Source organism: Xenopus tropicalis, chromosome 1 (assembly GCF_000004195.4).
Source record: "Xenopus tropicalis strain Nigerian chromosome 1, UCB_Xtro_10.0, whole genome shotgun sequence".
In the NCBI taxonomy this organism is placed as follows: domain Eukaryota; kingdom Metazoa; phylum Chordata; class Amphibia; order Anura; family Pipidae; genus Xenopus; species Xenopus tropicalis.
The window spans coordinates 83,622,546-83,694,634 of NC_030677.2; the positions used below are offsets into that span (position 1 = coordinate 83,622,546).

At 38.4% G+C, this 72,089-nt stretch overlaps 2 protein-coding genes across 2 annotated transcripts; one reads left to right on the forward strand and one right to left on the reverse strand.

The window, feature by feature from the left end:
* Window positions 1-7,159: 7,159 nt before the first annotated feature.
* Window positions 7,160-35,394, forward strand: prag1 (PEAK1 related, kinase-activating pseudokinase 1). Its single transcript, XM_002936454.5, has 6 exons — window positions 7,160-7,399; window positions 14,811-15,197; window positions 17,813-19,434; window positions 25,935-26,101; window positions 30,094-30,830; window positions 33,180-35,394. The coding sequence occupies exons 2-6, from the start codon at window positions 14,865-14,867 to the stop codon at window positions 34,203-34,205; spliced, it is 3,885 nt and encodes a 1,294-aa protein (XP_002936500.1). The 5' UTR covers window positions 7,160-7,399; window positions 14,811-14,864; the 3' UTR covers window positions 34,206-35,394.
* A 17,125-nt stretch (window positions 35,395-52,519) lies between these two features.
* On the reverse strand, window positions 52,520-58,054 carry mboat4 (membrane bound O-acyltransferase domain containing 4). The gene is made up of 3 exons (XM_002936459.4): window positions 57,929-58,054; window positions 55,729-55,953; window positions 52,520-54,670 (listed from the first exon to the last, which is right to left on the reverse strand). Exons 1-3 carry the CDS (start codon window positions 58,042-58,044, stop codon window positions 53,722-53,724), a joined length of 1,290 nt encoding a protein of 429 aa, XP_002936505.2. The 5' UTR covers window positions 58,045-58,054; the 3' UTR covers window positions 52,520-53,721.
* Window positions 58,055-72,089: the final 14,035 nt, after the last annotated feature.

The window sequence follows — 72,089 nt, forward strand, 5'->3', positions numbered from 1 at the left end:
TTGCCCAACACTTTTATTGATGAAATTTCTAATACAATAATAATACTTATTGCTGCTTCTGCACCAGACTGCTGGGCTTTTTCTAAGACTAATGTCCCATGGAGCAACTTAGTCACCCGCAATAAATCTTTGCTACCGTGACTAATCGCTCCAAAATGCCTTTCCATCGGTAATCGTAGGTTGACATTAGCCTGAATACATGTGAGAGGGATATTCTTCATTAAACAAGGACACAGGAAAATGGGCGAAAGTTAGAGTTCACCATTTGATAAATACATCTAAAAGTTCCATAGAAACAGAGAGCAGTGGGATTTTACTTAATTTTGCCCTAAGTAAATGGACTTTTATTGGTGCTGTACAAACTTTTAAACTGCTTAAATTGGGTCATTATCAGAGATGCTATGTGTATTGTACTACATTTATATGACCTTGAACAATAATGCAACGGAAAATGAGCAAAAGAAGAGGAAGGGTGAGTAAATATCCTAACGCAACAATCATTCCGAGAAGTGCTGATAGCATTTCCAGAAATTTTCAGATGAAATAATTAGAGTACAGCTCAATAAGGGCTCTGTTTTCTCTCAAGGCAACTTCCGCCGCCATGTATGCGATACCACTGGCGATTTACATTTTCGCCGGTGGGATGGCATTTCGGGGAGATTAGTCGAATGCATAAGTACTCACTTCCCCCATCCTTAGGAATGTGTGATCTGAGCTTCCAACGGCTATAACTGCAGCAGGAAGCTACCGAGACCAAGCTAAAATGTCAGCTGCTATGAGAGGGAGCTTCTATGGCTCTTTAGTCGAGTATAGTAAAGCTTTCTGCTGAATAAATATAGAATTCTAGGTGGCACTAATGTGGTGAATCTAATGGCAGTAAAATGCCAAAATGACTTTCCTTCTCCTTTAAACAAATCTGTTAATCACATAGTCTTTCCTATTTTTCTCTTCAGGTTTTGGAGCTTTTTAGTACAGATGTGCAATGCAGTTGAAAGCACAAACAATGTTTAGCTCTACCTAATTTGGCAACCAATGTACAGGAGAAATTAGGCTGATCTGATTCTTTAGCCCTGAGCCAATGATCAGCTCATAATGCAGTCCAAAGCAGGCGGACTACATAAACGGGCCGATAATCGGCCAGATATCTGGCAGGCAGGCCCTAATGGTAGTCCTATACATGGTCAATAAACCGATGACTTGAGGTGCTGAATCTGGTTCTTTGTAACTCTTTATAGAAATGTATCACCTTCATTAGATTGATGTACATCTTATTAATGTAGATGCATTTACTAAGATTTCATCAGGGAAAATGATTTGTAACCCCATTTACTGTTCTAAAACGTTTGAAACCTAATATTGCTTATTGTTTTATTTGTTATGAGCCCTAGGGAGAGCAATCGATTGTACAATGTTATATTTGTTGGGTTAATGGAGCATGTGTCCATCTGTAGTAATTTCAGTCTAATAAACTGATTCAGTGATCTGGAATGCTGAACTGCCAGTCAGCATAATTGGATAGTTTGCAAAAACCTGATACAGCACACTATCAAGCTATTTATATCCCAATTATTAAAATATTAAAAATTATGCAACAATTATTTGTTATATGGATGACAAATAAAATATTTATTAAATATCTGCTAACCTTTGGGTGATTTTTAATTACAGCTATGACAGCTTTTATTTAAAGGAGAACAAAACCCTAAAAAAGAATATGGTTAGAAATGCCATATTTAATATACTGAAATTGGTGCACCAGTTTAAAGTTTTGGTATCTCTATAGTAGTAATTATCCAGGCCTTCAAAGTTGTTACATGGTGTCACCATACTGAATTCTGTTGAAAATGTCTGCGACACTCACATGCTCAGTGTGCTCTGGGCAGCTGTTAAAAAGCTAAGCTTAGGGGTCGTTTCAAAATATCAAGCAGAAAATGAGGTTTGTCTGTCATACAAACTGATGAAACAGGGCTGATTATTACTTTGTGATGCTAAACATTATTACTTTGTGATGCTAACTGCACTGGTTTCTGAGCTGCCATGTAGTAATTATCGGTATTATTTACTAATCAGCCTTATATTGTGACATTTATATTTTATATATACAGTAAATTATGAGTCTGTCCCTAGGCTCAGGTAACTGACAGCAGCACAGAACATGTGCTATGAATCAGCAGTAAAGAAGATGGAGAGCTACTGGAGAAACTTTGGAGGCACAGAAGGGCAGTGGTTGCCCAGAGCACAGAAGGGCAGTGGTTGCCTTGGGCTGGTACAGAACCCCAAAACATAATGTACAGAATTTCTGCCGTACTTCTTTAATTACTGCTTTAGTTCTCCTGTAAGAAAATGTGTAATGAAAAGAAGAAAAATCTATGGACCAACATTAGATCTATGGCTTCCAACCAAAACTACCAAAAACAACCTCTACTATGTCACTGTAATGGCAAAAAACCTGTGCAACAATAATAAAGGGATTAAAGACCTTTAGTCCCTTATTATTACATGCTACCCTCAGGTTTGCACACTTATTTAACTAATTAGATATCTCCCTTATACAGGATGGACGTGCCTGCAGGCTTATTGAACTAATTCATTATTTCCCTTATACAGGATGAATGCACCTGCAGACTAAAAAAGTGTATAATTGGCTTTTACTCAGGAGGCTCTGTTAATACAGTTATTATATTACCCCTTATTGAGTATACTAAATGTTAACACCTTCCATGATTTAATAAACACACGTCAAATCAATTCCAAATACATAATTGCTGGATTGGAGATGTCTCAGATTAAAGGAAAACAATACCTCCCATAATAAATACTTAACTGACAGATAGTTTATATCATATTAAGTGGCCTATTAAAGAATCTTACCAAACTGGAATGTATACATCAGTAAATATTGCCCTTTTACATCTTTTACCTGGAGCCACCATTTTGTGATCTGTGAATATATGCAGCGCATATGCCATCCCACCAGTGATTTACATTCAAGCTGGTGGGATGGCATATCGGGGAGATTAGTTGCCTGCAACAAGGGAGATTTGTCACGGGCGACTAATCTTCCCGTCTACCACGGCCCTTAGTAGCAGCTACTTGCCAAATACTCTGTCAAAGACAATACTGAGAATTGCCTCTGCTAAAACGCACACAGAGACATTTATCAGTAAATAATCAGCATTGTCTATTTTAGTAGCCATGACAAGTAGCTGCAACTAGTAGCTCTGTGTGTCTTCACCCAAATGTGTAGTGCTGGCTCCTTCTGAGGGCTCTGGTACACGGGGAGATTAGTCGCCCGCGGCAAAACTCCCTGCTCGCGGGCGACTAATCTCCCCGAGTTGCCTTCCCTCTGCCATCCCACCGGCGAACATGTAAGTCGCCGGCGGGATGGCAGACGCGGCGGGGCGATTTCGGGAAATCGCCGAAAAAGCCTCGCGAGTCTTTTTCGGCGATTTGCGCGAAATCGCGCCGCCGCGTCTGCCATCCCGCCGGCGACTTACATGTTCGCCGGTGGGATGGCAGAGGGAAGGCAACTCGGGGAGATTAGTCGCCCGCGAGCAGGGAGTTTTGCCGCGGGCGACTAATCTCCCCGTGTATCAGAGCCCTGAAAGATCAGAATCAGGCACAATGCACTGAGATAGCTGCCTACACACCAATATTACAACTAAAAAAAAATATTTGTTGGTTTAAGAACAACATTTTTAATGGTAGAGTGAATATGTAGCCGATACCCGCCAAAAAATGCGAGACTTTACATCTTTGGCAGATATCGGCTGCATGTGCCTGCACCCAAGCGTATTTCATTCATTCGGGTGCAAGCTTGCTGAAAATATATGCCATAAGCTTAGGGGCCGATTCGAATCCCGAATGGGAAAAATTCGGATTGGATACGATAATTTCTTAGGATTGCAAATTTCACAAATATGCTTACGAAAAAATCGTATTAGTCAAGATAATATTGTATTGCGATCCGAAAGTCACTAAATTTTCGTACCGAACGATCGTAAAATGCAAGAAAACCTTTCCGACTTTGATCCTTCTGTGCATGATTTTGGAAGCCTCCCATAGGATAATTTCTTAAGATTGCAAATTTCACAAATATGCTAACGAAAAAATCATATTAGTCAAGATAATATTGTATTGGCGATCCGAAAGTCACGAAATTTTCGTACCGAACGATCGTAAAATGCAAGAAAACCTTTCTGACTTTGATCCTTCTGTGCATGATTTTGGAAGCCTCCCATAGGAATCAATGGCACTCTGCAGCTCCAACCTTGCCCAAGGAAAGTCACGATAACAAAGCTTGAATGAATCCGAAACTTTCGTACTCGTTGCAACAATACGATTTTGTCGCGTAATTTTTAACACAAGTACGAAAAGTTGCAGAAAATAATGAAAAAATCGGCAAAAATACGCAAGGTACGAAAAAGTCGCGTAAAATACAAGCGCTCGGAGCATTCGTGGATTGATAAATCTACGACCTAGTGTGGCATTAGCCCTACTTGCATGATCACTTTTGCCAGCTAAGAGTGAAAATCAAACCAATATTATTTAATCACAGGTTACTTTATCTTGCCACTTCACCTTCACTTATTTAACATTAGTATTAACAGAATTATTTGCATTACATTTCAGGGTGTTTTTTTTCTCAATTATATTGCATTTAGACCAATAATATTAAGGTATCCAATCTTAAACTATAATCCCTATAACTCCCAATCCTTGGACTTCCCTAAAGGAAGTACCAGGCAGTGGCATTATCATGATTTCAGTTGGACATAATAATCTTTGGAAAGTTCACTCCAAAAACAACACTGTCTTTACGGCTGATTTCCAGAAATAACATACAATTACTTCTGTAAGAATCACCGCTTCTAAGTAAGGTCTGATTCCACGAATGACATGTCCTGTGTGTCAGTCCATCTACGGAATGGATGCTGTTTGATTAGCACTGAATAGAATTCAGATGGTGTGAGTCACGCCTTTAAAGAGTGACAGCTATAAAGTTTTGTTTTCTTCCAAGAAAATGTATTGAGTGTGATGGGAAGCATTGACACATACTCATACTTTATAAATCAACCCTGCAATCAGGATTTTTTTGTATAACATAATTCAAGGAAAACCAAAATTATTTTAGTAGAAAAAGTGTTTCTATTATGAACATTTGTATTGTTCCACTGAATTTCAGTTGTATGCTTCTTTGCATCTGTACCCTGTAAAACAAATGCTGTCTTCCATTTCCATGTCTTAGTGATACAGGTCAGAGCATTGTATACAGTGAGTTGCAAAGAAAAAAAAACACAGTCTCTTTGCTGATAAATTGTATTTAACAATGTTGACTATTCATAGTGTGTAAGTAAGTGAGCAACAGTATATTGCAAGAGTAAATAAAGGAAAAGAAATAGTAAGACAAATAGAGAAACAGGCAGTAGGATTCTGGATCAAACCCCAGCAAAGAACCCCAAGATAATAAATTGACTAAAAAGACTGGGGAACAAATATTTTTTATCTTTAGTTTCCATAACCATAAGTTATCTATATTCCCCACCATTTATAACCATTGTTATAAATAGAAGAATTGCGTAACAATGGTCTCAATCACTTCTCTCCATGGTAAGTGAAGGTGTCATCTTTCCCACCTCAATCCACCTCAAACCCTACAAGCTCCATTTGTGTAAAACAAGAACTAACTGCTATGCATGCTTTTATTATTACAGTCTCCACTGTAATCAATTTCTGATACTGTCAATGTAAATAACGCAAATGACATGTAACTGTTTATCTGGAAAATACAGAAAGTGCATATCTTATTGAAATATCTTGAACAGTTGCCCACTTTTGCATGCTGAAGTGGATACTGTACTTTAGGAAAAGGGTTTTTTTGCCAGCATCACTCTTTAGGTATACATTACCTAAATGTGTTATGGAACGACTTGCTGAACTGTCCTAGTAAATTATTTTCCAGTTTAGTAGAAATATATAATGAGCTTGACATACCTGCAGACTTTCCAAATGAGATCATCGAGATCAGAAAGGTGTGCATTATTCACATATGGGTTGGGTTAGCATAAGAGTGCCACAGGATTAGCAAGTTATGCTTTACAGTCAATAATTCCATACAGTAGAGTGGGTCAACAAGCTAAGGTTTTATTAATGGCCCTTGGCACTGTACTGAAGTTCCTCATAGAGAAGCACAAAGTGATACAAATCTAGTGTTTTAACTGTGTATTTATGCAATTTAATAAAGTCTATAATTAATAATATCGTAAATGGCCCAGGCACCTGTGCTGTATTATTAAGAATTGTCGTATTCACCAATATCTGGAAAACGTTGTATCTGCACCATTGTGTCACAAAATAATAGAGCTCCAGATATGGAGAATAGGTCCTAAGTATACATAAGCCCATACCCCCCACAGACCAACTAAATAGTGATATATGGCATTTTACAGCAGCCCCTCTAGCAATCTTTAGATTGCCAGTTTAGGGTTGCAGATTTGATATCATAAGATTGTTTGCCATAAATCAACAGGCCTTGACTGGCAATCTGTGAATTCTGGCAAATGCCATACATGGCCACTATTTATTGGACCCATGCTGTTCCTGTGTACCTGAAATGCCTGGGCTGTTTGAACCCCAGTCCATACCTGCTGTTCACTTTTACATTTACAGGGAATGTCAGTTTGGATCATGCAGCATGAGACAAATCTAATGGGAATGTGCGCAAAATTCTCAAGAGTCCGAGAATGGCTTCAACATAATAAACGTTACACCATTGGCATTTGTCCGCACTACTGCCGATTACTTTTGATACCGATATTTAGCTGGCCAGAACAAAGGGCTTTTTAAATACTCAGCCCAAAAGTAACTTTGCAATACGCGTCCTCCATACTCACGCCATATTAAATCTATTCAGCCTTATTAAAGTAAGACTGCAGACACGGCGCGCTACTAAAGAATAATTTGCTTAGGACACCAGAAATGGTCGTCATTATTTTCTGATTTAAACCAGGGTAACGCTGGAAGAACATAAACGGTTAACAGAATCTGAGACGCAGTTGTAACTTTTTTAATGGAGCGACTGATTGTGCAGGACGTTCCATAGGCGGGAACGCACACCAGCACAGCTCTTATCTATTTGGCTAGAGAAAGCGACTGCCCCGCCCCCTCCGCGGTTCCACCTAGACCCCACCCCCCAGTTCCACCTCTGCCCCTGGCGACTCTCTCCCTATGTCAGAGCTCATTCTCCCACTCTAGCTGCTGTTTTCATGCTGGGCTGGGAGTGTATATCCCGGGAAGTGTGTATTGCACTGTCTGCTCTATTCCGAGTTTAACGCGGTCTTTGGATTACAGCAAGTGGATCTGAAGTAAAGGCAGTGTGAGCCCATCTGTAGAGCATCAGGTAACATGACTTTATTGGCTGACCGATACCAGGCACAGAGATACAGTGAACAGAGTAGCCTGTGTATGTACGTTGAACTTTTGTTTTCCGGTAATAACTCGAATTCTATAGGAACTTGTCCAGGCAAAATCTTATATTCACTTTACCCTAACGTTTGGCAGGAACCCAGCCCCTTGCCCCAGGCTGCTGAATCCTGAGTGAGGGAAGGGTAATGTTCCAGAGTTTGTTGGGATTAGTGCTACGTGCCAGGGTGGCAGGAGGTGGGCTGTTTAAGACCTACATTTTGTGTTTATGAAGTTTGCACAGTAAGTTCCTTTTTTTAATGTTTCATTGTCAGATCTTATCAAGATAAAACAGTGTCTTTAGTGGGAAGTTCCAATCTGCAACGGTCTGTCTTTATTGAACTTACTTTGTGACCCCATGTGGATTTGCAGTGCATTGCAGCAGGTCCCATATCAGGATGTTTCTGTGTGGGACTTGCCTGGACCATGATACTGTATGAGGTCCCTAAATGTCTGTATAGTGCTTGGATTTTGATACTGTATGGCAGGAGTCCCCAACCTTACTTACTCGTGAGACACAGTCAAATGTAAAAAAACTTTGAGGGCAACACAAGCATCTTAAAAGTTCATGGAGGTGCCAAATAAGGGCTTAGATTGGCTATTAGGTAGCCTCTATGCATACTATCAGCTTACAGGAGGCTTTATTTGGTAGTAAATCTTGTTTTTATTCAACCAAAACTTGCCCCCAAGTCAGGAATTCAAAAATAATAACCTGGTTTGGGGGCACTGAGAGCAACATCCAAGGGGTTGGTGAGCAACATGTCGCCCCAAAGCCACTGGTTGGGGATCACTGCTGTATGGGGGTTCTAAACTCTCCCTTCAGGGATGTTTCTGAATTGGTCTTGCCTAGACATTGATACTGCATGGCATCCCTAAACTACTTACAGATATTTTTGTATGTCGCTTACCTGGTCTCTGATATTGCATGGGATTCCTAAAATCCACCTTCAGGAATGTTCCTGTGTAAGACTTGCCTGGACCTTGATACTGAATGGGATCCCTAAACTTTAAGTAGGGTTGCCACCTTTTCTGGGAAAAAAATTGCCAGCCTTTCTTTATTTTTAAATTTATTTCCTTTTGATAACATTGGCATCCAGTATCATTTTTACCTGCTGTCACTGTCTCTGCAAGGGGTTAGAGAAACTTGGCCTTTGGAGAGACGTAAAAAAATTTAAAAAAAAGTTGTGGAGTAGGGAGACAGATGCTCCCCTGAAATAGAAAGATGCTAGAAGTTGTAGTATAACGAAAACTTTCGTTTAGGCATCCTTGGCTGTGGTTTGTAAATGTAACCCTGGTGTTTTGTGTGAAAAATGTAAAGGTGGGCATACAACCTACAATTACGATCTTTCCCACGACCATTGGTTGTAGGAAAGATTATTCATCCACTCTACTAACGTTAAGAGCTGAATCATCAGACAAAGGAATTCTTGACTCCATCTGACGATTCAGAATTAACGTTATGATGTTTGGGCACATCCAAAGGCACCCGATCATTATTTTCAGTCCAGCCCCGTTGACAAGACAACCAATATCCAAGGCTTTTACTGATATCGGTCACCACCATGCACACACCAATTATCACAAAAGTTTGTTTCGTACGATAATATCGGTGCGTGTATGGTCACCTTTACACACTGTTTCACAGAGTGCTTAAACTGACTAATCAGTTGTTCTGTGTGAACACAAGACTTTTCAAACACCAGTTGGTGAGATAAGGAATCCACTGGCCAGACGGTCTGAGTTTAAGGTTGAATAAATTAAAACTGTGCAGTACTTTGTACCTTCCAATAACACTGCACTTTGTCCTATGCTCTTTGCAAAACTGAGTCACTGGAAGCGTAGATTTGTGCAGTTTATTGCAATACAATCCATCCCATACCTAAATCCTATTTATCCTGTTTTGAAATTTCACATATCCTATAACATTTAAGAGTTGATACAAATAACATGTAAAACTAACTATAGTTTAACAGTTAAAAATAAGTCATTAATATTAGATGCAAAGGTCAACATCACTGTATACCCTTCTTCTATCATTAAACAATTATATAAATCACAACTGTTTCATCAAGTGGTTTAATAATTAACTGTACATTTCTTACAATTCTTATTTAACATTCTTCAATAGAATGTTTTGTTTTTCAGTTGAGAAACTTCCAAAGTAGCTGTTTTGGATCAGCTGGTGATAAGGCATTCCAGTGGCCATTGCACTGGGAGCAACCCCCCCCCCCCCATACTTTAAAAAACAAAGACAGAAGTTGAGTCCTGTAATGAAAGGAATGTGAGCAGCATTGAATGGGGATAGAACTGCAGGAATGTTCTATGTTGTCAGTATCTGAATCCTTAGTTAAAAAAAAAAAATGTCTGCTATGAGTACAGAGTTACTCATCCACCAAAATGTTATTTCTCTAAAAAATCTCTTCATGTGTAAACTAAGAAGGCGAACTGACACCAAGTCATGTAGTGACATAATTCTAACAGTTATGTTTTGTGTGTTTCTTATGGATTTATAATTGGAAAATATTTCATACATAAATTGTTATTGCTTTAAAATACAGAAAACACTGTAACAACCTGCTAAACACATTCTTATAAGTAATTACTTTTTGGGTTTTTTTCAGTTTCATCAGTAGTGTCTGTTGTGTTGTATGACTTTTTGTATGTATTGTGTATTGTAAGAAATCCAATAACAACATTCTTACTTTAAAATATAAAGCAATAGGTCACTAGACTTGTGTCATTATACAGTCATTGAAACTCCTTGATGGCTTCATAAATATCCATTTATATTACAATGGGTGGTCCATATAAACAGAAAGAATGCAAGTTTGCTCCTGATTCATCCAAGCTTTGTTCTGTTAAATGGCCCAGAATCCTATTTTGTAGATTGGTGGTGCTGGTAGATAAAGTGGATTCTTAAGGTGGCCACACACGGGGCGATCTGACGATGTTTCGTGCGACCTTCTGCCGATTCAGCCCTGACGGCAGATTTTGGTCAGGCGCCTTCTATGGCGCCCGATCAAAATTTTCTAACCTGGCCGATCGACCTGGCGAGTCGACTGATTTCAGCAGCTTCCTGCGATATCAGTCGACTCGCCGACATGCCATACATGCACCGAATATCGTACGAAACGAGGTTATATTATCGGTGCGTGTATGGCCAGCTTTAGGCAGATAAGGGAAGGAAATTCAGTTGCAGCAACCTACCTTTCTTTCTGTTTACTTCCAGGAAAGTTCTAAATGTTTCATTAGTAATAATTGTAGGCCAGACTGTACAGGAAATGTGTAAATCAAGCTATAACTTTACAAACTCTGGCTGAACCCTTAATGTGGCCATACATGTGTAGATTTTTAAAAGATCTTTTCATTATTGTACAACTAAGCTTATATTGAAACGATCATTTAAAAGCACGATTTGTACATCAATGAAAATGACTATTTCAAGCGATATTGTCTAGTTCAGGGGGCTCAAACTCAATTTACCTGGGGGCCGCAGGAGGCAAAGTCAGGATGAGGCTGGGCCGCATAAAGGATTTCACAAAAAATTGGCTTTCAAGGGATAATGCAAGGCACGGCGGGCGGGAGCTGCTGATTGCGAAAAAGACGTTATGCCGTCATAACAGTTATTATGGGAAGACGTTCTGCTAAGGAGCTAATTGTGCACACAGAACGTCTTCCCATAATAACTGTTATGATGGCATAACGTCATTTCCGCAATCAGTAGCTCCCGCCCGCCGTGCCTTGCATTATGCCTTGAATCGCAATCAAAATCGCGATCCATTCATTGCTTTTGAGAAGGCGTTGGTGCGGGCCACAAAATACTGTACCGAGGGCCGCAAATGGCCCGCGGGCCGCGAGTTTGAGACCCCTGGTCTAGTTGAAGCTAGGAAAACTGTAGGTAGCTGCCTGCTTGGCCCTGCAAACAATGGATACATTTCATTGTTAATGGCTACAATTTTCAAACTTCTTCTCTTCCCTGTCAACATGCAAGTGTCAGAAGTCACCAGCAAGGGTTGTCTCTTTATCACTTTTAAACCAAACACCCATAAAGTGCACATGCTATATAGCAGAATGGGAGTCACTTTAGACACATGGCTGTTTATAGACAGCTTAAGTCTGAGACGCAAGTATTTTAAAGGTGTTTTCTTTAAGGGATTAGGTGGCAACTCTAAGTTTGGCACACTCCACAAATACACTTTGTAGACAGATATTCTAGGCTTTACATTACTAGACTTCATATTATACCAGCTGTCTTTGGACAAATGCTTTCGTGAAAGCAGGTAGTTTCTGTCAGATATATGTTATTGCTCTGCAGACAGCCGGAGCCCAGTGGTCTAACAGCAGCTATTAAAGGCAGTCGGCTCTCAGCAATACCTTTTACAGCAAGCTATTCAGAGAAACAATAAGTATATTGCTTGACAGCACATTTTTGGTGAAATGGGATAGTACGGACCCACATTGTGCTGTGGGAAAGTTTCAGGGTGTGAAGCATTCCTGCTGCTGATAAGATAATCTTTGCCTCATATTTGGTACTGAACAGAAGGCTTTTCATTTTACCTGTTTTAACCTGTAGAGTGCCAGAGGGGTAGAGGACTTACTGTTACATTTTCCCTTCTACTCCGACACCAAGGCCATCCTGGAGCCTAATTTATGTATGCTTGGGCTGCCCAGTCTGTGGCTCATCAGATATTGTTGAGTCACATCTCTGGCACCAACAAACTTTTGTGAAACAATTGAAGAGCTTCTTTGCCATATACCTCATAACTCATGATGAGCAAATTTCCATGTTTTCCTCTTTTTTTTTTTTTTTTTTTTCTTATTATAAAAAAGAGTTGCATATGTTGGTCATTAGGAATAAATGGGTATAACCGCAAACAACTTTTTATTTAGTTACGTTTTAACTGTAAGTAATCTAGAGCCCTATTCGCTGATTGTAATACAAAGCCAACTTTCATGTAAAGCCAGTATTGAAGCCGGCAGAGAGAAGTGATAGAAGTGCTGGTATGGTAGGAGTTCAGCAATTTTCAGTCAAACTGAAAATGATTTATTGCTAATTAATGGTTTTATGATAACATGGCTGTACCATTCTAAACAGTTTATTAGAACTCAAAAATGGCCTACACGTCACATAAGTAACAGTGGTGTAATTCTCTCAACGCATGCAGATAACGCAGGCCGAGAATCAGAACCTATGCCTGCGTTTTCCACAGTGTGTTTGCGTGTATATACATTTATAAATATAAATGTATAAATGTGATGAGACTACTTTCCAGTTGATTGCAGACTGGTCAATCTGTTTGACAGTAGATAAGTAACCTATTGTATTATTAATTTCATAAATATTTACCTAATATCTCCTTTAAGCATTTTAGAATATTGGGCACATTTTAATATCGGTAGTGGCAAGAATTATTTTTTTATTGTGTTTTTTAAACTTGTTTTTCATCGTGTGTTTTAAACTTGGCCATAAGCAGTTGATTTAGATGTTCTACTTTTGACACGTGATTGTGGGGGATTGTGCAGCTGTGGAAATAAAAAGCACACTTTTGATATGGTAAATGTTCAAGGTGTTTGTTCTAATTGCCATTATGCTGAGAAAGGAAATGTACCATTTGGGAGAAAGGCTATAAATGCAGTGCAGGAAAACATACATTTTCACTGGAATTGAGTCTCTTAACTACAGAGAAGAGATTACAGAAAAAAGTATACATTTCAAGTTATTTCCAGATTAATTAGTACGTGTTTCTATGGGTGTACAGTGTTGGAGGCACAGTGTAGCTTATGAGGTATATCACCTCATCTCTAATGGCCACAGAGTTGTCGTATTTCTTGGAAAATGCCTACATATCATGGCTTTCCATTCTCCTTCAAGTGTCCAGTTCCAGCAAGCAGAAATTGAACCTGAATGATTCCTACAATTACATAATGTGACCAGCATTGTTGTGAATAAAAACAAGTAGCAATACATTAGCATAGAAAAAGACAACAGTTTTCATAACAAAGAGGGGTAACAACTCAAGTGATTTACAGTTCTGATAGAAGTGTCAGATTCTGACTAAAGTTGGCCATACACAGCCAGACCCACTTGTTTAGTGAAATTGCCAAATGATCAGATTGGGCCCGATTTGGCCACCCACTTGCTTGGGCTGCTCTGATTGTTGGCTCTAGGGCAAATGGATTATACATCGGGGCCTATGCATATATGTCAGGAGAGCACCACATCAACATTTCAATGCAATCCTTGTCTGACTGGATTTTCAAAACTGCCCGGTAGATATCTGGCCAATATTCAGTCTGTTGGGGCAGAATTCAATAGGAGTTGCCAGTGGAAAGCCCTTCGCATTGATTTGTTTCCCAAATTTTTAAACCTGCATTTTATCAATATTTGATGAAAGATCACTAGATGTACAATCTTTTTGGTGCGCACTAAACTTACAATAATTTGATGGGTTTTTTGGATTGCACTGCAATTGGTCGTTAAAGGGGTAGTTCACCTTAAAATGAACTTATATGATGTAGGCATTGCTATTCTGAGACAATTTGCAATTGGTTTTCATTTTTTATTTTTTTCAGTTATTTAGCTTTTTGTTTATCAGCTCTCTAATTGGGAACTTCAGAAGCTATCTGGTTGCTAGGGTCTTGTTTACCTTAGCAACCAGGCAGCAGTGTGAATAAAAGACTGAAATATGAATAGAAACGGAACTAAATAAAAAGATAAGGAATAAATGTAACAATAAAAATAAGATTGTAGCCTTAAAGAGCAAAGGTTTTTTGGCTGCAGGGGTCAGTGAATGCTGGAAAGATGTAGACAACAAAGGCAAATAATTCAGTAGCTATAAAAAATAAATAATCAACACCAGTAGCAGAGAAAAATCGCTACATGTATGGCCATCAACAAGAAATGTATTAGGTGATAAGTAAATCAGTGGTATGCTTCTTAATGTGTTGACCAACCTGGTCTGAGACAACATACTAGCTGAACTGCTTTGGGCCCACTCTATGATGAAAATCCTATGTTGCGTAGATAATCTTTGCAAAGACAGACACAAAGCAGTCTGTCAGGTTTGGTAATTTATACTTACACCTATCTATTCATATTTATTTCTAGGAAGAGACCATTGTTTATACCTGAGTATTTTAAAATACATTTACTGTGTGAATTTCAACTGAAACTCATAGAAGGTCCAGGATGTGTATTCTTACCAATAGCAGTTTTTAGGGCAAGTTCACACACCTAATTTTCAACTCAACTGAATCTAATAATAGGCATTCCTCCTTAAGCATTGTTTAATGTTTTTGTGTATTGGCATGTTACTGGTAACTGGATTCTTCTTCTCTTTTTTTCCTAGGGCAATTCTGCACGTAGTAGTGCAAAAAATGAGAGCGCATTCTCTCGGCCTAGAATGCACACAGCCATCACATTAAACAGCCAGGGTGTGAAAATGTCTGTGTGCAGCGAATTTGTGGAACACATTTGGAAACCTGGATCCTGCAAGAACTGCTTTCACCCACGAAGTGACCACAGACAGTTACAACCACTCTCTGATGGGAAAAACGGAAACCTACCAGCATTGCATAGCCTTAATGGGATTAAACTTAAACCTGACATCAGTCAGGATGAAGATACTGTAATAGCGTCTTTGTATACCAAACCCACGATTGCTGTGAAACCAACCATGCTTACCTCAGATAATGAGATGTGGACAGAGATTAACAGCACCGAGACCCTAACTCAGGTAAAGTTATGGCCTGGTTTGTTGTAGAATGCTATCCACTAGGAATTCATTATGTTACTATACCTCATCTTGAACATAGCTTAATAACAGAAACCTTGGGTCATTACCATACATAGTGTTTTGACCACCATGTTTTCTTTTTTCTATCACGATGGGCCATTAAAGTTGCCTTAAAGGAGAAGGAAAGTGTAAGTGACTTGGTGCGCCATCTTAATCTAAGGCACCCCTAAGTTATTGTAATATTTATCTGAAACCCCAGGCTAGTGCTTCCGTTAGCAGAAAACTTCACTGACCTGGGGTTGTTCTGTGCGAGCACCATGGAGCAATCCTTCTCCTGCTACTTCTTTCTTTGCATTTGTGCGCATGCGCAGTAGATTGAAAAGGCGAACTTTAACAAAAAAGCCATCTTTTTCACTCTACTGCACTGGCCCTGGGGGGGTAGAAGAAAGAAGAAGCAAAAGAAGAGGATCAGTCTGTGGTGCTTGCTGAGAAGAACCCTGGGCCTGTGAAGTTTTTTGCTAATAGGAAGCACCAGACTGGGGTAACAGGTAAGTAATTTACACGTTCCTTCTCCTTTATTACAGTGAATTAATTGTGAAAAAGCTAACACAGTAATTCTTGCTTATATATGAACATGTTCTGGTTAGAGTAGGCCCTAATGGTGGGGGGAATGTAAAACTAGAGTAAGAAAGATCAATAGAGCAAAACTTGTTTCATTATAAATTGATGGATTCTGGGACTTTAAGTTCCTCTGCTATCCATTTTGGGTGGAGCACTGATTCTTTTGAAAGCAGAGAGACTCCAAGTCTCAGAATCCATTATTTCACGATGGAACAAGGTGAGGGAAGACTTACATAACAACTGTTAGCCTAAGGGAAGCGGGTTAGTGTTCCCTGTGAACAGAGGCAGACTACCAAGATTTCCTTTTCAATCTGTGGAAAAAAATGTTTCTGTTTTTGCACCTTTTCTTCAAAAGCACAACTAGATGATATATATAATATATCCCTTTAAACTGTTGCTTGTGGTTATTGTTTATTCTGAAGTTTGGGAACAATGCACAATTTTTTGCCTTAATAATGCCAAATACAATCTGTGGAATTATTGATCCTTTAAAAAACATTCTTTTTAGCACTGTTCTTTGGCAACATTTTGGAAACAGTTTGTCTCCCAGTGCTGATATAAGAAATTGCAAGCATTTGCAATACTGTGCTCTTCAAGGGTAATGTTACTGTTACCTGCAAGTATATTTTTACAATTGGGACTGCACTGATTTGCCATTAAATGACAAAATGGAAGTTGTCTTTTTTTCCTTTAGGCTGTAAAAGGGATGTTGAGTAAAGGTCAGATGTGGAACTAAATCCTGTTTTCTACAATCATTTGCTCAAAGGCAAGCTGAAATGGAAAAGTAAACTGAAACAACAATTAAAATTTTCTTTCCTCTTGCAACACAATAATTGCTTGAAAAAAGAAAACATAAGGAACAGTTAAAGCCCAGATGGATTTTACTTAATAGCAGAGATTAACCTCCGTTCTGTCTTGATACCTGATAACTCAACTTACTTTCATTTATTCCTCATCCCTTTGCTAGAGGCTCGTGATTGTGCAGGAGGGGAACTCACGTTGAAAGTGACATTCTGTACATATCCACTTGGTAAATTGATTATTGCAGGGAGGGCAAATAAAAGGAAGGACTATGCTTTATGCTGCCTGCAGTGTAGTGGTGGCTAATGGAATATGAACCGTCTTGACCAACACTATTCATAGACATAATATGGTCATGGCCAAAATATCCTGGGGCCAAACAATCAAATTATATTGGCGGCAATGGGGCAGTCGGTTCGGGGACCGCATCAACGAGTCGATGCGGTCCCCGATCCGACTGAATTTTCTAACCTGGCCGATCGATATCTGGCCAATTTTAGGCCAGATATTGGTCGGGCAGGCCCCTCTTTTCTGCCTCTACACGGGCCGATAAGCTGCCGAATCAGTCCAAGGGACCGATATCGGCAGCTACTATCGGGGACCTTCTCTTGGTATAATCAGATATCATAATAAAAATGCAATAAAATATAGCTGTGATAAAATATGTATCTAAATGATCAAAGGTACAAGCAGGCAGAACACTTTTAGGTGCACACAAACTTACATTAGACACAAAAAAAAAAAGCCCATGTTAGGACCCTAAAGTATAAATTCTCATTCCTCTTTGCATTCTGTCTATGTGCATTAATTAGCAGAACTAAGGAATTTACTATTATTACCCACACATGTACTGATCCAGCTGTGGAGTGTGCTATCATTATAAAGATTTCATAATCATTATCAAACAGCAATTTTGATTTACTTAAATATAGAGATTGTGTTGTAATTTTTATTTCCTAAATGCCTAACTATACATTTTGCTTTGGATACAGCAAATGAAAGCATTTTTCATGCTTGTTCTGACAAGCATTGCATAGTTTTTAAGTTGCTTAGATATGTTTTGAATTCTTGAACTGCTTGTAAAGGAAGTTTTTTTTTATACAATGAGGTACAGTATTTTAAAATCAATATTTTATCTATGAGAGTTAGTGTTTCCATTAATTACATATATATATTTGATCTTACTGCTACAGGTTAGTTGGAAGATGTCTCAGACAAGCAATTCTCTTCTGAAATCTGGGGATATTTCTAAGTCAATCCTTGATAATTTCAACAAGCCCTTCAATCAGAAGTTCAGCGCTTTCAATGACAATACTCCCAGCTATGTTTTTAATGGACTAAAGAGCCCTGACAGAAAGATGGGGATAAATGCTGTGAATAACCTAACCTATGTGAGCCACTTTAGTGGTCAGTCTGATAAAGCAACCTTTATTAAGGAGAAATTGCCCATTACCTTTGAACAAACTACTAATGGAAACCTAGTTAATGGAGACATAAAGAAATTAAGCTGCATTCAGGAAGAATCTACGTTACTTTCTTTAAAAAGCAGTAGTGGTTGCTCCTCTGGAACTCTATCCTCTACAGACAGGAACACTCCACCTGGAACTTTACTTACAAGAGGCACTTCAGTACCTCAGGGAACCGGTAAATCTGGAATGGGACTGTGTAATTTGGATAACCCAACACCTATAAAGCCTGCTAGAAAATTTCAAGATAAAAACTGCTTAAAAAGCTTAGAGCTGGGATCTAGTAAGAACCTGAATTGCAGCAGTCCTAAAGTTACACTTCATTCTGAGTCAGATGCCCTGACAAACAATTTGTCATATACCTTTACAAAGGACAACCCTCTTGGATCACCTCCATACAAAGATTCCCAGATTTCTGAGTTTCACTTATCTAAGGATTGCAGGAAGAATCTAGTAAAACACTCCCAGCGGCTCACACACCCAGAGGAACATCTACAGTTCCAAGCTGAGGGAACTAACAGAGAGCCCATTTATGCAGAGAGCACAAAAAGGAAAGGAGTTTTAGGTAGGTTGGAGATCAAGCCACAATCTCAAAGGAATTCAGAAAAAAATGTTATACATCAAGACAGTCCTGTTGGTGAAGAGAAGCAAGAGATTACTACAACACAAGTTGCTGCCAAAATTACAGTGATGGCAGCTCATACAGAAGAAGATAATAGAACAATATTTTTGAGCAGTCCAGATTCAGCAGTGGGGGTTCAGTGGACATGTAGTAGTCCATTATCCTCTTCAGAAAATGCAAATATGTCACCATTTGTCTGGGGAGAGAGAATCCAAGGAAGGCAAGAAATAAAAGCTGTTGAGGTAAATAAAAGGTATCTTGGTCCTTTATCTCCTAAAAGCCAAGGAAATAGCATTACTGCTGTGTCCTCCATGCTCGTAAAACCAGAGGAGTGCGCTAGTTTGAAACTCTCATCACCAACCCACACTGCTGGAATTTTACATTTGTCTTCTCAAAAAAAGGAATCACTTGAGGTAAATGACAGGTGTCTGCAATCTACAGAGCGAAGGCACAGGTACTATCAGGCACAATGGAGCAGGCAGTGTAAAATTGATGAGGAAGAGGAGGAGGAAGTGTCAGTCTCCCAACCTTCAAGGATAAATGTGGTCAGCAATGGACAACTAACAAAGTCAAGTTTTAATTATGAGGAAAAATCCAGTGTGGAAGAGCAAAGAATAAGGAAAGGAATGAGTAAATCTGCTTCTTGTCCTGTAGAACTGTCTAAAGCAAACCATGAACAAGATGATGCCAGTCAGCCCCCCCCTCCTCCACCTAAGAAACAGACACGGTATGTATGAGATTATTTTTCATTTAAGTAGCGTTTTTTTCTGCTATTTAGGAAAGATCGCTTGTCCACTCCACTAATAGAGATATGCAGGTAGAAACAATAGAATTCTACTTCTATCTGACGATTCAGCATTAACATACAGCTGATGTTCAGGCTCCTTTGGGCTAACAATGATGGTAACTGGATAATGTTTTAAAGGAATACTGTCATGGGAACACATGTTTTTTTCTCATAACTTATCAGTTAATAGAGCTTCTCTAGCAGAATCCTGCATTGAAATCTGTTTTTCAAAAATGCAAACAGATTTTTTTTTATATTGAATTTTAAAATTTCACATGGGGCTAGTTATATTCTTCATTTCTCAGGATGTCACAGCAAAGAGACCTGTGCTCTGGCAAACTTCAGTCACACTTTACCAATATAACAACACATTTGTTGGTTCAAGAATGACATTTTAAATGGCAAAGTGAATTATTTGCTATGTAAACAGTAATTTAGAATGAAAAAGTACACCTCTTTAACAAATAAACTGTCTGAAAGTGATTAGAACCAAAAGCAGGAAACTTTTTTTCTTAGTTAGATCCCCAAAATTTACTGCTAGTTGATCCACAAGATGTGACTCCCACAAGCAGATGACAAGAGACAGAATAGGCAGACTAATAATATGAAGGCAAGCTGATTTCTTTTGATAGGTCTATCTATAATAGTATAGTATATACTAATATAGTGTTTTTTTCACACAGTAAGTAGTGGTTTTCACTCAGTACTATACAGTCACTGTGCTAGTGATCTGTCGATAGGCGCAGTTTTGTTTGGCCAGATAGATGACACAGAATTTGCCTTTCATCACTAAATTTACATTGTATTTGTAGGATGTTGGGTATTAATTGTAGTACTGTAGATCAGCTGTAGTAGATCCCTTATCCAGAAACCTATCATCCATAAAAGCTCCAAATTATGTCTGTTATAAACACTTGATCCTAACTAAAGGTCCCCATACACGGGCCGATTCTAGCTGCCAATAACTGTTCCTTAGACCGATTTGGCAGCTAATCGGTCCGTGTATGGGCACTACCGACGGGCCTTCCCGACCGATATCGTGCCTGAAATAGGGTAGATATCGATCAGGCAGGTTAAAAAATCTAGTCGGATCGGAGACTGCATCGGCTCATTGATGCAGTCCCCGGACCGACTTTGCCTATACCCGTCGTTATAATTTGATCGTTTTGGCCCCAATATAGCCCACCCGTAGGTTGGGGATATCGGGAGAAGATCCGCTCGCTTGGCGACATCACCAAGAGAGCGGATCTGGAGGTGTATGGGCTGCATAAATCCATATTTGTGGTGAAACAATCCTATTTGGTTTATTTAATATTTAAGTGATTTTAGTAGACTTAAGGTATGGAGATCCAGATTATGGAAAGATCCCATATCCGGTAAAACCTAGGCCCCAAGAATTCTGGATAATAGTTGCTCTATACCTGTAATTAATACACAATATAACATACTCAGCATCCAGCAGGGCAATATAATGGCTTTATATTGCACTCAGAATATGCATTAAGTAAATTATAGTACTGCCATATAACATGCTACTACACATTAGTTTTAATAACATTATTATTATTTGCTAATTGTTATTTACCAATTTATCTTATGTGGTTCCCATTCTCAAAAATCAGTGCTTGTTATTACAGGATTTTTTTTACAGGGTAGTATTTAGATGCAGAATCACATATCCAAAATAATGACAGGGCCTCGGACGGTAGACAGCGCACTTTAACAAACAATTTACATGTCTTTGATTTATAAAATCACATAATTTTGATTTACTGTACATAACATGGTTGGAACCCTATATTGTTAAAAAATAAAAATTATAAAAAAAAGAATCACATATCCACCAAAAACTGACTTCCATGTTACTTTTCACCAAACCATTTTCTCTGCTATCTCAGTAATGCTAAGTGATATGCAAAGGTCATTTCACTTTAATGGTCTGTGACTCTTCCCTGATAGCATTTATCATCACCCTTTCCTGTAAAATTTTCACAGCATTCCTTGCAGACACTCAGGGCTGGCAATTCAAGTTGTTCACCATTGACAAGTGTGTGACTTGATGGGCCCTGTCACTGACCTGTGTCATAAGATGAATGGGATAATTGACTCTTAACACACAAAAGGTTGTCTGTTACTAGATTAGGGCAAAGCAGAGGGAATCCGAGGAAAATCAGTTTTATTACCAGCAATTCAATTTGTATGGAATACCCCATAGGTTAAAGCTCACCTACTGGATAATAGCCAGGGCAGTTGCTGGTTGTTGTGTTGTTATACAGTCGGTTATATCTATTCCACAGTTTTTACAGTATATTTTAGTTCATATTGATGGTATATATTTCCTTATGATAGTAACACAATGTTAATCTTGACAGTCTTTTCAGGGAAATCTTTTGGAATCAGCATGCTATGAAATCAGAGGCAGCTGATTTCCATTAAAGATTGGTGCAAGTGTTCTCTTTTGATATTTACACCAATGCTAACTTCTGCTTTAAGGTGGCTTTAAGTTATATTTTAGTAGGAATGCTTCTCTGCAGTGAGCTTTTTTCCTCTTGTTTCTGGCCCTTCAAGAAGTGTGATATTTTCCCAGCACCATGACCAAATGATTGTCAAATACTTGACTTGTTTCTGGTGTAGATTTTAGACTTTTTTTGTATGAGCATTGACCTCAAAGCCTTAAATGGTATTTCAAGAATGCCTTATGTTCTTCAATCTAGCTGCTTTTGTGGATTCTCCCTTAGAGTCTTTGGCACCTATTCCCTCAGCCTTCATGAACAAATCCTAGGAAAGGGTCTATCCACATTTCATTCTATAGCTGCATTTCTTACTGCAGTAGCACAATTTCAGGGAGATTAGCCGCCCGCAGTAGCGAAGATTTAGAGCCCTGTGCCACTGCTTTTTAAATGTCTATAATATCTATTCAGCAGTGAATCTCACATAGTATCATCTAGGCCAAAAAGCCTGGCTACACATTAATGAATAGATGAGAAAAGAGCACTCGTACAAACACATCTCTGTGCTAGCTAGTTCACCTGCAATTTTGTGCATTCCACAGCAGAAAATGTAAATATTGCGAGAGGCAGAGAGAGGTTAATGATTGTTAATGTTCCAAGAAGAACAAACGCACACCACTACAATGTCTTCTTTCAGAAACTGTCTTGATAATTATGCCAGCACTTGGTTGCTTTTCCACATATTTTTGTAGAGATTTTAGCTTTTATCTTTCTTGTTTTGTGCCTGTTCCAAGTCTAATCACCCAGAAATATGTGCATGGTTAGCCAAGCAGAGCTTTGGTTTAGTGAATGACTTTCTTAAAGGGTTTGCTCTGTCTTTTTTCTTTGTCTGTTTCTCACCACACTTTCTGTGTTCATGTTCTTGAAAAATATAATTTCCTGGTGCTAATTAAGGATAAGCGCCGGTGTGGCCCACTTCAATGTGAAACTGCTGTGTGCCCTCACATTAACTAAAAAAATATCCTGCCTTTCCCGCTATAATTTCTTTACATCAGCCAATGGGCTGGATGTGGCCCTTCAAAGGATTTTTATGGCCCCCAGTCTACCCAAAGGCTTCATAGACTTCACTGTATGACACCATCATTTTAATTTAATCCAGCCCTTGAACATGCTATTTGAGAAGTAATCAGGTCATTATATTGTATGTACTAAGTTGGAAGCACTTATCATTTTCAATGTAAAGAATGGGTTAGCACCTATCCCCTACGTGCTCTAAACCCCAATAGAGAGTCTAAAGGCTTGTGTAAAGAGGTCTTCAAAGAGTATGACAATACTGGGCAGAAGGTTACAAATCTACCGATATGTACCCACATACTTTGATGGTGATGATCCATAATTAGTGACTGTCACATAGAATTCCATGCAAAAGTAAATTCCTGATTTGAGGTATGTTTAGCACAATCCCTATTCATTAAACTCCTGGTGATCAAGGGGGCATATTGCCCCTTTAAAAGGACAGTATACCCCCATCTTTTAGACATTAGCTTATTCATTTGAGCTTAAAGGAATACTGTCATGGAAAAATGTTTTTTTCAAAACACATCAGTTAGAATCCCGTATTGAAATTTCTGTTTTAAAATTTCAAACATATTTTTTTTTTTAGATTTACCTTTAAAATTTCACATGGGGCTAGCCATATTCTTAATTTCCCAGGGTGCCACAGCCATGTGAGGTAGATCAGAATAGCACCCAATATTGAAAAAAAAGTCTGGCTTGGTTCATTTGAATGGGAGCAGATCTAATGTGTAGCACTGGCTTCTCAGGCACAATGCACTGAGATGGCTGCCTACACACCAATATTTCTGCTAATAAAAATACATTTGTTGTTTAAAGAACATTTGCTAAGTAAACAGTGTAATTTAGAAGTACACCATAAAAATCATGGTAGAATCCCTTAAAGCAGAAAATTTGCATATAAAATATCTAAACGGCAGAAAGATAATACATTTTTTTTACTTGATTCGCAGATTGAAGAAAACCATGATAATCTGAGAAAGTATTTTCACAACATCTCTTAAGTTAACTAAGGTGTAATGCAACCCCTCCCTAACTTTGTTTCTTTGTGAAGTCAGCAGGTAATGCGCAGATGCTCTGTATACAAAGGGACTCAAGTCCCAGAATCCATAACTGCACAGGGGTTGCATTAACATTGTATGCTTAAGGGCTGGGGGACTTATGCCTGCAGAGACAAACAATCATGGTTATTATTAATGCATATTTAAAAAAAGGTACAATGCTGTACAATAAATAGGTGCATACACTGAACATACAGATTTACATACAAAGCAACCAATAACGTATACAAGAAGATTAATGAGATTGCAATCTTGTCCGTCAAAACATCTTAAGGGAAAAAACAATAACAACGGTAAAATTCAAGTACAGGTATCGGATCCCTTATCCGGAAACCCGTTATCCAGAAAGCTCCGAATTACGGAAAGCCCGTCTCCCATAGACTCCATTTTAATCAAATAATTCAGAATTTTAAAACTGATTTCCTTTTTCTCTGTAATAATAAAACAGTACCTTGTAATTGATCCCAACTAAGATATAATCAATCCTTATTGGATGCAAAACACCCTATTGGGTTTACTTAATGTTTTATTGATTTTTTAGCAGACTTAAGGTATGGAGATCCAAATTACGGAAAGACCCCTTATCCGGAATACCCTTGGTCCCGAGCATTCTGGATAATGGGTCCTATACCTGTATAGTGTAAATAGTTATTAAATACTAATGTATGTGAATGCGAACATATGTAAATATAAAATATTCTTCCCTAAGACTACTCGTTTTAAGTACCTTGGGAGGTACGTTATTGGTCTGAAATGTCATCCATCCAACTCCTATGAACTCACATTGAGCATCAGCAGACTAATTTCACTGTATCCCCATCTGGGTTATTTTTTTAGGTATTAGAAAACTGCCTTGCCTTGCAAAAAGAAAACTGATGGGAATGCATCTATCTAGAACTGCAACTCTTTATTTCCTGTTCTTGCCTCTTGTGTGGGAGGGATTTCAATGAAATGTGTCAGACAGTTAAATGTTAATAGAAAATAGTAGAAAGCTTGCTTGCCTTTTTAGTATGGTAATGTTTGAACAATGTGTTTCTCTTGGGAGTATCCTTTTGTTACTTGTCAAGAATGAACCTTCCACTGCATGTTTTTTGTTTTTTACATTTCATTGCTATTCAGTTTAGTGTCCCTTTAAAGCAACAAATCTGATGTGTAATTTCTCCTGTTTGCCAAGAAGGATATTGTAACTACTTGGAAGTCTAATGATGAGAGCTTGGGTGTGGGAGTTTTCATGCCTCAGCAAAATGGAAAACTGTACACATTTTATAGGAACGCTGAGTAAAACCGGTTTCTCTACATCCTGATTCAACCGTTACAGGTTAGGAAACAGGAAGCCCTTGGTTGCCCATCCTGCTTGACAGAGGGATGTGTGTCATATCCAGAGGATGAAATTAGTGTTATAAGACTTTACCGATAACAACTGAGCATCCTTCACACTAAAAAATCAGCCAGGAGCTTCCTATTGCATCCTGTATAATACTTTCCCACCCCGCTTATAAAATAGAAAAATACAAATGCCCAAGTATTCAGAAGGCACTGTAACTATAGTAAATAATCTTAATAATGTGAGGGCCGCAAAATCTGCAGCTCCTACCTTGTTTCCAGATTTTTCCTGTAGAATAGTACTGTTAACCCCTTTTAGTAAGATCTGTTGTAACATTAAGGTTGGTTGTTATTTACATATGGTCCTTTATAAAGTATTTTCTGCTCCCAGCCATAGTTATAGTAATTTTTGTCCCCGTTGCTTTTCAAAGATTTGCTTGGAGATCATGCAAAAATACTTCAACATAAAGGTTTATCTTGATTTAAAAGACATTTTGTATCAACTGCTAACAATTTTTTTCTCTTTTTAAAGGCATCCTCAACAGATGAAGAAGAGTAGCACTGAACTGGAAGTGGCAAGCCTTGGCTCAGTGGAGAGTCTGGGAGAGTCATTTAAGGCCACAAATGTTTCAAATGTGAACGTCAGTTTCAGCACTGGCTCCGTAGACAGCCTTGATTCCAGGACATGCAGCGAAGAAGGTAATTTATCTTCTACACAGGCAAAGAACAAACAGTCTGCCTTACATTTTTTAGTCATTTGGATATAGATTGCATTAATGTGCAATAAGTGAATGTAGACATGTAGAACAGCTTTTGCCAGAGGGTCTTAAACCCTGTTCTAGGTGAGCAGGCTGGAGACATATATTATTAAAGGACATGTAAACCCCACACACAAAAATGTAATTAGCGAACAGCCTCACTGGCTGCCACACTGGTTGTCCAGAGGTTAATAGTAAGGCTGAAACATCCCCTAAATCACTTAGATTTCCTTCTCCTCCTGTAACCCACTTGCCCCCCTCGGGAATTTGCTTTAATTCCTGGCTTGCCAGACATGCTCAGTTGTTCTAAACTCAGATTGCTAAACACACCCTCCAGTCTAGCAGCCAGTAAAGAGATGGCATTGCTGGTTCCAAAAGAAACTCGGCTCTAGCTGTCTGCTTCAATTTTTTCCTCCTGAACTCATCTTTACCATTACAGTGCTCAAGCAAAGCAGAACTTTTATCAGAGACAGTTCTGCCTGTGTGAGCCTGTATTCTTGATGAAATGTATTCTGAATAAGAGTCTGTGTGTGTATGCTGTTTGCAGATTTAAATGTATCTGATTATGTATCAGAGGAAAAATGGCCACAGAGTGAAAGCTGCTATTTGCTTTAGGAAAATGTGATGGTGCCGGCATCACAAATATATATATATATATATATATATATATATATATATATATATATATATATATATATATGCAGTACAAATAATATCATTTGGGTGGGGGAGTCGTGCTCAACTGATATACATTGTAGGCAAATGTAGGCTTTACATGTCCTTTAAGCAGGTCAAAAAATATTTTCTCTTTTCAAGAATCCTCCCTCTAATTATCAGGGAGCACTTTGTGCCCTTGTCTTAGGGTGGCCATACACGCACCAATATTATCATTCAAAACAATGTTATATGATACTTGGTGCATGTATGGCACAGGCCTTGAATATCGGTCATTTTGTTGATTGAAGGAATCTGAGCAAAGGCAAACGTTTAGCACTGAATCATCAGGCAGGGGTAGAATTCTGTTGTCTCTACCTGGACATCTCCCAATACAGCTCTGAGCATTAGTGGAGGGTAAGGACAATCCAATGGTCGCAGGAAAGATCATAATTGTAATGCGTATGGCCACCATTAATGGCTTTTATTTGGGCTGGACAGACAGTGAGGGCCGTGACAATAATACCATCTGTTATAGTGTATAACACAGTATATCCTGTACCATGCTATAGTTTTTGGGTCACTTATCGCCCAACAGCTAGGTCAGGTGTTGCAAAAACTGGGTTCCATGTGCTTTATACAGATTTCTTTTTTCAAATTAGAGCAGATGGTATTTTACTATACTTTTCCTGTAAGTATTTTGTGTTCTTGAAGAAGATCATGGGAAATGAACTTTGGAAAAAAGTATTGCAGCATCTGCCCTCTGTACTGACTGTGTGCTTAATATAGGTTTTCAGATCATTATTCAACACATTGCCACTCCTAGTCTCTATCTGCTCTCTTTAAAAGAGAAAGGGAACCTTGGAATGCATTATACATACACTCCCTACCTGAGCAACGCAAACAAATGATAACAGCAGTGTTGGCACATGCCTTTCCAGCCTGCTTGCTGTTACGCACAAATAAGGTTTACAGACACCATTTTATTACAGTGTAAAGTATATAAGCACAATGTAATTATGTGGGCTATCAGATCTAGCAAGCAGATTTGTTTCCAACTGTTCTTGTATATAAGGATTTACAAAAACTTTGTACAGTGGTAGCATGGTTCCGTCAGGGCAGCTGTCTTGGTCCTGGAAAATCTGCAAAGGTAATAAAAAAAAAAAAAAAAAAGAAACGTACAAAAAACTTTGGTGGTTATACACTCGTTTATAATAGTTTTTGTGGGGATTTTGTTAAGATAGGGGGGGAGATAGGGAGCTTCTTGATGGTGTTAGGAAATCATGTAATAGTTGAGAAACTAATACTATATATGATGTGTTTTAAAGAACCTTATTCAGGTTACTGAGGCATAAATGTATGGAAAAGACAATTATCATAGTTGGTTATTGCCTAAGAAAAACTTGCTTGTGTGTAAACCACACTGGGAAAAGAACTTTAATTATGGCTGCATGAGTTAAGGGGGCCCACTACAGTCACAGTTTCTTTACTTTGCGCCTTATGAGAGTCATCCATAGGCAATTTTTTTTTTTTTTTTTTTTTTACTTTTGGCCTCCCTCATACTACAACATTGTTAATTTGGGTTGAGAAAAGACCACAGTCTGTCAAGTACAACCCATGTTGTAGTTGTACAAAGAGATACTAGCACTAGCACAGGATTTAAAATGCAAAATTCCAAATGTTTATTGGTATTTCAGTCACTCTATGTGGACCTTTATCAAGATAACCATCACATGCTAGAGCCCCAACATAAATACCCCAGTGTTAACAGCAAGTTTTGGCCGCTAAAAAACCCATCATGACATCATCATACCAAAAATTATGTAAAAGTATCAAATAATTAAACACTAAATTCATCACATATTCCACATAACATGTATAATGTGAAAAACAATATCAAGTGCATGTTAAAAGCAGTACCATCCTAGCATTGTGCAGAATAATTCTGTGGCAGGGTAGGGCAAACCAAGTAACTTACTAAAGAGGGGTATATACTGAACTGAAGAAGAGCACTTCCATGTAAAGGCAAGGACAGCTGGTCTAGATCCACTAAGTTGCACCCAGGGTTACCATGGAAACTTGCATACTATATGCAGGTTTTATAAAGAAGGCGGAGCTCTACAGAACAATTGTCATGAATACAGAGGGAGGCTCATTAAAGGTCAAAATACAAGCATGCATGTAGGTTTCTGTTACAACTTGTAAAATGTACATATTAACACTAAGTCTAAACTAGTATTTATGCCATGAAGTGCCAACATGTCTCTTTGCAGTGTGTGCACGTAAATTAATTTAAATGGATTGTTTGATACCTGCTATGCGCTTGATTTCTTTGACATAGCTGGTTGTTCACATGGTGCTATTTACATTGTCACAGACTATTCTTTTAGCAACTCTTCCCTTTCTGCCACACCTTATAAGTGTGCAGGTAGCTGGAACATTTGATGGTGCTGTAAACTACATGACAGCTTTATGATTTTGTACTTGAAACATATTTACTATCGGTTATTTTCCCATGTCATCAAGGTCTTTGTGCTGGGTGGTAGCAATTCAGATCTCTGCTATTTTGGCAACTGTTGGCTTCAGTGCGCAGCAAGCAATTTTACTCTATTCAATCACTGCTTATGGTGATGTGGAGTCAGGTATATGTTTGCCACCCCAAAGAAAAAAGCCATAGAGAAGAACCAAAGGGCGACAGTGCAACAGTGATCACTTTCTTGAAGCATCCTGTGCTTATTTGATGCTTTGGTTACTCAGGGAAAATACTTTCTGTTGTGTATTGCTGACAAATACTATTCAAAGAAACACTTGTTACCTAGTTTGCTTTTTACTGGAGGTATGCTGCTGCTCCAGCTGAAGTTTGGCATTTGCCCTTTATCTTGCTACGAGTGTCATCTTGAGGGTCTCTTTTGACAGAAAGCTAGTTGGTGAATGTTAAGGAGAATGGAATGAGATAAGGAAGTAAGAGGTGCGGCGATTGTCCATAAGGGCGAAGACACACGGGACGATTAGTCACTGCAACTCTTAATTAATCCAGTCGCGCCAACATTTTCATTGCGCGGATTAGTCACCACAACTTTTTAAACACACAGGGCGATTAGTCGCTGCAACTGTCTTCACCCTAATAAGCAGGTCAAATAATATCTATGCATTCAACCAGCAGACTCATAGGTCAGATACCATAAATGCCGTCAAGTGTATTTTAAAGCTGTATACTATAATTGTATCGCAAATGTGTTAACAGTTAATTATTCTTTTATTTTTATTTTTTGTATACAGGTCACTCTTATGAAGCAGTGAATTCACCTTCTGTTTCTCCTGGAGGTGAAAAGAAACATTTCACTAAGATCTTATCTCTGGATTCTGGGCAAGATTCTCAACATGGAGCCATTCAACCACCTCCTTTGCCTATGAAAAAATCAATGAATAGAGCATCTTCAGTACCAGACAATTCCGCTTTGGGAAGGACAAATGTTTCAAGAACTTTATTGAACTTAAACAACCAACGATACAATCTTAGCCAATCAGAAAACAATGTATGTGGAGAGATAGCAACACAATCCAGTTTACTTTTAAGTCCTGGAGAAAAACATGTAATGTTTTCCTCCTCTGAATCCCTAGAGAAGTGTTGCAGAGGTAGCGGGCACAGAAATGAAGTAAGAAGCAGGAACTCAGTTCAGGGGAAAGGTCCCCATGCTTTTTCTTCCTCTCAGTTGAGTGTTTCTAGTCATAGTACCTCAGGATCCAGCCTTCAGCTCCACCACCTGCTGAGCAACATTGATAGCAAAGAAGGAATGTATGGCAAACTTAGCGGACTTTATGCTCAGTCCATGCGCCGCTTAGTGAACAAATGTGAAAACCATTTTATGAGGGGACAAAAACAAGAACACCACTTCAATGAAAACAATTGGTCACTCTTTAAGTTAACAAGTAACAAGCCATGCTGTATTGCTGGGGATGCCATTTACTATTGTGTCACATGCTCAAGAGATCCAAATAACAGCTATTCTGTAAAGGTAAGACCAATGTTTTAATTCACTACAGCTAAACTTATTCTCTGTATATACTTATCTAGAATTATTTGACAATTTGCCTTTGCATCGAAAATCTGCCTAATAAGCATCCAAATACCCAATGCACTTGCTATATGAATATTTGCTTCCACTATGTTGTGTTAAATAGCAGAATGATGGGAAGAACAGTAAGGCTAATATAGGGGTTTTCTCCACAGGCATATATCAGAGGGGAAAAACCTATACACCACCAGCCTAAGAGCTTTCTGTCAGGATATGTTCTAAACAAACCCTCTGAGAAATGCCACTTTACTGGAATAGAACAGCACCTAAATGCCATGCTAGATAATAGACTATGAGAGTTGTGTCCTTCCTATATACAGTATATATAATATATATACTTTGTAGTAGTTTTTCCTTTAGCTAAGGGATTTATTGACATAGGGTAAATCAATTTACTAGCCAGTCACTGTGAAATTGTAACAGATAAATGCATTATGTGCTCAGCAAGCTTTTTGCAGGACTTAACAAACAGAGCATTTGTTGGTCTGGGCCTTGTCTGTTTGATCTGTCATGCAAAGAGATAACTGTTTATTTACATGAGTAAGCACACATTAGTTACTAGTTGTCATGTTTAGCTCAAAAGGTGGCTGCATTCCACTGCCAAATTTGATTGAGTATTTAAAGAGTTTAACCAACTGCTAATTTCTGATTAGCTTCTAGTAAACTGCAAAACCATGTCGCAAACTTTAGTCGCATGATCTACTAAATTTATTTTTCTGCTTATATAGTTGTCTATTTTCACTTCTGTAATGCTAATTGTATACACAGCGTTGTACAGAAATTGGAACAATCTGTATATATACAGTTTAGATAATTACTGGCTACTGCAGGGATCCCCAACCTTTTTTACCTGTGAGCTTCATTCAAATGTAAAAAGAGTTGGGGAGCAAGACAAGCATAAAACATGTTCCTAGGGGTGCCAAATAAAGACTGTTACTGGCTTTTTGGTAGCCCCTATATGGACAGGAAGCCTACAGGATGTTCTGTTTGTCAGTACATCTGGTTTTTATGTAACTAAAACTTGCCTCCAAGCCAAGAATTCAAAAATAAGCACCCATTTTTAGGCCATTGTGAGCAACATTCAAGGGGCTGGAGCAACATGAGCCACTGGTTGGGGACTACTAGGCTACCTACTTGTTATTGGCATCTATACATCTGTACATCTGTACATCTGTACTGCTTGAATCTGCATACCCCAAGAGAAGCACCATTGATGCCGGACCACCAAAGTGCTGGTTTGATTAAGGTAGATACTTCTGTCAAGACAAGCAATAGAGCATTATGCTTTAAAACAAGCTAACTTCTGTCAGAGGCTTCAGCATTTTAATAAGTTGTCATAAGTGATATGATGATTTGCTGAACTATTATGTAGAGGCAAACAATGGGGTGCTAATGTCCCATAGGCACATTTGTTTGCTATTTGTAAAACTCTTGGCTTGCAGGTCTGGAGAAGATGATTTGCATTTAAATGGCAATGTTTTAAGTCTATCCTAAATATCTGTATGTTAAAATATGCTATTTTTTATGATTGCATTTTTAAATCATAGTTACAGACCTTAAGAAGTAGAATTTGTTTGGTCCTAAAAGTGTTAAATATTCCTCTTGAACACCAAACATTCATGGATGTTAACCTAATCATATTGAGAAAGAAAAGCACAAGTGGATAGGATAATAATATGTTGATTCAGCAAGGTCACTCCTCCATTATATTACTAAAATCAATTTTGCCTAAATGCCAATAGTGTCACCTGTGATAAACACATCATGTCAGCAGGCTGTGACCTTCACTGGCACCTTACATCATTAAAGCTACTCTTCCAGAAATCTTGATGCTTTTTACCTAATCTATATTAGCTGACCTAGTACAAAATTCTGACTTGCACATGCAGTGTACGTTGCTGTCTATTACTACACATAATCTACCATAACTGCACTATTTTCCGTTCTTTCAATATTAATCCATTTTTTTTTTGTTATATTTGGGTTTAATTTTATCATTGGATTTCATATATATGTGTATGCTTTTAAATATTCAATAGTTTTTTTTCTTGATATGCCTGTTATAAGCATTTGTTTAAAAAATACTCTGCCACAGCCAAAAGTACTATTAAAGTGTTTGTCAAGTAAACGGTTATCAAATCTGTTGTGGCTTTTGCTCTGAGTCCCAATATTTTTTCTGTTGTTCTGTAAAACAGTATAACTTTAACTAAAGAAAGCAATACTGCAGATAAAATATCTCAAACTACACAGCACGATAATCAGTTAATTTGTGCCTGTTTCTATTTGCAGATGTGCAAGGCAGAGGATACAAAATCTCAATCAAACCTGTCACTCCCAGTCCATTTTAATATACAGCAAGACTGTGGAAATTTTGTGGCTACTGTTCCATCAAGTATGTTACATCCACCCAACATACCCAAGGGTCCTTCTTCTAATGAGAGTTCACAGACTGTGGGCCCAGCTAGTGAGCAGGAGTGTGTGGTGGTGATCACTAGAGAGGTGCCCTATCTCACTGCTGCAGAGTTTGTAGAGGAGTCTGGGTCTACCCACCAACTGCAGCCTGAGGTTTATGAGCGCCAGGTTTGTCTTCTCTTACTCCAGCTCTGTAATGGTTTGGAGCATCTAAAGGAACATGGCATTATCCATAGAGATCTGTGCTTGGAAAATCTCTTGCTTGTCCATTGGCAGAATTCTCCGGAAAAGATCAAAGATGTAAAATATGTTCCTAGGCTCATTGTTAGTAATTTCTCCAAAGCCAAACAAAGATCTGGGTGTGAGGAGTCAAAGCCAAGGAGAGATAAAACTAGGCTGGCACCCGAAATTATGGCAGCTTCCCAATATAAAAAATTTGATGAGTTTCAAACAGGAATCCTTATTTATGAACTACTCCATCAACCCAATCCATTTGAGGTCCGCGCAAGCCTTCATGAACATGATTACAGCCAGAAAGATTTGCCATCACTTCCAGCTTTGTCTGTTTATTCTCGTGGGCTTCAGCACCTTGCCCACTTGCTGCTCGAGGCTGACCCAATTAAACGTATCCGTATTTCTGAAGCTAAGCGAGTGCTTCAATGTCTCTTATGGGGCCCAAGAAAAGACTTGACTGATCAACCCTTCAGCCATGAGGAAGCTTTCCACTGTGCTCTTCAGAACTGGATTGACATGAAACGTGCCCTTCTGATGATGAAGTTCGCTGAGCAGGCACTTGAGCCCCAGCAAAATATTTCACTGGAGGACTGGCTCTGTTGCCAGTACTTAGCATCAGCAGATCCATGTTATCTGTATAAAACACTTAAACTCATTAAGTTAATTTAACTTGATTAAGTTATTTGTCTCCTCAAGTGCCAACATTTAAATATACACCTGGGGAGCCAACTGATGTGCCCTTTGGCCACCCTGGGTTACTCAAACAATTCTTTTCAGGATACTGGCATTATCTTTGATGGATCGCAGGAGAATATTAACGCACAAATCTCCTTTACTTTGCATAACTATTGTTTGTTCTTTAGATAAACATTAACACTTCTTGGTTGCTCAAGGATTCTTAATTTATCCCTATTGTTCTGAAAATAAATCTAGTTGTCAAATAGGGTCACTGCAACTTTTAGTGTTCAGAGCTGCTCCAGTATAAATTAAATGACATGTACGTCTTATAAACCTGTTGGCAGGCTTTTCTTGTAACTCCTCATACTGGTTTGAAAAGAGAGTAATATTTTAAAAATATGTTGAGATGTTGAAAGTTTTGTCACTATTAACAGAAATTGTTTTCTAGTGCATTTACTAGACAACAGCACTGTTATTTTCAGTCACCCAACTGTATGTTACAGGAGCTGCATTTTCTTTGCTTTCAGAAAATACAGGAGCTGGTGGCTGTAGTTTTTATCCTCATTAAGACTAACGGTTAAGTTAGTGGAGGTATTCATTTCAATACACAGGGTATGTGTAGTAGTAAAGTAGTTTTGTGTTCAGCAACATTGAGAGTTACAAAATGCCCCCCTCCCCCACTAGCTTTATAAACACACACAAAATATAAATATACATTTTCATAACCATGAGAGTTACCTACACAGCTTGATTATTAGATTCAACTGTCTTAAGCTTTAAATCAGTAAAGTTGCCATTAAACTGTAGCTTATGTACATCCTCCCAGCATCCGATATGTTTTCAGAGAGCGCTGGGAGTTGTAGTTAGACAGCAGCTGGAGAGCCACTGATTTTTAGATCCGTAGTATAAAAAAATGTGTAAATATATTTTTGTACATTGTAGATGTGTATATGCTTGTATATATCAAATTGTCATATTGCGTTCTGTCTAAGGGCCTTAAACACATTGCAGAGCAATGATATATATTGGTCACTTGGGCAATTAAGGTTTAAAATGTTTACAAAACAATTTCAAATGTAAGTACTTAACATGATATACAAGAAAGTTAGGAAACTACTCCTTTGTCTTTTTTGTACTTCTGTATACTGAACTTTGTTAAAATAAAATTAATAAATGTTAATTACCTGTCTTTACCTTTTTTATGATATGAATTACACGTGTGTACTACATATTATATTGCTGTAAGTAACTGAATCAAGGGGCTGTGGTGTGAAAAAGATGCATGCAATTGCTGTTTTATCTCTGTTGTGCCTTGTACTTGAGCTGAACTAGATGGTAGAATTTTAATGGGGTTTTCATGAGTTATGGAAAGCTGCATCATCTAGAACAGGAGTCCCCAAACTTTATAACTCATGAGCAACAATTTAATATAAAAAGGTCGGGGAGCAATACAAGCATGAAAACAATTCCTGGGGGTGACTAAAAAAAGTCTGTAATTGGTTATTTTGTAGCCCCTATGTGGACTTTATGCTTCCAAGTTATAAATTCAAAAATGAAGACCTGCTTTGAGGCCACTGGGAGCAACATCAAAGGGGGTGGTGAGCAACATGTTGCTGACAAGCCACTGGTTGGGGATCACTGATCTAGAACTTTGGTTCTGTCAGTGACTGTCAGTTGCCTCTGCTTGCACCAATGACCTGCCAATACATATTAAATTCCAATGCTCATCATTACCACAAATGTTTGGGTGTAGATTTTAGTATTCACATTACCCACAGGTTAAATTGTTACTGCTAGATAGATTGATATTATAAGATAGATAGATAGATTATATGTATACAGTGATTGAATTGCAAAGGCTGGTGCACTCAAAGGCAAATATATGCCCAGGCATACAATGTATGTACGACTTGCATTTATAGTTATATCAAAAGTTATGACTGTACATATATGCATCAACATTGGAGCAAAGGGTCAGCGAAAAGAGAGGTTCTATATGTATGTCTTGAGAAAGTTCCTTTAGTGGGACTGAAACATTCATGTCAATAAAATATGAGGATTTTTAAAGTCAGCTTGGCGTTCCAGGACCTGTATAAAAGCCCTTAGCTTTTGACCTTGTACCTTAATTAGGTCATGATGCAATCCTCCATGTTTTTTGCACTTTGTGCCCTGCTACAGAGAAGTTAAGAGTAGAATGCTTCCACAAGTCCAAACTGAATGAGAAATAAAGGGGTTTCTGCACTTGTGGCAGGGGCTGTTGTAAATTACCTCTACTGTTAACATGAGTGCTTCCATTTTGAAGTCATAATGCAATCGGCAAAAATCATTTATCAACACTGGGCAAATTTGTCTGTGGGCAGTAACCCATGGCAACTAATCAAATTATTGCATTCATTGTTGTATCTGCAGCTGCCTGAAAAAAATCCAATCACTGGTTGCTATGGGTTACTGCCCACAGGTAAATTTGTCCAGTGTTGATAAATCCCCAGTGTCTTTTAAGTGGTATAACCAGGAGTTACTATGCTCCACAGCAAAAGCTTTTGAAAGCCTCATCCTCCTTTATACATACATACATACATACATATATATATAAGAGAGAATTTGCATTAGTCAACCCAAACCAGATGCTGCTGTAATGTTCCCATATATCAAATCTGATTCCTGGCAAAAGGCTTTGACAGGTCCTGTGGGAAAATGCTCATTGCATGACAAAGCAAAATTGTATGAGAGGAACTTCTGGAAACTGGGTTTCCATGAATGTAATAGCCACAGAAAAATGCATTTCCTTCCTGTTCATTATATATACACATTGTTTGGGCGTGTAGAAAGACAAGGAGACACTCTTTAACATTCTTTTGTATAAATCATTTTATCTCCATACATTGCACCTTGTATAGACCAAGGTTTCCATAGGATGCTGTGCACAAATGTTAACCTTTCTGCCTCTCCCTTCCTTTGCACCCTCCTACACACATTCCTAAGTGAATCACTGCAAAGAACAAATACAGTTGAGCTGGCTCTTTTTCACAGTATCCATGCTTTTTAAAGGAGTGGCAGTCAAGTAAACTTCATGTGTTGTCAATAGGGACCACCAGGGAATGCTTGCCGAACAACAATAAACATGGGAATATGGCACCTGCTACTTTTTAAATTGTTATTCACATATTTTGTACCCTGTACCCATGCATTAGTGGGTTTTCTCCTATACTTCAGACAAACATACAGGCAGGTTAATTTGCTACTAAAAATGCATGTATGGGATAAGGACCCCACTGGGGATATGGCTGTAAATGATGTACTGTATATAAGGACTTAATTAAGCCATCTTAAAGGAACACCAAAGTAATACCAAAATATGAAAGAGCTATAAAGTAATAAAAATATAATGCACTGTAATTCACTGGTAAAACTGGTGTGTTTGCTACAGTAACACTACTATAATTCATATAATAAACTGCTGTGTAGCCATGGGGGCAGCCATTCAAGCTGGAAAAAAAAGGAGAAAAGGCACAGGTTACATAGCAGATAACAGATAAGTTCTGTAGAATACAATAGTGTTTTATCTGCTATGTGCCTGTGCCTTTTCTCCTTTGAATGGCTGCCTCCATGGCTACATAGCAGCTTATTTATATAAATTACAGTAGACTTTCTGAAGTAAACACACAACTTTTACCAGTGCAGGGCAGCAGCACATTATATTTTAGTTACTTTTATACACTTTCATTTTTTGGTGTTACTGTTCCTTTAACAAGGTAAAGCCTCTATTAATTGTGGAGGACACAATTGATGCTGGTTTATAGAGATGCTTTATCTTGTTATTTAAATCATTGTAATCACTTAACTGATACCCAGGGGCGGTGCTCCTGTTAGCAGAAAACTGCACCGGCCTGGGGTACATGCGAGCAAGCAGTCCTATCCCTTCCTTTCTTCTTTCTTCAAAATCCCTGGGGGCCGACATATGTGCAATAATGTGAAATGGCCGACTTTTTGTTAGTTTAGCTTTTCACTCTGCTGCGCATGCACACCCAGTACATAGAAAGAAACAGGAAGATCCCTGTCTTGCATATACCCTGGGTCGGTGTAGTTTTCTGCTTACAGGAGCACTGGCCTGGTGCATCAGCTAAGTAATTACAATTATTTTAATAACAAGGTGGGGGAGCACCAAGCACCAGCCTGGAGTATCATGTAAGTGATTATAATCAGTAGTGTTTCTGGCATTTGGAACCCCCTAGTGATTGAAACTTTCTTTCTCCTTTAAATTACAAGTAAAGACGGGAGTGAATAATGTCTTAGTCTGCAGATACCTATTAGTGTATATATGTATATATATATATATATATATATATATATATACATATATACACTAAGGAGCTGATTTACTAATCCACGAACGGTCCGAAGGCGTCCGAATGCGTTTTTTCGCAAATGATCGGTATTTTGCGATTTTTTCGTAAATTGTCGCGACTTTTTCGTAGCCGCTACGACTGTTTCGCAAAATGTCGCGACTTTTTCGTAGCGTTACGACTTGCGCGAATTGTCGCAACTTTTTCGTAGCCTTCGCGCCGAGTACGAAAGTTTCGTATTCATTCAAGCTTCAGTATCGTGACTTTTCTTGGGCCAGGTTGGAGCTGCAGAGTGCCATTGAGTCCTATGGGAGGCTTCCAAAATCATGCTAAGTCTGAAAGTTTTGCCCGCAGTTTACGAGCGCACAATACGAAAAAGTTGCGACAAGATACGAGCAAATCGTAACGGCTACGAAAAAGTTGCGACAATTCGCGCAAGTCGTAAAGGCTACGAAAAAGTTGCAACAGTTTAGGAAAAGTCGTAACGGCGACGAAAAAATCGCAAGAAATACGAAAAAAAGTCGCAAAATGTTTGTTTTCCAATCGGAATTTTTCCCATTCGGATTCGTGGGTTAGTAAATCAGCCCCTAAGACTTCTATGGGACCCTAAACATGACCTGGTCCTTTGTGTGCCTTTTAAACAGCTTTCTTGCTATGGTTACAGCCCTAAGCAATTGTGCACTGGACCATGGATTACTAAATGATTTAAAAATACAATTCTAGGCTCAAACTTACTTTATGGTTCCATGGGTCACTGCCCAAAAGTTGTCCTTGCACTTCCACATAGTTTAAAGCGCCATTGTGTCCCTCCTGTCTTTTCTGATGAATCAAGCGCAAGTGTGTCTATTGATGCTTGTGGAACTGCCACCATGATTGTGGAAGTAATTCCAGGGTGCAGACATGCTCCAAAAGAATCAAACGTTTAATGCTGCTTGCAACATGCTGGAAACAACACAATCTGTGCTTGTGTCCAAGTGCGCATGCAAAGGTGGGTTCATTTTTACAAATCTGGTGCAATGTGGTGCCGAGCCACATTTCTGTGGAAAATGCATTTTAGTAAAAAATATGTTGAACTGCACATTGCCCTAGTAATTCCAGAAGAATAATTTATACTCCTTTGTAAGATGAAAATCTGTTTGGAATGTGAATATTTTTGCAGCTTGACTCAACTAGCTAAATTGTTCTCTGACTGAGTCACATACCATAGAATGTTCCTGCTCAGTCAATACAGCTGTGCTACTGGAACACCAGGGGTGTAGAACTGCAAAGAATATGATTCCGGACGGAATTAGAAGGTTAATCCTAGATAACAGATATATGAATCATACTATGGATGACGCAAATACTAAAAGCAGACGTTCACATACAGATGAGATATATATATATACAAACCGGATTCCAAAAAAGTTGGGACACTAAACAAATTGTGAATAAAAACTGAACGCAATGATGTGGAGGTGCCAACTTCTAATATTTTATTCAGAATAGAACATAAATCACGGGAACAAAAGTTTAAACTGAGAAAATGTACCATTTTAAGAGAAAAATATATTGATTCAGAATTTCATGGTGTCAACAAATCCCAAAAAAGTTGGGACAAGGCCATTTTCACCACTGTGTGGCATCTCCCCTTCTTCTTACAACAGACGTCTGGGGACCGAGGAGACCAGTTTCTCAAGTTTAGGAATAGGAATGCTCTCCCATTCTTGTCTAATACAGGCCTCTAACTGTTCAATCGTCTTGGGCCTTCTTTGTCGCACCTTCCTCTTTATGATGCGCCAAATGTTCTCTATAGGTGAAAGATCTGGACTGCAGACTGGCCATTTCAGTATCCGGATCCTTCTCCTACGCAGCCATGATGTTGTGATTGATGCAGAATGTGGTCTGGCATTATCTTGTTGAAAAATGCAGGGTCTTCCCTGAAAGAGCATATGTTGTTCTAGAACCTGAATATATTTTTCTGCATTGATGCTGCCTTTCCAGACATGCAAGCTGCCCATGCCACACGCACTCATGCAACCCCATACCATCAGAGATGCAGGCTTCTGAACTGAGCGTTGATAACAACTTGGGTTGTCCTTGTCCTCTTTGGTCCGGATGACATGGCGTCCCAGATTTCCAAAAAGAACTTCGAACCGTGACTCGTCTGACAACAGAACAGTCTTCCATTTTGCCACACTCCATTTGAAATGATCCCTGGCCCAGTGAAAACGCCTGAGCTTGTGGATCTTGCTTAGAAATGGCTTCTTCTTTGCACTGTAGAGTTTCAGCTGGCAACGGCGGATGGCACGGTGGATTGTGTTCACTGACAATGGTTTCTGGAAGTATTCCTGAGCCCATTCTGTGATATCCTTTACAGTAGCATTCCTGTTTGTGGTGCAGTGTCGTTTAAGGGCCCGGAGATCACGGGCATCCAGTATGGTTTTACGGCCTTGACCCTTGTTCCCGATTCTCTGAATCTTCGGATGATGTTATGCACAGTTGATGATGATAGATGCAAAATCTTTGCAATTTTTCGCTGGGTAACACCTTTCTGATATTGCTCCACTATCTTTCTGCGCAACATTGTGGGAATTGGTGATCCTCTACCCATCTTGGCTTCTGAGAGACACTGCCACTCTGAGAAGCTCTTTTTATACCCAATCATGTTGCCAATTGACCTAATTAGTGTTATTTGGTCTTCCAGCTCTTCGTTATGCTCAAATTAACTTTTTCCAGCCTCTTATTGCTACTTGTCCCAACTTTTTTGGGATTTGTTGACACCATTAAATTCTGAATCAACATATTTTTCCCTTAAAATGGTACATTTTCTCAGTTTAAACTTTTGTTCCGTGATTTATGTTCTGAATAAAATATTAGAAGTTGGCACCTCCACATCATTGCGTTCAGTTTTTATTCACAATTTGTTTAGTGTCCCAACTTTTTTGGAATCCGGTTTGTATATACAGTATGTCTGTGTGAAGAGCAAGTTGCCATTTTACTTTGGCAATCTCAAATTTAAAGGACACCATGCTCATTTTAACTGTATTGTAGATTGTTGTTTTTATATTTAGAGGTTTCAGATATATAGTTATGCATTGAGGAGACCTAACTATGTCCTAAAAGTGTTATTCTGCACAATTTTGCATGCTAATTGCTTGGATATGTCATACCAAACAAGTATTATTGACTGGTTCCTATGTAATACATCAATAATATTAATAGGAATGATACTTGTGTGTCACATGCTGAATAAGAATAATCATAAGAATAAAACTTCTCTATGCTAGGAAGTTAGTAGCAAATGGCTAGTTTTTATGACCTTAAAGGGCAAGTAAAGCCCTGCTAATATGTGTTATAGTATTAGGGTAACAAAAAGCCTTCTGTGCTACCTCCCATGGCCAGAAGCCCTATGTCTGTTAAGTTCAAGCCCCACCATTTGCATGCTGGACTGCAGCAGTGCTCTGCTGCAGGGTTTGTACTCACAAGGAGGGCCATACCATAGGAAAAGATAGCTTTGTTTTGAACAATGGGCTCTGCTTTATCCATCATCTGGGTACTGACCGTAACCCTAATATAAATTTAAAAAAAAAAAAACGATTAAGCAGGAGTTGTCTTGCCATTTAAAAGAACAAGCAATTTTTACAGAATTTTTTACTTTATTTTTATTGCATTGAAAAAGATTATTTAATAACTGGGAAAACATTGTAAATAGGTTGGGCATCAATACTTAGGGGCACATTCATTAAAGTACAATTGAATCCAAATACAAAACTGTGCATATTTTTTGTGACTTTTTCGTACCTTGCAACAATTTGCGCGACAAAATTGTATTTGTCACGCAGAGTACGAAAGGTTCAGATTCATTAAAGTTTTGTTATCGTGACTTTCCTTGGGCCAGGTTGGAGCTGCAGAGTGCCATTGAGTCCTATGGGAAGCTTCCAAAAACATGCACAGAAGGATCAAAGTCGGAAAGGTTTTCCCGCCGTTTAAGATTGTTCGGATACGAAAATTTCAGGACTTTCGGATCGCCAATACGATATTATTGTGACTATTATGATTTTTCCACCTTCCTCTGAAACAACTAGCAGGTTTTAATAAGACAAAATTTTCATGAACTTAAGTTACTATGTAACAGTGAAACTCCAGGATATTGGGTCCTGGGAATAGCATAGCAGAAATTTCAAAAACATTTTGTATGTGTTTAAGTTACTGACAGAGAATGGATAAAAAAGACCCAAAGGTAGAACAATTGGCCTCTTCTAGTACTTTCAGGGATAACTTCCCTAGGTAATTAAATGAGAAAAAAGAAACAAATATTATTGCTTGTAAATAAATAAACACAAAGAAATACAAACCTAATTTAAAACACACAGTAATTAAATGTTTTTTCCTAGAATAATTTGTGTTGAAGGTTGCAATACTGTGCTTTAGTGGCATATCAGATGGAAAGAGGTCAGTCAGTTTGGATTGTTGCCTAGAAATTGCATCATCTATGCTTTAGAGGTTTTGAAAGCTTGATTCTTAGAACAGATTTACTAAAAATGGATATTTTATGTCCAGCCTTGCTGTATTGAAATTACGTACACTACTTTTGTGCAATTTAAAATTGTGGGATACTTCCCATGCTGTAGGAATAAAACTAAGGTGTAAACACTTGTCAGAATCAAATAAATTTTTTGGGGTAGTCTGTATATTATTGCTAAACCCAGAACAATCAGTTTGGAAAAGAACTTATCTTTCAAACACATTCATTTTGACATTTTTTTTAAATTGAGACTCTAAAATGACAGGAAATGTTGTCACATGAATAAATATAATCTTGCTTGAGAGGAAGATGAGTAACAATGGAACATGCACAACCACTATAAAATGTCATAAAACATCTGGTTTAGTAATTATTTCATACATCATACAATCCTTTCTCTTCATTCTCATTATTTGCTAAATGCCCACTTCACAAAATGTTACCTTTGATCTGAAGAACGATAATTATAAATCCTATCAGAATCCTGTTATAAGAATATGGGGCAGATTTATTCAAATTAAAAAGCACAAATGGTGACTTATTTATTAAAAGACCCAAATATAAAAAGTCATGAATAAATAAAAATGTGGAACAAATCCAAAATAAATACACTAACAAAAAAATCCTAAACCCTTACGTTGATTTCTACATGATTTTAACGGCTTTTAGATGATGTAGTTTTTATCATTGTTTTTAACTGTTTTTACACTTGATAAATTCATTTTTTTGAATAATTAGTAAAATACAAGGTTTTTAATGCTAATAAGTATGAAAGAATATGTAACTCTGGCCCTATAATTATATTTGGGGTAAGATAAACACTGATTTGCAATGTTTGTACAAATATGTAGGACTCGCCCATGAAACTACAAGGCAATTCCTTGTCTTTTGAATGTAACCACAGTTTAGAAGGAGCATGGTAAAGATTAAATTAATCAACAGCATCCATTTGCTGCTCTACAAATAATTGTAGTAATTACTCTACAATTAGCAATGTTAGATCATTTTGAAGGATGCAAAGTACAGTTATCAGCAAAATCAACAGCAGGAAATGAAAATAGAGGGTACTGACAAAGCATGGATACACAAGACACTTAGCTCTCTCTCTTAAATGGCATCTTTTTAAATATGCCAACATGTACATAATGATAAACAAGCCCAACACAGGACGTCAGCACTGTGAGTTAACATCTGAAATCTATCGCAGAAGTTTATTCAAGAAATAGATTTCCTATCACAATGGAAGTATCTAAGCCCTGCCAGATGGCCAGATTGCTTGCGGTATTTGTACATAAATATACAAGGTGTTGCCTGTCTGCATCTGAAGCTGGTGATTGGATTCCTGTAGCAGGAATGTTTATGACATTTGTCATAACATGACAGCTTCTATGAAGTGGAGCAAATATCAGAAGCACTAAATATTTGCTGGTCAAAGTATGTTAAAAGTATGTCATACACTACTACCTACATTGTAGGTAGCCCAAATTGTTCAAGTGCCAACAGCACTTGATAATGGGATCATGCTGACCTAAAACTTGTTGTCCTAATAAAAACAGTTTTATAGTCATTTCTGATTTACTATGTTTTTTATTATATAAGGATGGGTAGGTGGTGTATTAAAACTTCATTTATTTTTTGCAATCAGATGCCATCAGTGCTTTCCAATGCTTTAATATATATATATATATATCTACACTCACCAAAAGGATTATTAGGAACACCTGTTCAATTTCTCATTAATGCAATTATCTAATCAACCAATCACATGGCAGTTGCTTCAATGCATTTAGGGGTGTGGTCCTGGTCAAGACAATCTCCTGAACTGCAAACTGAATGTCAGAATGGGAAAGAAAGGTGATTTGAGCGTGGCATGGTTGTTGGTGCCAGACGGGCCGGTCTGAGTATTTCACAATCTGCTCAGTTACTGGGATTTTCACGCACAACCATTTCTAGGGTTTACAAAGAATGGTGTGAAAAGGGAAAAACATCCAGTATGCGGCAGTCCTGTGGGCGAAAATGCCTTGTTGATGCTAGAGGTCAGAGGAGAATGGGCCGACTGATTTAAACTGATAGAAGAGCAACTTTGACTGAAATAACCACTTGTTACAACCGAGGTATGCAGCAAAGCATTTGTGAAGCCACAACATGCACAACCTTGAGGTGGATGGGCTACAACAGCAGAAGACCCCACCGGGTACCACTCATCTCCACTACAAATAGGAAAAAGAGGCTACAATTTGCATGAGCTCACCAAAATTGGACAGTTGAAGACTGGAAAAATGTTGCCTGGTCTGATGAGTCTCGATTTCTGTTGAGACATTCAAATGGTCAGAATTTGGCGTAAACAGAATGAGAACATGGATCCATCATGCCTTGTTACCACTGTGCAGGCTGGTGGTGGTGGTGTAATGGTGTGGGGGATGTTTTCTTGGCACACTTTAGGCCCCTTAGTGCCAATTGGGCATTGTTTAAATGCCACGGCCTACCTGAGCATTGTTTCTGACCATGTCCATCCCTTTATGACCACCATGTACCCATCCTCTGATGGCTACTTCCACCAGGATAATGCACCATGTCACAAAGCTCGAATCATTTCAAATTGGTTTCTTGAACATGACAATGAGTTCACTGTACTAAAATGGCCCCCACAGTCACCAGATCTCAACCCAATAGAGCATCTTTGGGATGTGGTGGAATGGGAGCTTTGTGCCCTGGATGTGCATCCCACAAATCTCCATCAACTGCAAGATGCTATCCTATCAATATGGGCCAACATTTCTAAAGAATGCTTTCAGCACCTTGTTGAATCAATGCCACGTAGAATAAAGGCAGTTCTGAAGGCGAAAGGGGGTCAAACACCGTATTAGTATGGTGTTCCTAATAATCCTTTTGGTGTGTGTGTATATATATATATATATATATACAGAGAGAGAGAGAGCAATATATACAAGCACACCATGCACACAAACATGCAAAATCTATTCCATTATAAGAATAAATTGACTTTAACAGCTAGATTTAATAGTACAAAACACGGCTTTATGGTTTATGTTTATGAAATTGTCTTTATAGTTTATGTTTATGAAATTGTTTTTATAGTTTATGTTTATGAAATTGTCTTGAAACTTGTGGACCGACATAACCTCTTGAGCCAGATGTGTTATTCCTGTTTTGGTTTCTAGTAATTACTGTTAAATGTGTCTCTTTCCTGAGGAAGACTGACGAGATGAATGGTGAATGGTATGCTGCTTAGTGGCATGCAGGAAGGAAGGGAGATCGTTTCTGTATCATTTCCTTTATTTCCACGACTCAGCAAGTGCTAATAATGGAGATGAGGTGCTCTCATTGAATGAAGTAGGCATGAGGCCAGATACAGTGTAAGCAGGTCAGAGTTTAGGGTTGAAAGCTGCTTTCCTCTGTAATTGTTCTCATGAAAAGTGATAATATAATGGGAAGTTTAGAAAGTCATAACAAAGGTGGAAGTGTGTTTATTCGTCTATATATTTCAGCCTTAATTCTTTCATACAATGATTTTTTGGTCATGGGGTTTAATGGTATTGGGAGCAGTATAAATTGGCTTTTTCAAAATAATAATAAAGTGAAGGGATGGCCATCGTTGAAGGACACTGATATAAGAAACTTGAAACATGAGTTACACAAAGCAGTTATATAACAAGCCCTTTTCAGCTTTTCAGAAGCTTTGGGGCCTTATACAATATGAACACAAGTGTGCAGTACCAAAATTTTTTATCATGCCCCCACACAAACAACAAGCAGTTACGTAGTTTGCTGGGACAAAAGGTTGAACTTGATGGATGTGAGTTCTTTTCAGCCACAGCTACTGTGATACAAATTCACCAATCGTTTTACTGAAAAGCAGGGGGTAGCTAGAGAAAATACAGGCCCTGAAACTGCTGGGGAGCCCAGGAACTGTAGGGGCCCCAATGAACTGATAAGCAGCTGCAATATATTTTTATGGAAAATGCATTGTTCCCAAGGTTTAGGGGCACAGTGATCTTGTTGTGCGGCCCAACAACCAGTCATTTTACTGCTTAGGTTCATATAGAAGATGCTCATATAATTCAGTAAATGGATCCCAATATACACAGATGATGTTACTCTATAATATGTAGTTCATATGAATAGTTAAAATGATTATTGAATAAGCAGTTTTTAAATTCAATAGCGTTTTTTCTTTGCCTGTCTCTGTCACGGTTCTTTACACTTTGCTGCATAAGTTATATAAGCTTCTACGTTAGTTAGTGATAACTTTCTATTCAAGCCAGGGCAGTTTTTGCAAAACTTAAGCAAACTGCATAAGTTTTGACTATGGACTAAAGGATTCGGTTCGGGATTCAGTCAAAATTTGGCCTTTTTCAGCAGGATTTGAATTTGGCCAAATCCATGGTCCTGGCTGAACTGAACTGAAGTCATGTGACTTTTTGAAAATTTTTTAAAGGGGTGGTTCTTTTTAACCCTTCCTTATATCTATTTGGAGATGCAAATAAGGATTCAGATTTTGTCTGGTATTTGGATGAATCTCTCTCAAAGGATTCGGGGTTCACCCGCATCCTTAAATAGTGGATTCAGTGCATTTTGATGTAACAGTCCTACCTGGCCTGACCTGGGAAGCTACTCCCACTTACTCCCCAAGGAGCTAGCCATATTCATTCACTCTATCATCTATCTATCTATCTATCTATCTATCGATCAATCTATTCCCCCCCTCTCTCTTTCTACCCCCCTCCAATGGTGGCCCTGATGCGTTGGGCTTAAATTTATGCTAAAAACTGGGTTCCTTGACTCCAGTCCATTCAGGGCACTGCTTTGTGGAATTTGCATGTTATTCCTGATATTGCATAGGTTCTTCCAGGCAATCCATTTTCCCCCACACTAAATAGTTGGTAGAAAGAGAGGGGGGGGGGGGAATAGATTGATCGAAAGATAGATAGATAGATAGATAGATAGATAGATAGATAGATAGATAGATAGATAGATGATAGATAGATAGATAGATAGATAGATAGAGTGAGTGAGTGAATATGGCTAGCTCCTTGGGGAGTAAGTGGGAGTAGCTTCCCAGGTCAGGCCAGGTAGGATTACAGTGTGAAGGACCAGGGTAGTGTATCAGCAGAGACCAAGAAAGTGTTGGGACCCATTGGAGTGCCTGGCAAGTCTGGTGTTGTGGGCTCAGCCCTGTAGAGGGGAACATGTTGGCAGGTCCCCTGGAGTGACACTGTAGGCTGGTGACAAGGATGGGAGAGAGAACACTATAAAAGTTTGTGAGTAAGCAGCCAAAATTGTGTAACTAAACACTGAACTACCTTGTGAATGCCTGGCTGTCAAGATATGTGTGAAATCTTGTGAAGATTTATTGGCTGGTGTGTGCACGTTAACATTTTGATCTCTGAGCGAAATAATTCACAACTACAACTCCTGGTATCTTATTCTATTTTCTGTGGTTTAGTGTGGGTTGCAGTAATTGGAAGGTATTACCCACTACAGTTATGCTACACTCCTATTTTGTTTCTTATTTTTGACATAAATAATATAAATATAATTTGATTAAAATAGTTAATTACAAAAAAACACTCAGTGAGGTTAGCAGCATCCAGAAATACAATACTTTACACTACTTTGGACTAAACTGAGGCATTACTAAGGGTGTTTTAATTTCAGTTTCAAAGAGGCTAGCATTAATAACAAGGTTGCCAAATTGCACCAGTGCATTTATCAATATCAGACAAATACGAATTACTTCTGATCCATCTGTTACAAAATAAATGCAGCAAATAAGTGCTGTAAGTGCTTTGTAAAACACGTCAAGTTTTTAAGTTCCAGCTGTTCTACTGCAGTGGATCACATCACTCAAATTGGCATGCTTTTTCTGAAAGGGTCACACCTCCATTGGCAATTTTTTACATCTCAGGTGCTGCTACAATGTAATTCACCACAACAGTTGCTGCAAATTTTAGTTGCAGCAGCAAAACTTGCAGCAAGGTTTAATTGTGTTGTCATTTCCCCAGCACCAAGAGAGATGGATTAAAGGAATGCTGTCATGGGAAAACATGTTTTTTTTTTTCAGAACACATCAGTTAATAAAACTTCTCCAGCAGAATCCTGCATTGAAATCCATTTAAAAGTGTAAACAGATCTATATTTAATTTTGATATTTCACATGGGGCTAGACATGTTCTTCATTTCCATGGGTGCCATGGCCATGAGCTTTAATAAACTTCAATCACACTTTAGTACTGTACTTCAAGTTGGAGTGATATTCCCCCCCCCTCCATTTTCCCCCCAGCAGCCAATCAGCAGAACAATGGGAAGGTAGCAAGATAGCAGCAACCTCACAGCTGTAGAAGTGGTAGATATCAGAATAGTACTGAATAGTAAAAAATAGAGAGGAAAGGAAGCCCTAGGGTGCGAGTTTTGCTTAACCCTCAGGTACACGGAAGGGACTCGGGAGATAGGGAGCAATAAGCGGCACTTAGCTGAGGGATCTGAGTCATGACTCCTCCAGTTACGTGGGAGTAGGAGAAACAATAGGTTACCAGAAAGCAGTTCTATTGTGTAGTGCTGGCTCCTTCTAAAAGCTCACACTCAGGCACAATACAGTAATATAGCTACCTATACACCAATATTACAACTAAAAAAGATAATTTTTTTGATTCAGGATTAACATTTTAAATGGTAGAGTTAATTATTTCCTATAAACAGTGTAATTTAGAAATAATAAGTACACCATAAAATCACGACAGAATGTAAGGCATGAAAGTGTTAAAATAGTTTCTTTTGAGATCCTTCATTGGGGTCACTGACCTGGGTCCAGGATGAAATCTGTGAGTTTTAATTATACAACAGCTAGAGGACCTCTCAAGGCAACTTCGGGAGACTTTGCCAGAAAATACCCTGCCATAGACAATACTAAGTATTGCCTCTGCTAAAACACACATAGAGACAATTATCAGTAAATGATCAGCAATGTCTACTTTAGGAGACATGACAAGTAGCTGCTACTAGTAGTAGTTGTTTTGACCTTTTAGGAGCCAAAAGAGCCATGTGTACCACACAGGGTGCTTTCGATATATACATCAGAATGCCTAATAATAGCTTTTGATTGCATTGCATGGGAATCAGGAGTTTTGTCACCCAGGGGAGCACAATATCCTGTTGGTGACAAAATGCCATGCGTGCCATTGTCCTTGAGGGAATAGAACCTGTGGTTTCATGGGACAAGGAGCTTCCAAAACAAAGATCATTAGGATAAAAAATGTATCACTAGTAGTTTCCCTACATTTCCCCATCATAACAAAGAATCACCATTTTCAATCTGCAACAATACCTTTCCTCTAGAAATGTATATATACATATTCTTAGGGCTCCAAAAAATTATATTTCCCATTGAATATGCTGTAGCTATAGTAACTTTTAACAATAATTTTCTGTTTTAAGTCTCCATCTGTACTAATGGAACAAGGGTTTCCCAACTCTAAAATCCTGTTTATTTAATTCCCCATATATGAGTAGGTGATAAAGTAAACCAGCTCTGAAAAAAACAGAAGAATTTTATGCTTTTTAGAACTTGCCAAAAGGGCATCATTCCATGCAAGTATTTCAGCAGGCTGGTAATGAGCCGGCTCATTACCAGCAATCTCCAGCAATGAAGCACCAGCAGTGATTTATTCAACAGGCCAAAGGTTAAACTAATTTCTCAATATCCCACACACACCATCTGTGAAATAAAAACTGTAATAACGGGCCAAAAATATCATAAAACTACTAATACATCATACATTTTTCCCAAATTTCGACCAATTCCCATAAGTGTCTCTTGGCTCAACTTCACTGGTATCAAGTGAAATATTTAAGTTGTTTATCTAGCGCTGTGGTCAAAGAATTAATTTCCTTCAGCACCAACATATGAATAACAGAATTTTCTAAGCCGACGGCTTACATTTACCATGTTAAAATATATTTTATTTTATGTAGTGATTTTTGGAGGTAGATTTCAAGTCAAGCAATACATTTCAGAAAGGTACAGTTCATTATCAATTAATAGACTAGTGACACATAGGGCTGTTCATCTGGGATTTTTTCCACCTACATTTTCTACACAGCACCTAAATCTGCTGCATGTGTGTGCTCATGGCTGACACTGTGCCTACCAATGTGTTTGTAAAAACGAGCAGATGGGAGAGCATTGGCTTTTCTCTGTGTAGGTATCAGGTAAGCGAATACAATCACTGGAGGGGGGCACCTTACTTTTGGTAACCCTTATTGATTTCTTTCTCTTTAAAAATGGGGCAGATGGTACGGGGTTTTTCTTGCTAAAGTTGTACTGATAGACAGTGGTTCTGCAAAAAATAAATGGGACAACTGTTCATTCTCCTGGCCCATGCATAGAGCAAGTATGCAACTTGCAATTGTGCATGTATAATTGTAATTACATATTCCAGCCTCCCCTGATACACTGGATTCTTTTTAAGTTTAATGGTGAAGGAGAGGCCAAAATCAAAAAAAGCAACATGATGTTTATGTAGAGGCCATTATTGTTAAAAAAAATACTGGGCTATATTGAGACTTTCAATACAGGAAGATTTAAACAGTGGGCCCAAGGCCAAAGGATCTAAGGCTATGGGGTGAGCTGCCAAGAGACCCAAAGTTAGGGAATTTGGAGGAGACCTTTGGCTTGGTAATCTAGGTCACTGGGAGTCCTGTGAGCTGGTGCACCATACCCCCAAGTAAAAAGCTGCTCTGGTGGTCTGTAAGCTGTCAGGGCTTTACTACCCTTTTGTGTAGAAAATAATCACCAGCCTATTTAGAGAACAATTGTTTTATTTTATTAATGCCACTTGTATAATCAGTTGCTTTGGCTGATTTTGCATTGTATCTGAGTGTGTTACACTTTTGTTTGGTCACTTGGGGTCTATAATTTGTGGATCCAAATATTGGCCATATTATACCATAAGTCATTAGCTAGACTCAAAATCATGTTAGGAGTATTTTTAAAAGAGCAAGGGCATATGAATTTACTATCTTTATTTTAAAGTACAATTTATATACTAGGCTCCCTACTAGACTATTTCAGGTTTAGGAACCAATTAATATGCCACCATGTGACACTGAATTGCCCTCAGACCCTCTGGGGTGATTACTTTGCCTTCCTCTGGAACAGTTTGTTGAGGATTTGGAACACATGAACCTGACAGACTTAACTATAAAATTATGTGTGTGGCCAGATTACTTAGTGAGGTAAATTGGTCAGATGTCATTCGTAACTCTCTGTACACCTATATAATGAAAAACATTCCACGTTATAATCCTTTCATCTGATTGATTGACTATAAGTGTAACTGTACTCCTCTCCCCCTCCAGACCCAGTGAGAGACAGAAATAAGTGTAGACACTTCAGTCTAAAATGCTTTATTGAAGAATTCATCAGACTTCACAGACATAATTCCTTCACTTGAGGAATGTTAATAGTAGGAGGGAGGTTTTACTGAGAAGTAGAAAAAAAATAATTTGGAAATGTTTTTTTTGCCGTATGTCAAGTTTTTTTGGTAGAAGTTTACATCTCTGAGAGAAGATTCATGGCTTAGTCTATATGAATATGTTACTAGTACAAGAGATGATGTAATATTTCTACAATGCAGATTACTAGATCTTAAAATGACTATACATAAATCCATTCTAGCCTGATATAGGATTTCAGCTGCTCAACAATACAGGGTCTCCTTGTCATATATTTTGTTTCATAATCCACCAAATATTTTCCATGGGTGACAGGTCTTGACTGCAGGTAGGCTGTATTAATGATTTCCAAAAAGAATTTCTAATTTGATTTCCTCAGACTACAGGACAGTTTCCATTCAGTCCATCTTACGACTAGTGCCACAATGGGCTATTTATCTTCCTTCGTATAAGCACAGGCCAAGGAACAGCCTCTCTGCTCACATCTGCTCTCTCCTGCATTGCGTTGGCCTGAGTGCAGACATTTGGTCACAGACAGTCAGGTGGTAGTGATGTGTGGGCCAGACCAAAACCCATGGGTCAGGCAAGTTTGGGCGGACATCCACACAGCTTCTGTGGGTCACTGGAGGGTTTGTGCCCACATGTCCTGCCCATTTCATGACATAAGAGAGGGGCATGGCGGGTGTGGGTCTATAACTATTTGGCGGGTTAGGGTCAGGTACAATTCGAATAGCTAGCAAATTGGTTGAGTTGCATTTTTGGATGCAGAGATCAACTGTGTTCACAGACAATGGTTTTCTGAAATATTCCTGAGCCTATGCAGCCATTCTCACTACAGAATGCTATGCCATTGTCCTTGTTGTGGTTTGGGCACTGTATTCAACTGCACATTACCCAGTTGCCCAGCTGTACATAATGCAATGTCCATTGCTAGGCCAGTCGGGCCTCTGGCTGCTTGTAAAGGATCATAAGAGATGGAATATGGGAGATAGGCAGACTTGTGAAAGCAATTCCCAGGAAAGGTTAAAATTGCAGGCTTATCCAGTATCACATTCATATAAGCTTGGTAGGGGATAAAAGGAATATAACAACTGTATGCATTAACTTGTATGTTTTTCTGTTTGTAAGGTTTATAGGGAATATAAAAATAAAGGTAAAATGGTCTTTCAAATGACAATTATTATTATTTTCTTTTAATGGAGGATATTAATGAGAGGCAATATAAAATAGGAAAGTAGCAATTATAGGATAAGCACAATGACCATATTATTTTGATACTCCTCATTTCAATAGCCACTATAAGAAATGCTACTATTAACTGGGTGTGAAGCCAAGTAAATATCCTATAAAGCACCCTTGTGCACCAGGATTGCTGACAGGGATTGAAATACTTGTGTATCCTATAGTCAGCCTTCACTAGCAGAGCCCAGCACAAGAAACCAAAAATGTGACCTGGGTGGAGTCCATGCCACCAAGCAGAGAAGGCAAAGGTCATTAGTAAAGATCCAATTTTGCATTTTTCAAAAATGATTCTTCTCAGCCAGCTTGCTGTGCTTTTGTTCCATGTCCTGGTAAAAACTGAAATTTTATGAGTTGTTTCCAGGGTCCAAATATCAGTATCACAAAAGGTTACTTGAAAGCCATCTACATGATATGCTGTCAGAAATCCTGCAGCACAGAAGAGGGATTCATCAAGCAACCAATGGAAGTAATAGGTCAGTTTAAATAGCAGTGCTGTGGTCCACATAATGCAGACACAGTTTAAGTGCCTACAGGTCATGAGAGACAACTGAAAGCTCAAGTTTACAGAAACCAAACTTCTAAGCATTTGCAAGATTAAAGCAAAGAAGAAGCCTTTGGCTACCTGCTTGAAGCACAGATAGTTACACCTAGGGGCTACAGTGACATGATGATGAAATTCTACAAAGGAGCAGAGAGGGCCTCCCAGCAGTGCAGGAAAGAAGAGCAAGTAAGAGAGAAAGATTAATATATTGTGTGCACTTCCAGAGAAGAACCAGTTTTTCATTCCTCCATCTACTGGTATTATTCTCACTTTTCTTTCATGAATATCCAAAGCTAGAGTTGTGATCTTCTGGGTTAACAGCATGAGGGCTGAAATCATTATAGACAACCTACATGAACAGAAAATGCCAACATGGATCATATTATCACAGTGGATCAGTGCAATCCAATTACATTACAATGAAAAAAAAATAAGTAAAACAACAAAAGAAGTGATTCATAAATAAATCTAGACAAAATCTATGAAGTTACATTAAGACATATTTCAAGCTCCATGTAAGTACTGACAATTTCATGTATCGGTAAATGTTAGGGTAAATGTAAGGACAAACTGTCAGGGAAAATTCATTAAAGTAGGTTGCTCTGTTATGCAGATCTGGATAAATCATATAAAAACAGTGATTACAGTTCATTCATCTCACTTATTTAACCTCTTACCTGGCAGCCTCTTTGATCATGCCACCCTGCAGGTTGCCATATACCACATGGCACAACATAGATCAAAAAAGTAACCAGAAACATAAAGTCTATAATGCTGGTGATTAGGCAGTCCTAGGCTTGTGTCAGCCACTGCCACAGATGTTATGAGCAACAGCAGGCAGATATATAGCTACATACAGATGTATGCTGCATATTGCTGGAATTTAAAAATAATTGGTAATGAAAGTTACTGACAATTTGCCTTTAAATACTGGGAATTTTATGTGTCTGGTTATGAGCTAGTAACCCCACATCTGCTCTTCATTAAAGTATATTTTCCTTACTAATGCAGCACGTGGAGATTAGTAGCTGCAGTATTAGCTTGCTGCAGACAGGTTTTATGTTGTCGATGTGGCAAGCCACATGCCTTTTTTCTTAGCAATTCCTTGCTTTGTTACTGCTGTACAACAAACTTTGGCCTTTTTTTTACCTTAGATCTTGTTCTGCTTGTTATAAAATAGGGGGTTATTCATCAAACTTTGATGTTTTCTTTCAAATCTTCTGAAACCTCAAATAGCCAGGGTTTAATAGAATAAAATAGAAGAATAAAAACTATGGGTTGTCAATATGGTAGGCCTGTGGAATTTCTAAAGCAATAACTTGCAAGTCATCAGACCTGTAGTTCATAGGCATTCTTCTGATAGACTTTAGATTTGCACATACACATATTCTTTAGTGCGGAACTTACCTTAACGTAATTTCTTCTTGCAAGTAATATTCTTTATACAGTAGCCAGAGATGGCAAGCAGTTTGCCAGACCATTTGCAGTGCAAGTGCCCACCAGTGAACAGACTGCCAACTGATTATGTGAAACAGCACAATGGAGCCCAAGGCTGGGATGAAGATAACTACTGCATATGGTCCCATGGAAACACATGATAAAACAATTCCACCAAAGAGGAGATAAATAAATCTGAAATACATGAATAATACAGAATAATACAAAATAAACAGCTGAATGACAGAAAGCAATTTTTCTCTTTTTTCAAGGAAGATATAACCATTAGAGTGAAGACAAATGGGGTGTATAGTTGCCACAACCTTTTAAGAAGTCGGTTGTGGTGATTTTTTTTCTGATCAAACAGAAAAATCAAACCTGTCCGATCGAGATCTGGCAGATTTCAGGTCAGATGTTGGTTGGGCAGACCACAGGCCGATAAGCTGACAAATAGGTCCAAAGAACAGGCCCGTGTATGGATAAGTGCAGGCTGACAATACGCCTGTATTCTCTTCTCTTTATGCCTGCCTCCTGAAGTATTGAATCTGCCGTGGTGCAGGCACATGCAGCTGATATCTGCCAACAAAAGCTAAGTCTCAAATAAGTTGTCCGATATTGGCGGCATGTGCCTGCACCCAGGTGGAATCAATGCTTCCAAGTGTGGCCTTTCACTTAAGTACATGTAGCTGTGATATACATTGGCTCAAAAACATTAATTTGAAATGTTTTTAGCCTGTCTGTTTATAGGAGCAGATAAACTGCCTTCAAACTTAACAAATAAAAGGTTGCAAGCTAAGGTGGCCACTTTTGCCAGTGGTGAGATAATGATGTTGGGGAAGACTAGTGATGTTTGGTGGCATATTAGTGGCATTGGCGATGGGGTTCTGACATACCATGGCCACAATCAGGTGAATTTCTGATCAGGTTCACAAAGCTGAAACTCAAACATGATGTTTTAAACCAGCCATCATCCTAGACTGCTTGCCATTATAGTAAACATAAATCACTGTTAGTTTATTGTAAGATCACCCATTTACACAAAAGTCAATAGTCAAAATGCCTGTGGAGATGCCTGCCTCTTGTCAACCCAGTAAATAATGCTCAAAACATAAAAAACTGCAAAAGCAGTTAAACAAAGTAAATGTAACTGAAAATGGCAACCTTACAGTATTATTGGCCCTAGAATACAAATTCTTTGACTTTGTGAATACAAAACAGACATTTCAGTGATAGAAAAATGGGCAGACTACTATCACCTTTCAAATGAAATAAAATTACATTTACATGTCATTAATAATTATATATTAACATAATTGCTAAACTTTCAAATTCCAGTTGCCTTCAAAGAAACATAAAGCTTCTACAGCAGTGTTGCTCCACCCAAGTATTGCTGGACTACAACTCACATTCCAAGATATTATTAATGGTTAAAGCACAATAGGAGTTGTAAGACCAGTGGTCCAATTAATGCAAGATAATTCTGCCTAGTCTATTTATAAAAGGCCTGGTGGGGCCCATCCCAAGCTCATGCCAAGTCCGAGTATCCTTGGCCATATTGGTGAAAGTATGTTAGGGCAATTATTTTATCTTTCCTTGTCCACTTCAGCTTACATATAAATGGATGGAGAGGGGAAAACCAGGGAACAAAATGATTTAAAAATAAGCTGGGGCTACTGTTCCCCTGCCTCTCCATAGTAGGCATCCCAAACCTACATACAGATGCAAGAGTAATCTCCAAAGTAAACTAAACCTACTTGAGATATGTCAGTCATTTTGTGGTTATCTAACAGTGAGATTTCCATGCTATTTGTGCTTGTCAATATTGTGCTATAATTAGACTTCAGCAAGATATTTACAGTACTGCAGCATTGGAAGTCAGGACCCAACAGCTAAAGCCATAAAATGTTTGTTTTGTAAAAGTCAATTCAATGCTTTTGGGGTTGATTCTATGAAGCCAAGAACTACAGTCAAAAGTGAAAGTAGGAAAGATTTTGGAATTATTCTGGAATATGCTGGGAGCTGTAGTCCAGCAGAATGTGGGTCAAGCTCCAATGGAAGATTTACATAAAGTTTCCAGCTAGGTTTTTATCACCTTTCTTGAGTTGTAAGTACTATGTGTTCACAGTTCATTTGACAGAAACCAGCATGAAATTAGCAAATCAAAGCATACCTTGGCGTGATGGGCAAATGGCCAAAGGAAGAGAGATAACCATATAAAAAAGCCCATGGAAAAGCAGCTAGCTGGTAAAGAGCCACAGGGTGAAACACAAGTTGAAGGTAGTCCATTGTTCTTAGAAGATAATTTTCATATTTAAAAAAAAAAAAACTATATAGTTAAGTTGCAGAAGTCACCTTCCACTCTGCAGAGCATATGACTACATCCTTATATAGCAGTGCTTTAAAAGTGACATCTGTTTGCACTGTGCAGTACCGAGTGAGGCTCTAATCAAGGAGACTGTCATTCTAAAAGCAATTTGCAAAGCAACGCAACAATTGTTTGTTTGCTTAATCACACAAAGCATCTTTCTGCAAAGACAGCAACTGGATAAGAGACCCGGAAAATATTCAGGCTACTAGGGTTACCAAATATCTGCCACTTTGGAGATCAAGTGCCTAGATAGTGCAAAAAAGGAAACCTAAGATACAGTAATCTTTGTTTATGACAGTGATACATGATAAGAGTTGACAGAGTAATGGAGAAAGCATCACTGCCAGTAATATCTCTATAGATAACACTGGACTGACGAGTCAAATTGATTTAAACACATCTATCTAAATTAAAGAGGCCGTATAAATATCCTGAAATACGTGCATACCCTACTCTCAGCCTACAGAAAAAAACACTTGCTGAAAGCAGCAGAGCCAATCCTCTGTGTGTCCTTAAGGGCAGGGGTACACCGGGAGATTAGTTGCGCCGTGACAAATCTCCTCGCAGTGGCATCCCACCGGCTAGAATGTAAATCGCCGGTGGGAGGGCATACGCGACGCTGAGATGCCCTGCAGACGCCCAAAGTTATCTTCAGAGGAAACTTCGGGCGACTGTGGGACATTGCAGCGGACGCCCGAAAAAATCTGCGAAAATACGCTCGGAGCGTTCGTGCTTTTGTAAATGTGCCCCTATGGGGCACATTTACTAATCCACGAATCCGAATCACGAATGGGAAAAAATCGTATTGGAAACGAAAATTTCATAAGATCGCAAATATCACGAAAATGTTTACGAAAAAATCGCATTAGTCACGATAATATCGTATTGGCGATCCGAAAGTCACAAAATTTTCGTACCGAACAATTGTAAACATCGGTAAATCCTTTCCGATTTTTTCGTGCAAACGTCCGAAAAAGTCGTGTGGCGTACGAAAAAGTCGTGCGGACGCCCGAAAAAATCGGAGCGTTCGTGCTTTTGTAAATGTGCCCCTAAGCCTTTAGATTGTAAGCTCTTCCAAGTAGAGCCCTCCTATTTTTACTTTGTAACCCTTGTTTGTCAAATACTTGTAAGACCCCTGTTATAAATTAATGTAAAGCTCTGTGCTAATTTGCTGGCACTATAGAAATGATCAAAATAGCCCTCTTTACCTCCTGCTTTGGTCATCATGTACCCCTCTGTGGTGGAATATGTTGGTGTTTTATAAATAACAAATAATATAACTTATGAATATTATTATCAAGCATGCTGGAAGCATGCTGTGGCCCAGAAATAGGTTAAAAAGGCACCACGCAATACATCCCATTTTACAGCTCCATTAGGGTATTTACTTCATTAGTAATACTTTACCCCACACTAGCAGAATTTAAGATTTAAAAGCATCACAGTATTTTAACAGTGACTTTTTCTTTTTACATACAGCAAATTTTATCATAAAGTTTGATCCACATTAACTTCAATCAGCAGGCATAGTTTGAGAGTGTGACTTTGTTCACATCCCATGCTCTCCCAATACAAATCTTCATTTGGATTCAGATCTGCAATGCATAAAGTTTATGCTGATTAAACAAACTCAGTAACAGAATTGTTGGTATAACAAAAAAGAGGCAAAATGTCAGCCTTTGGGCCCCCCCCCCCTCCATCTTTTTAGTGCTCTTCAGCTGTGCTATGCTTGGGAAAGGCATTTTGTTATTTTAGGGCTTTTTACCAGGGTCACTTCATGGGCCTTCCATGGCGCCCGATCAAAATCTTTTAACCTGGCCAATCAGCGAGTCGACAGACTCCTGCAATATCGGTCGACTCGCTGACTTGCCATACACACTAATTACAAGCCTTCTTTTACTGGTTCCCTATCCATAACTTTTTCAAAGGTACTAGGCTTCTCCTCCTTCAATTAGGCCTTCTCTTACCTCAGGCTCTTTAGCACATAAACCTCCTTAGAGCTAAACTACATAGAAGATTTTGTAGGATGGGATCTGACTTGCATCTTACAAGTCGGATGTAGTTGCATGGATTAAAAAACAATGGGACTAATAGAAAAGTCTGGTGTGTAAACTACATGCATGGGATTCAGTCATTTAGACTTCAGTACCACCTTTATGTTAAACGAATACTGGGGAACCTTCTCTAGTAGAATCCTGCATTGAAATCCGTGTTTCATAAAATACAAACAGATATTTTTATATTTAATTCTAGAATTTCACATAGGGCTAGCCATATTCTTCGTTTCCCAGGGTGCCACAGCCATGTGACCTGTGCTCTGATAAATTTCAGTCATTCTATATTGCTGAGCTGCAAGTTGGAGTGTTATCACTCCTCCCAGCAGCTTATCAGCAAACAATGGGAAGGTAGCAAGATAGCAGCTCCCAGTAGATATCAGAATAGCACACAACAGTAAAAAATCCAAGTCCGGCTTTGGACTCCTCCATTTACATAGGAGTAGGAATAACAATAGGTTATCTGAATACACAGTATATACAGTATAGCAGTTCTAATGTCTAGCGTTGGCTCTTTCTGAAAGCTCAGACTCAGGCATAATGCTGCCTACACACCAATATTACAACAAAGAAAATACATTTGTTGGTTCAAGAATAACATTTTCAGTGGTAGAATGAATTATTTGCTATTTAAACAGTGTAATTAAAAGTAAAAAAGAAATTAAAAGTATACCATAAAAATCATGACAGTATCCCGTTAATGGCACCCAATTCTACCTGTCTGCTCCTGACCTCTCTCCTTCTGTGCTTTCCCAAGTTACAGACTGCCTGTCTTCCATATCCTGCTGCATGTGAATCTCTCTAAAACAGAACTTTTTATATTTCCTTCAATATCTTTCCCTGTTCCTCATGTTAAAAATATTTAAATATTAATATGAAAATATTTGTCTTTAAATATAATTTCTAGAGGGATATTAATTAGGAAGTACCCTGCATATGAAATTTATGATGTGGTGTTAATAAAAGTATCATCAAAGTTTAAAGGAATACTGTCATGGGAAAACATGTTTTTTTTCCAAAACACATCTGTTAATAAAGCTTCTTCAACAGAATCCTGCATTGAAATCTGTATTTCATTTTTGTACCCAGTCTGCATATGAAGTGGGAAGCTAATAAAAAAATTATTTCTACACAAGCAGTTTTATACTTAATTAAGTATAAATTAAGGGTTTTGGTTGTTATGCACCCAAGCCAACTAAATCACTTGAAAGTCATTCATCTGGAGTATAAACTTTTTTTTTGCTAGAATTGTAATCAGTGATTTATTCTAATATTGATTAGAACACTATGGGTTTCCTGGAAACTGTTTAAGTAGGACTACTGTGTCTGGAATCTAATCAACTTGTACCCTTCCTATGTTTTCTGCATGATAGAAAGAAAATTATGTTTTGTTTATAATCTAATAAATATTCTTACAGTACATAGGAAAGCATTTTATTTTAGGTATAGTCCTTGCCTTGCAAACATGGGTCACTTCTTCATTACATATATTATATTCACCTATGTAAAACTATTTATTGAAATTAATATTACTTTCCAAACTGAAACCCTTCTGTGAATCATTCTAATGTTTCTATACATGCTCATACTGGAAAGTGAGAGATATGTAGGGTCCTGACCTTCTTGTTATTTGTCTTCCGTTCTTTCAGTAGCACACCCACAGCTATATCAAATATACTGTATGGCTCTGAGGTCAGAGGCGTTGAGAGAAACAATCAGGACTTCCTGTGTGTGGAGTGTATATACAAGGAAAGAATGGCTTTAAGCGAGAGAGTAATTATCCTTTTATTCTCACTTATGGGAAGACTGAATGCTAAACACATTGAGACGAAAACAATGTAAAGCAAGGAAGGTGATAACTGTGACTGTAAAAGATTCCATGAAATAATCCCTAAAATATACTTATTTTTATATTAGAACTTTTGTCATATATTTTAGTAGTTTTTTTTGTATTTCAATTCTGTGCTATAAACATAAAGAGACTAATTTTAACACTGGTGCTGAATTGTACTAGTACAAATATCCATAGCAAGCAGTCCATTATTTTCTTTAATTTAAGCATTAAGCCATTAGATAAAGCTGATTATTGATTGGTTAAAGGGATTCTGTCCTAATTTTATGGCATAGTATTTATTACTATATAACACTGTTCACATTGCAGTTAATTGATTCTGCCATTTTAAATGTTATTCTTGAACCAATACATGTATTTTTAGCTTTAATATTGATGTGTATGCAGCCATCTCAACCACAGTGCATTGTGGTTGTGAGCTTTTAAAAGGAGCCAGCGCTATACATTTGAACTGCTTTCAGCTATTGTTTATCGTACACTATGGGGCATATTTATTATGCTGTGTAAAAAACGTCGAGAAAATTTGCCACACATCACCAGGCTTCGCCGTGTAAAAATGGCGTAAAATCGGCGTAATTGTTTTACGCGTTTTTTCTTCCACCGGAACTTATGGAAAGTAATATCCGGCATTCAGATGGCGATCTTTTCCATTTATTTTACACAGCTTTTTACTCCGTTTTTTCGGCGAATTAGTTTTACACAGCATAATAAATACGCCCCAAAGTAACTGTAGGAGTCATGATTTGGCTGTGCCAGGAAGCTGCTATCTTGCTACCTTCCAGTTGTTTGTGAAGATTCTCATTCATCCAGGTCATGATATATCTCTAGTAATAAGTCAAATCAACTGGACTTCCTGTGTTTTTCTTTAAGACGTTTTGCCAATCATCTGTCTTTCTCAAAAAAGGACTCGAAAATTACCATCCTGCCCGCAGATAAAGGAAGATGCACAGTTGTACTGAATACATCAGACTACCATGCAAAGGTGACCACACTTCTAAGTGACAACAACATGTATGACGCTCTAAGAAGGGACCCAACCAACAGCTACAAGAAAAAGGCCACATACCTCTTAAAACAGCTGCAGGAAGATGAAGCCATTGATTGGGCCATGTATCATCGCCTCTACCCTGGGGAGACCCCTCCATGTATATATGGACTCCCTAAGATACACAAGGAAGGGGCCCCGCTCAGACCAATCATCAGCAGAATAAATTTGTGACCTACAATGTGGCAAAATACCTAGCCAACATCCTAGCCCCTTTGGTTGGAAGTAAGGAGCATCACATCCAGAACTTCCAGGATTTTACAAACAAAATCCAAGGGTTGGTACTGGGCACAGAAGAAACCATGGTATCCTATGATGTTACATCCCTTTTCACATGCATTCCCATCACAGAGGCAGTTGAAACAGAGAGAAAACATTTGCTAAAAGACAACACCCTTGGCAACAAAACAAAGCTTAACCCAGAGCAAGTATGTTCATTACTGGACCTATAAGTATCACCTATTTCAAGTACAAGGATAAGTTCAACAGGCAGAAGCATGGCTGTGCCATGGGATCACCAGTTTCGCCCATTGTTGCAAACCTGTACATGGAAGAAGTGGAAAGAAAGTCCCTGGATAGCTTCAAAGGAGTCACTCCCAGTCATTGGTTCCAATATATGGATGACACCTGGGTTAAAATACACACACAAGAGGTGCAGTCTTTCACTGAGCACATCAACAAAGTGGACCACAACATCAAGTTTACACGGGAAGATGAAAAAGATAACACACTGGCTTTTCTGGACTACTTGGTAAGAGTCAGGGAGGGTGGAAAGCTAGAAATAAAGGTCTACAGGAAACCAACCCACACAGACCAGTACCTGCTGTTTGACTTCCACCATCCACTAGTTCACAAACTGGGGGTTATCAGAGCCTTACAGCACAGAGCAGAAAAGATCCCCACAAGCTCAGAGGCGAAGCTGAAAGAGTTGGAGCATCTCAGAGGGACCCCTAAGGCATGTGGGTATCCAGACTGGGCCTTTGTTAAAACCGCTAGAAAGAGAAGCAATAACACCAAAACTACTGGTGAAGGAGGAAAGCAGGACAGGCAAAAGAACTTGGCCCTCCCATATGCAGCTGGGGTGTCTGAAAAACTTCAGAAGGATTTTTAATAAACACTGCATCCCTGTTTGCTTTAACCCTTTCCCTGCCAACAACGTAGGTACTACGTTGTTTTAAAAAAGCGCTTAAGTGCCAACAATGTAGTACCTACATTATTGGTACCTAAGCGGTACCTAAGAAAAATCTGCCGGTGCAGAGAGACAGATGTGCCCCCAACCCCCTCGACAACAAGCTGAGGGGGTTGGGGGGCCAGTCCTGTGATGTGATTGTCGCAGGACCGAACTACAAGCAGCAGACACGATCGAATTGCGTCTGCTGCTAGTACTGCTTCCTGTTTCCCCCTCAGCACCGCCTCCCACGTACTTCCTCCCGAGGACTGCAGCCAGAAGGACCAGGCAAGCGATCCGTGCTTCAGGACAGGTAAGTGCGATTTTATTTTCATGTATATACACTTTTACACACACTTACACACACATATACATTTACATACATTTACACACACATACAGCACACAATTTAGCACAGGTTTTTTTTCACTTTGCACACTTATATACACTCATATACATACTTGCACATTGTCACACAACTTTTACATGTGCACATGTATACACAAACTCGGTTTAATTTTTTTTTTCAATACTACTTTTTTTGTTTTGTTTTTTTCCCTAAAAACTGTTTATTTTGACAGCGTGACTATTGGATCAGATATTTTGACCAATAATTACGCTGTCATATGGCTTATTTTGTTGTTTCACTGATTTGCACAATTGTTGTGGTTTTATTGCATTTTTATCCCTGTGTTCCTGATCTGTTTTTAGCATAGCTTTGCCATGTGTAACTTTGGTGTAGAAAAGTTACTTTACCTATTTTGAATTCATCAGAATGTGTACTTCCCAAAAATATATGGTTTTCTGGGGGTCTGTGTATAGTTAGGGGGTCTTACGGCACATAATACGCTGTCAGGGGGCTCTGTGTGCAAAAGCTGAGTTGGCAGGTGAGAAATCCATATGCGCTATTTTCATTTTGGGGTCAGTACACATGACAGACTTTGGTATATCTATGCACATTGGGCACCAAACTGTTCAGTAGACCTCTGGTGTTCCTATTTGGGGTGATTTGCCTTTGTATGCAAGAAATTGTGTGAGATAAATTCGGCAAACTGCAACATTTTTATGCGATTTTCTGAAATTTCATAAAAACCACTAACTTTAGGAAAGCTTTGCAGATTGGTACTTTGGTGTAGAAAGGACTCTTTACCCATGTTGGATTTGTCAGAATGTGTACTTTCCAAAAACATATGGTTTTCTGGGTTTTTCTGTACAGTTACACCTACGGCACATAATACATGGTCATTGGGCTTTTTTTGCAGAAATTGAGTTGGCAGCTGAGAAAATTCCAATGCACTATTTTCATTTGGGTGCCGCTGTACACCACATACTTTGCATATTGGGCATCAAACTGTTCAGCAGACCGCTGGCATTCATATTTAGGGTGATGTGTCATTATATGTAAGAAATGTTGTATGATAAATATGGCAAATTGCAACAATTTTAGGCCTTTTTTCGTAAAGTCATAAAAACCATTAACTTTAGGAAAGCTTTCCAGATTGGTACTTTGGTGTAGAAAGTCTTCTTTACCCATGTTGGATTTGTCAGAATGTGTACTTTTCAAAAATATATATTTTTTAGGGGCCATGCTACATTTCTGCAGCTTCTATCCCTCATAAAACTGCCATGTGTTTATGAATTAGGTAAAGGAAAGCCATAAAATTAGTGTGCACAAGGTATATTTGGGGGGCCTCTAAGTGCCATGTGCTTTAATAAACCTGAGTTATATCTTGGTACCCAATGCTATGTTGGAGATAAGATGCTGCAAAGTGGAAGCTTTGAGGGGATTTTTGGAAATGTCATCGGAAAGCTTTTCGGCTTGGTACTTTGGAGTAGAAAGACAAGGGTACCCATTTTAGATTCGGGGGGGATGTGTACTTTCCAAAAATATATGACTATATATTTTATGCATGAAAATACAACTGATTTGGAAGGTCCCACGTCTCTTGAATGTGCCAATACCAAATATTTATAGGTTTATGGAGATTTCTCACTTGTATAGGTCAAAAACTCCCAGCAGTACACTACCAAATTCCCAAAGCACTGCTCCAGAAAGCTGAATACTTTAGATTTCAAGGCCAAAAATTCCACCAACAGAAGGTTTATCCCAGAAAATTATACATTTTTAGAAAGACCAGATTCTTGGGAATCCTGAATTGGTAGAACTGTCTGTCTACTCCAAACTACCAAGTTGAAATGCTTATTTTAAAAGCTTAGGTTGTCCTGAAAAAAACAATATATTGTTTTCCTGGGTAAACTAAAATACCCCTGAGGAAAGGCCCCTAAAGTGAAACAGTGTAAAATGTTCACAAACTGTCTGGCAGTAGAAGTCTGGCTTTGGCCAAAATGGCTGGCAGTGAAAGGGTTAAACCCAGCAACATGCTGAGGTATTTATTCCAGGAAGATCTTTGCACAAGTCATTCTGAATTGAGAAAGCCAGTTGATTGACTTAGTACAAGAAAAATACAGCAAGTCCAGTTGATTTGACTTATTACTACAGATCTACCTTCAAATTGTTCTGCAGATCTGCTGCTGGGGGGGGGGGGGGGTGCAGCAGTAAAGCATGACTGAAGTTTTTTAGAGAAGTTACATGACTGACGACACCTGGGAAAGGATATGTCTAACCCCATGTCAAATTTCAAAAATAAACATAAAAATATCCATTTGCTTTTTGAAAAATGGATTTCAATGCAGGATTCTTTTGGGAAAACTCTATTAACTGATGTGTTGTTTTGCAAAAAAACATGTTTTCCCGTTACAGAATGCTTTTAACTGCACTGGTACAATTAAGCATCTATGTTAGTAAATCAGCCCCTGAAAGTAAAGTCTTCCACAACAGACTACTCTTTCAAGTCATTTAATATTGCTTAATAAAGCAGTCAAAAACTTTTAATAACAAGCTCCATTCAAATGTTGCTGAAGGACATTGGAGCAGTTGGGTCCTCAAAGTACCACTGAACACTTTTCCCATCATTATATCCCATCACTTTATCCAAAAAGGCTCTTCAGATGAGAATTCTGTCTGCTTTGAATACAAAATATAAAAAATAGCAATATATTTATCTACATTAAATAAGACCGAGAAGGCTGACATCACACTGGTAAAGATAATTCCTATTGGTCAATCATTTTGTAACTAAGCTTGAGGGGCTAACTTTGGAGAGCTAGGCAATGCAGATGGGACAGTTTTATGTACCTTTAAGTTTATGTAGCACGGTAGCATATAGAATTATTATTATTATTTTATAGCACCAATACATTTCCATAATTTATATTAGACCTGCCCCAGTGGAGCTTACACTCTAGGATTGATCCCATTCACACAGTAAATGAATTTAAGCCACCTAACCTTTTTTTTCTGGCTAAATTGTTTTTAGAAGCAATATTTTGAAAAGATCTTGTCATTTTTATCTAATGGTCAGGGTTATTCTAGCAGAAATGCCATGGCAATTTCTAAATAAATGTTGAGCATCATGCAGCAAACTCAACTCTGAGATGTAATCAACTGTTGGTCCCCAAGCAGGTACTTTGGCCAGAATCCATTGGCCAAGAAAAAATCAGGCCAATTACTAATCCCTGACCTCACATGTATAAGCCATCTCCCACCCTGGAATACTTTTACACAGAGATCCAACAGACTGATCCACGACCTGTCAGTCGTGTAATATGGCACACTGTTTTCTAGCACAGGGACATTACATAACAGTTTGGTAACCAATTATCAGAAAAGAGGATTAGTCGTTTGGTGCCTACAGGTACAGTCTCATCATAAAAGCACAGGGAGTCATAATAGAACATAGCACTCGATTATCATTGGAATATCCTTAGATGCTTTATACTGTTAATGTCCAGTATTACTTTAAGACTACTGCAGCATGCATTTACTTTAAATAATATATTGTGATATTGTGAGAATCCAGCTACATTAGCGTAATCCACTGATGAGTGTTAAAATAATGCTTAAAAACATATGCCAGGAATAAAGGGACATCTAGTGGTGTGTCCATAATAATGCAGAATAGGATTGGAGATAATCAGTAAACTGTAGATTTACAAAAAAACTACTCAATTCATGTTGTTTTGGTTGCATGGGAAAAATATGATTAACTTGGGTTGCTAAAGTCAGGCACATCCCAGAACTGGCACATCCCAGAACACATATCAGAACTGCCTTGCCCAACTGTACTGGAAAAAGATAGGCACAATTTCTTTGAGCATAGAACTCTAAGGGCTCGTACAGATGAGCGTTTTCTTCTGCATTCTCGAAATGCATCCCATTCTTTCTTATGGGGCTGTACTGACACAAGCAAATGTGTGGCGAACACAGTTGGCCATTCACATTCAGATTTTAGTAATGATGAACGTTCGAATATCGATAGTAAATTTTAATGCAACAATCTAAAACTAAAATTCAGATTGAAACTGTAGGAATAAAGTCCTAAAAATCAGATGTTTTGTTCATTAATAATTGCCAGACAACAATCGTACAAAAGTTATGTCCCGGAAATACATTGTAGGTCATACATTCTTTATGTATTTGAAGAGGTTTTCCCCTCATCTGTGTCCAGGATGAGGCTATTTCTTGCCAGAATAGTTAGATCAGAGGGCATGACCATAGGTTATGTACAAGATTTGTTTTTGGGGAGCGGCATCTCTGGCATTCCTCTGAAGGAAGGTTTTGTGCCTTTTGACTGGGGTAAGATAAGAATCATGAAGAATTTGTATAGACATTTTCTGAAATTTACTTGCTGGGAGTTTCTTCATGTTATTGTGTTGTTTTTAAATGTCTACTAGAGTAGTATATGGGATGTCTGTAGCCCTTTTAAACTTGGAAGCGTCTTCGTCATCAATATTAATTAATGTTCAGGTTCAGGTTTGATATATGTGTAAAGTTGTTTTGCATTTCAGTCTGGCCAGATGCTATTTATTGGGTTGTTTTTGACTTAAGGTGAAGACTTAGGGCAGAGCTACTTAGTAGCAGCTACTTGTGATGGCTAACAAACATCAGAAAATACTAGGGATGCACAGAATCCATGTTAAGGGATTCGGCCGAATACCGAGGTATGTTATTACGTAGACATTCCTATTCAGAAGCCAGTCCCCAACATATCTAAGGAGTGTTGATTCGTTGTACAATATGATGTTAGGTAAGTTGGTTCCTTTTAAGTGTTTGGGTTGTTCGAGTTTTGCTAATGCAAGGGTGTTATTCCAAATGAAGGTTCTAAAAAATATTGTTCAGGCTTCTCAAATCTTTTGGTTTTACTTTGTAAGGTAGCATTTGTATTGGGTATAGAAGTTATGGGAATAGGATCATTTTGATGAAGTGTATTCTACCTAAGGTTTATGTGCATCCATTGTTGAGACCACACCTTTTAATTCTTGGCTGATACCAAATCATTACAGGATTTGGGTCTTGCTCCAAAATGCAGGAGACTATTCAATTACTTAGATCAACATTTATGTCTCTCTTTTTACTGCTATATTATGGGTGAGGGGCTGGGCAAAGACAGTAAAGGGAGTCCTATTTCATATTAGTCAGGGAAGGAAATAAAAAAAGCATTATTGTTTAGTACCGGAATTGCCATGCCTGTACTATGCAGTGTTTGTTTTACATAATCCACATAAATACTGAAAAGCCAAACTTTTCATAGGATTAATTCCTCAGGTAGCCAGACCACCAACTAGCAGAGATGACTTATTTTGCATCCAGCTAAGAACATGCCACTGCCATTCTAAACATACAGGTGCACAAAGGTATATACAATACCCAAATCCTCAGCGCTCAAAATAAAGTTCCAGTGAAGTGCTGTAATGGCTGTGATGCTGCTGCTCCTCTTACGAAAATAACCCCTTTGACCGGGTCTCAAACGTGTCCAGAAAAGTGTGAAGTAAGCAGACGAAATAAAACTCAACGCGTTTCGCACACCGCGGTGCGCGAAACGCGTTGAGTTTTATTTCGCCTGCTTACTTCTACATTTTGTAAGTAGTTTTATTTTTAGCAGAAATTTTATATTAAACGATGTTACACTATTTGGCGTTTTTTCCTCTTTCTGTTTGAACTGTGGATTCGCCTACATCTAACCTTGATCTCCCGCTGTAGAGCTTGATTTCATCGCCTTCCGGTGAGCCTTTAGAGTTACTGCACACAGTGGTGGATATATTAATATTTATCATTCACAATACGGTGATTGGCTTTGTTAGTTGAACCAAGGTTTAAAACGTCATTACACTATTAGTTGTTTCGTTTCATTTTATATATGCGCTCCCTTCACACTTTTCTGGACACTGCCATTCTAAACCTGCCCATATGAATACACAGTGACTTAAAAAGAATGGGTAGACTTTGAGTCAAATATTAAGTAGAAAGTCCAGTTTTCTGGCTAAAATCTATCACAGCCTAAAACTTTTGAACTCGTTGCTTTAATTTTAGTGGCATTTTCTCCACTGCTATTAATCCACATGTAATAGGAACATAAAGATTACAAAAATATCCTGGACCAGCTCATTATCACGCTAATTACATAGGGTTAGCTAACACATCAGATCCTAGTACACTGCCCATTCAGAGTGTGGTTATGTATCTCAGGGCTCCTTTGCTGGAGTTGCTGCCATGAAAGTAGAAATTGCCATTTTGTGGTATCTTAAAGAACTCTCCCTTATAGAAATCTACAGTGGGGACAATTTTTGCAACACTATGCAACCAAGCAGAGATTTGCCCATATATTAAAAATAGACAGATAATTTTATACAAACTAATAATAATAGCAACACATTGAATATGTCTTGATGTGACTATGGCTTTTTTCACATATTTTTAACACTGATTTAAATGCCTGTTTTTGAACATGAAAATACAGTATATGCAGAAAATGCAATAAACATTGTAGTAAAACATGGGGCCAAATGATATAATTGATTAAATCTTTCCGGGTGTTTTGCATTTTTGTATCTCCACTGCCAGGGCCAGCAGACTATAAAATAGTTTCTGGATGTGCTAAATATGGCTTGTTCTTTGCTATTTGGTAGCCCCTATGTGGACTGGCAGCCTACATGAGGCTCTGTTAGGCAGACCACTTGGTTTTAAAGCAACCAAAACTTGCCCCCAAGCCAGGAATCCACAAATAAGCACCTACTTCAAGGCCACTGGTAGCAACATCTAAAGGGTTGGTGAGCAACATGGAACATGGCACACGAGGCACTGGTTAGGGATCACTGGGCTAAGGGCACACAGGGAGTGCAGTCCATCTCTCTCTGCATGCAGAAGTGGATCTGCTCCTGTGTGAAGCTCCACTAACAGGCTTGGAATTCGCTTGAGTGCAGCTACACAGATTAGATATAGGCATGAAAATGCATGCTTTTTCACTTTGCAAACCAATATCCAATATACAAGAAGCAGGTGAAGAGAAGTGGACCCTACGCCTTGTGTGCCCTTAGCTAAGGTCTTGAAGTAGTTGCTCTTTCCAGAACTGAGCACATTAGGTCTAACCAACTTATTAAACAATAACACAACATAGCTCTTCATTACTTATCTAGCTTAGTATTTTTAATCTATTGCAGTTTTAGGTTCATGCCATAAGTGTTAAGTCTCTTTTCATTTATTTTACTATAGAGAACTATCAAATGCAAATTTCAGACTTGCAGGAATATGTATATGTTTAAGGAGAACCTTGCACTACAACTCTGCTATAAGGTGCTCAGATGTGTAGTAGAAATTTAAATCAATTGAAAAGACACATATATAGAACTGGCACACCTATAACTGATAAAATTTAACCTTTATTGAGAAGATACTAAAACATATTGGTTTAAAAATATAGAAAAGCAAGAAAAAGGAAATTCTAAAA

Coding starts and splice junctions, on each gene's coding strand:
- prag1 (XM_002936454.5), top strand. CDS start 14,865: ATGCACACAGCCATCACATTAAACAGCCAGGGTGTGAAAATGTCTGTG. Junction 19,435..25,934: donor CCACCTAAGAAACAGACACG/GTATGTATGAGA, acceptor CTCTTTTTAAAG/GCATCCTCAACAGATGAAGA. Junction 30,831..33,179: donor ATAACAGCTATTCTGTAAAG/GTAAGACCAATG, acceptor TTCTATTTGCAG/ATGTGCAAGGCAGAGGATAC.
- mboat4 (XM_002936459.4), bottom strand. CDS start 58,044: ATGGACTACCTTCAACTTGTGTTTCACCCTGTGGCTCTTTACCAGCTA. Junction 55,954..57,928: donor CATTTGCCCATCACGCCAAG/GTATGCTTTGAT, acceptor CATGTATTTCAG/ATTTATTTATCTCCTCTTTG. Junction 54,671..55,728: donor CAAGAAGAAATTACGTTAAG/GTAAGTTCCGCA, acceptor CTGTTCATGTAG/GTTGTCTATAATGATTTCAG.